The 67,687-nt window shown below is 44.6% G+C and overlaps 1 protein-coding gene across 1 annotated transcript; it reads left to right on the plus strand.

Annotated features, from left to right (window-relative positions):
- Window positions 1-13,366: 13,366 nt before the first annotated feature.
- On the plus strand, window positions 13,367-57,970 carry GRHL2 (grainyhead like transcription factor 2; the record flags this gene model as incomplete). Its single annotated transcript, XM_084306782.1, has 15 exons — window positions 13,367-13,558; window positions 16,515-16,582; window positions 18,111-18,495; window positions 22,003-22,055; window positions 24,899-25,052; window positions 27,444-27,555; window positions 31,392-31,486; window positions 39,620-39,778; window positions 44,739-44,826; window positions 44,909-45,048; window positions 47,237-47,268; window positions 48,472-48,566; window positions 52,410-52,495; window positions 57,230-57,294; window positions 57,856-57,970. Coding segments are annotated over 15 exons (1,839 nt in total), but the record flags the coding sequence as incomplete, so codon positions are not given.
- Between the last annotated feature and the right edge of the window lie 9,717 nt (window positions 57,971-67,687).

A 67,687-nucleotide genomic window follows, 5' to 3' on the forward strand; every position in this document is an offset into this window, starting at 1 on the left:
AGCCGCAGATTGCATGATAATGTTTCTTTCCGGTGACTGATGAACGGAGGAAGAGAAAGGCTAACTAATACCTTGTGCTCAATCAAAGCGTCATTAATCTAGCTGAAGCATTTCTCTAATTCTGCTTAGTCAGAAATACGATGGAAATCTTCACGGAGCTATGCTTAAGCTGACTTAAACTGGTATCTCCTGAACTGGCTTCATTTGGTTATTTACTGTGAATACAGATAAGGCCGGAGATACAGTAACAGTTATTTGTGCCTGGTTGTGATCCTGTAACATCAAAGACTTCAGAGAGTCAAGCTTGACTTCAGCTGCAGGTGAAAGACAAGGATCAGACCCTAGGATGCAATACTACATGGTTAGAGACACATGCAGAAGCATATATTTTGTTATATAGATATTTATTGCTATGAATAGCCCTTCTAGTACATTCCCATCAGGTGAAATTGAAGGTAGAAAACCCTTCTCCTAGGACAGTATAAATTCAGTGGCTTTGAAACATTCAGCAAGTTGACTTTGTTGCATATATTGGTGTATGTTCTTTATACATGGCAGAGACAAAGTTGGATGCTTAGGATAGGAGGGTGTCTCAAAGAACAAACAGGGTTAAGTGTGGTAGCAGGAAAAATGAGTAGGGTCCTGAGCAAGAAACATGAGTAGGGTCCCGACCTTCCCTCAGTGGAGGAATGAGGACTGAGGGCAGGCAAAACAGATGGAAGTCTCTCTGCTACCTTTCTGCTCCCTCTTCTCAAAGTAACCCCTTGGGTTTGAGGTCCTCATCCTCTCCTTTCCCCAGTGGGTCAATGCTGCTGCCCGCACAGCCTGGTCCTAGGGCAGCACCGAACTCTCCAGGCAAGGTGCCCAGGAGGGTGGGTGACTGTCAGTTTGACGGCTGGGTCCTCTCCAAACACTTCTCTGCCGTGCAGAACACCTCCTTCTGGCTTTCCTCGTCTCTTCAGGCTGACGAGGCAGCCCCCTCAAGCCCCTCATCCCTCAAATCCTCACAGCACCCCTCCCCTCCCCACCACACCACGCCCTCCGCACTCCCACACCCCCAACACCCAACCCAGCCGGACCCACCCTTAACTCCACATCCAAAAAAAAAAAAAAAAGAAAACAGAAAACAGAATAAACAAAAACCCAACACCGAGCCGTCCCCCGACAACGACAGCAGCGGCGGCGGGGAGGCGCTGCGAGCCCTAGCACCGCGTGAGGCGGCAGCGGCTGCCTCGTGAGAGAGCCTCGACGGCCGCTTCGCCCCTCTAAGAGCTTCTAAGGGCTTCTAACAGCCTCGAACGGCTTTTAACGGCTTCTAACGGCTCCCAACAGCCGCCCTCCCGCCGCCATCTTCCCTCCCTCCCTCTCCCCTCAGCGGCTGCCCGGCGGCGCGCGCTACCTGGCGCGCGGCGGCGGCGGCACCTTTACCTGGGCGCGCCTCCGCCAATGGCAGCGCACCTGCCCGGCCGCCCCGCCCAATCAGCTCGCGGCTCGGCTCCGCTCCCCCCCCCCCCCCCCCCCCCAGGCCCCGCGCGCCTTTACCCCCCGGAGCCCCGGCGCCGCTCGGCCCAAGTCACCTGCGCGCGCCCGGCCCGGCCGCTCGCCACCTGCGCGGGCGGGGGGGGGGGGGGGGCGGGCGGTGGAGGTGGAAGGGGGGGGGGGGGGGCTGCGCTGTCTCGCTCTCTCCAGCGGTCCTGCCTCGGTTGGCAGCCGGGCCAAGCTAGGTTAAGGAAGGGGAGGGGGGGGGGGGAGCTAAAAGTAAGCTGTTAAAAAAAAAAAAAAAAAAAAAAGAAAGCAGAATTACCTGTAGCTCTGGTTCTGCCGTCCCGCTGCTTCTCACACCGCCGCACACGCCTTTACCTGCACAGACCTGAAAGTCCAGTTCCACCGGGGGAGACCGAGGAAAAAAGGGGGAGCGAGTTCATTGGATCAAACATGTCACAAGAGACGGACAAGTAAGTGATGGCAGCAGGCACGCTGCGCCCCGCCGCCCGCCCCGTGCCCTCCTGCCCCGCCGCAGCCACGGGCCGGCAGCGAGCCGCGGCCGGATCACCCCCCCCCCATCACCAGAAGGGGGTCCTCGGGGCTTTATTCCTTTATTTTTATTTTTAAAATAGTTTTTGGGCTTCCCCACCGGCCGCCTCCAGCTGCCCCGGGCCGCCCCGACGGCGTGGGGAAGGCCCCGCGGCCCTGCTTCGCTGCCACCTTCCTCCTCCTCATCCTCATCCTCCTCATCCTCCTTCTCCTCATCCTCTTCTTCTCCTCCTTCCTCCCGTCGGGGCTCCCAAAAAATTCTCCGGGGCAGCACACGGGCAGCCGCCTCCTTCCCCCGGCCGCCCTCGGGCTCACGCAGCGCTCGGTGGGGCAAATCTCCACATCCACCTTTTTTTCCTTTTTATTTATTTTTTATTTTATTTTTTATTATTTTTTTTCGCTCCCTGGGGGTGTGTGGGGGAGAAGGCAGCGTGCAGGGAGCCCCCCGAGCAGCCTGGCAGCAGGCGCAGGGCCGCGGCCGCCAGGGCCATTTTGGGTGCCCGGGCTGCGGGGCGAGGAAGATGGAGGGCGGGCGGGCGGCGGGGGGGAGCGGGAGCCGCGCCGGGTCCGCAGCCGGCTCCCCTCAGCTTCCCCCGGGGCTTTTGTGGAGAAAAAGGTGGAGAGGAGGACTCTGCCCGCGATGGGGACCCCGGAGAAGGGCTGCGAGGCTTGGTGGCGAGGCGGCTGTCAGCAAGAAAGGGAGAAAACGCCAGGGTTGGGTGCCGCGATAGGGGCGCTCCGTCAGGATCCTCCGCCAAAGGGTGGGGAGTCTTTCTGAGGAGAAAGATTTTTTGTAATAAAACCATTCCTCCTGGCCTTCCCAAACCTCGTCCGACGGTGGTAGCTGAATGTGGAAATGGTAGGGTTGTGGTAGGAGCCGGGCTCCCAGCCCTCGCTTTGTGCCCGTCTTTGTGGCAGTGGGATCAGGAGCCACTGCCGGGGGGGCCCGGTGAGCGCCAGCCCTGAAATGAAGGGGATTGTGGCAGGAGCTGAGCTCCCAGCCCTCGCCTTGTCCCCATCTCTGTGGGAATGGGCACCAGGGCCTCGGGAGGCCCCGATCAGCGCCATCTAAGCGCCATCGGGCCGTGATTTAAGTGTGAGGAAGGGAATGAGGAGAGAGCCCCGAGGGATGCTGGCGAGGCGGGGAGGAGCAGAAAGAGCAGTGACTGAGCTGGGAGGGGAGCCAGGTTAACTCTGACGGACCCGAGGGGCAAGCAGCCCATCCAGAAGCTATGCCAGAAGGAGAAAAGGGGCCCACCGGGTGCTCCCCGGCCAGCCATGGCTCAGAAGGGCACTCCAAGCACAGCTCCAAGGAGCGAGAGGGGAATTGGAGGGGGAAGGGAGCAACTTTGTGCCACGGCCAGCTTCGAAGTAGAAAAATAATGGACTTGGAAACCTATCTTCTACCTAAGACTGTAGGAACTTGGGCAAAAGTGCCTCTCCTCCGGGTTTGGGATGCTGCTAAGCCACGGGACTCATCCTTCCTTTCACCCTATGGCGTAGGGGTGAGCTGCAGGGACCGGGGCATTTGTCCCTTTGTCCCTGCTCTGTGCGGTGCTGCTGCTGTTACCACCGAGGGAGAGCACGCAGTACCCTCGAGCAGTAGTAATTCCCCTGCTGCAGGTACGCCCGGGATCTGCTGCTGGTCGGAGGTGTTGAGAAAATCCAGAGGGGGTAGGTAAGGGTTTGAAAAGGAAGTCAAAAGTAAATCCCCTGGGCTCTGTATACACAAGTGTAACGTGAGAAGACAAATACGTTTGTTTTCAGAAAAGATGGAATGAGAAGTTAGACTAGGGGGTTGCATGGGAAGGCTTTTTTTTTTTTTTTTTAAGGCTCTAATTATATCCAATGAAAACCTAATCCGGGGAGTACAAAGTTATTCTCCCCCCACGTGGTCTTCCCCTTACTTAAAAACAAACCTTCCCTACAGGCAGGACTGGGTAGGGAGGCTCGTTATTTCGAGGTCAGTTAATTTGTCAGTGTCATTGGATGTGTTTTTGAGGGACTTGTGCTGGCAGAGTGCTGATGCAGACAAGTAAGCAGCAGGGGGGGTGCTGGAAGCACGGAGGGGCTGCTTCGGGTGCCACCTGCGCCATCACCTTTTAGCCTGGAGGGTGGTCGGGAGGTGAAAATGCTAAAGATCAGCTCCTTTGCTTCTTATGCTAAGTGAGGAGCTTGGAAGGGGAGATTATCCCTAAGACACCCTGCATATCTCCCCGTCTTTGCCTTTAGTTTTCGTGCTTCAGCCGGGTCTTGCCTGCTTTCTTCCCCGAGCTCCTATCGGCCAGAAGAGATAAGACATGATTTCACGTGCATTTTTCAGAGGTGGTACCGACCTCAGCGGGCCGTGGCCACTTGTTCCTGCCTCCCTGCCACCCCCTCGGTTATGTCAATAGAGCTGTTTGTGCCTCGGGAGAGCTGGGCAAGAGGAGTGTGGGGCCGAGCGTAGCCTGGTTATTTTTGGCACCCACTTTTCCTCAGTCTGGCTTCATCACACCATCCAAAGATGTAGGCTGGAAAGTTGCTCTTACCGTAATTTTTAGAAATAATTTATCACCACACAACTGCAGATTCATGGCTAGTGAAGCTAAGGAGTGACCTTAATACCTGAGAGTCTTAACGAGGCATTAGAGGCCAGCCCCGTGGCCTGTGGGATGTGACACAACTGTCCCCACGCTCCCACTCTTGTGTCAGCCCCGAGTCCCACACGGGCTGGGGCTGAAGTTGTGTGAGGAAGCTCAGCTCGGCCGGGCAGGCTCCAACCACCTCCATACGCATGAGAGCGGCTGAGGACACCGGGCAGACGGGGCCAGGGCATGCTGAGGCTGACCACATGAAGGAGGGCACCCGGCACGTCCGTGTGGGTAAATCAGTGAGGGGAGAGCAAGCCGGGATGTGGGAATGGGTTCAGGCCTGCTCCCGTGTGTCAGCGGAGGCACGTTCCCATCCAGCTTGCCCGTGGCTGAAGTCCATCGTGGGCTCTTCACAGGGTAATTTGGCCCCGATTTTGTATTTCTTCCTGAATTTGTACATGTAGTTGCTGCCTTCATAACATTTAGCTCAAGCATCCTGTGCTCTAACAGCAAAGGGCATTTATGGTTTACAGTGCGAGTCTGTGAATTATCCTTAATTCTTTCTTTGAGAGCCAAACCTGTTCCCACCAACTGATGGGCAACAGCAATTAGGTTGCAGACTGCTCCCCTATTTATTTATTTTTTTCACTTCTGAGGGTCTGGATAGACAATCCATTGAGTTTTCCAGTGTTACACATCCAGGAATGAGTGGAGAAATGGGAATTGGAGGTGTTCAGTGCTTGCGCTTTTCAGGCGTCAAACTTGCTCCAGAAAAAATGTCCATGTTCCCCCGAAAATGCCCATCTCTGTGCAAGGAAGGTGGAAAGTCGGCTTGCAGAACCTCCCAGAACTTGCAACAGTAATTTAGCTGAGCGGAGTAAGGGTATGAAATGGTTACAGCGGGGTGGCTCTAGTGGTGAGACCAGAAGATCAAAGCAGAAGAGGAGGGAGGGTTTTTTCCCAGGTCACTTACCTGCTTGCGGTGATCACATAACCTCCTCCTCCTGAAGGAACAGCAGAGACATCCCGCGTGTTTTGCAGGGACACGTGAAGGGGAAGTGATACTATTACACTGACACTTTTTGTCAAAAAGTTTCACAAATATCAATCCAGCACAGACCATGATAGTTACCACAAGTAATTTCTTCTGTGATTATGTCGCAGCCCATTAAGTTGCCTTTTTTTTTTTTTTTTTTTTGTACACACACACACACAAAATAGCATTTTTAAATGCTGATTAGGAATTCATCATGGGATGAATCTTCATTAGCTTTCTAATCAGTGATTGGGACAGTAGCAGCTAATTGAAAGAAAAGGACTAATTAGTTCAGATGCCCTGGTATGCGGGGACACGGTCCTGTTCTTTAATAGCACTAACTTTGTGAAGAAGAGAGCTGCTGCTTATGAAATATTTAACCAACGAAACCATATTAAGTGCATGTGAAGTGAGAAGAAGTCAAATATTGCAACATAGCTGTAAGTTTAAAACGTCTTCAACCTTGAGGGTTACACATATCCCCAGATTTGTTGATTTTCCTAATAGTTTGAGGTAGTGGCATCTTGAATATTCCTATATTTAAGTTCTGTAAAGTATGCTTTTGCTTTTATGCTCTTTTTTCTTTGGTGTTCTGGGTAATCTTGACTCCCAGGATTGCCCGGTCCTGGAATAGATGCTCCCCTTCTGCCCATGTAAAACATTTCTGTATGCTGAAAACCCAGCCATCTGCTATTAGTGCAGCACTGATTGCATTCCCATTAACCCACGCGGAGTAATGAATGAGCCAGGGCTGCAGGGTCAGCGGGCAGGTTAACCTGCGACAGGCCGAGGAAGCTTTGTCATGACCTGTTTTTAATTTTAAAGCCTCCTGCTGCTGCTTCAAGGCAGCTGAAACAACTTTGGGCGCTGTGCATACTGGAAGTACGCTTCTGAGCAAACCAGAGCATGGCCTGATCTGAAGCTGCTCAGCTACTGCTAGTTTAGATCAACTCCGTTAGCTGTAGGGGCTTGAGCTCCAGAGAGTCCTTGTTTTTTTTGAGGAGATGTCACTGTTTCTTCTACCAATATGCTGAAACCTACTTTTTTTTTTTTTTTTTTTTTGAGGTTGCTCTCTGCTTGGCTTTAAAAAAAAAAAAAAAAGGCAACAGTCTTAGTGCAGTAATAAAAATGATTGTCTGGTAGAAATGATATTGAAGGAAGTCAAACAAAACAGTCTGAAATCACAGATCCAAAGCCTGTCTGGAGATGAGTAATTGCCTGCTTGTGAGAGTCCTCAGTAGGCATTTACTAGCCTTTGTTACAGAGCTCTTTTTTCTTTGTACCTCCACTTTGACATGCTTAATAATATTTTTGTCAATGTTAATGAATCACCGATTTATTTTAATCTTGTTAATCACTATTCCATGGTTAAGTTATTTTGGGTCTGAGTAAAAACAAATAAAACTTGGAGTACACATGTAATTGTTGAACTAGTCTGTTTTGCCATTCTGTTTGTGCTCTCAATGTATTTTACTTCCTCTCGGAGTGTTTTGGAAAGGTAGAATAATTTCTTTTAATCATTTAACATGTTTGATCTTGTTTGGAGTTGTCTTGCACTCAAAAAGAATAATTGCCCCAAAGTTGCGAGAGTCCCAAACCTGCATTCATTAGCAGGCAAAATTACTCGGCCTCTTTAATGGGATTTTTTTGCTTGGTATGGGCAGCTGGCTGGGCCAGAGGACATTGTATCTTCTGCTTTCCTGGTGGTCTAAGTGCTTTGATTTTTTTTTTTCCTTCACTCCCAAGTCATTTGTGTATTTATATGCCCACTGGATTGGGCTAAGTGCATTTTGGAGGAATTCATGCTTCTGGGGAAGATGTGATTGTCAGCTATGAAAGATAAAGACACCAAGATGCACGGGCCATAATTTTCCTGGTCATTAAGCATTCACGTTCCTTTGGAGTCTTAACAGAACACAACTCTCTGATTGAAACAAAAATGTTGCTGACTTCTTAATTATAACTTTGGCAATAAATCCTGAGGAGTCAAAACTTTTTTTTTTTTTTTTTTTTAAACTAAATAAAACTTGCAGTGAGACAATGGTGTATTTTTTTTTTTTTTATAACTTCATGTCTAGGAAGAGCAGTACGCTGAGGGTAGTAAATTGGGGCTAACCTTTGGATCTCACTTTCCAGCACTAGGAGAAGTAGGGCTAGGATTTACACTTCTTTCTGTAACGAGCACAAACAGGAATTTATGGTCTGTGATCTAAAGTTTAACTTGTAAAGCTTCCATGGGCTCTGTCCTTTAGCTGCTTTTTAAATGGTACTTCAATCTGTGCCCGTGGATTGATGGGTATGTACATCAGTTGTAAGACAGATTGTATGAACATCTGTTGTAAATCTGCTTTATAGCGGCCTCGTAGCTGCCCCCAGAGTTGTGCAAGTGTCAACTAAGCTTACAGAGGGCTTTAGAGCTATTGAAACACTTAGCAGTGACTGATCACGCTCTGCCCTCCTTAGCTGTGTCACAACTGAAGTGGGAGCCTTCTCCAGCACTTGGCTGTGGCTGGAGCATGTTCCTGTCCCTTTTGTCATAGCCAACGAAACACAGGCGCTGTTGGGGTTGTCCTTCCATTGCACGGGAGGAAAGCTGAGCAGGCAGGTCTCCTTCCCGTGGCACCCCGGGTCACAGCATCCTGCAGCCAGGTCTCTGAGCCGGACATCTAAGGGATGGGAAAGCCAGGCTGCAAGCAGAGTCCCTTTGGCTAATGTCTCGTAGAACTTGTGTTTCTCCCAGGCTTTCTAGATTGGAGACAGTTGCCCTGTGCACTTTCTTATCAGCCAACAAAAAGTGAGTTTCTGATAAATATCCCGTGGCCTTGACGGGCTGGGCTGGGAGCCAGCACGACGTGAGTCTGTCTTGCCCTTTCCAGTTACTTGCTTGGCGCTAACGTGTGTGCGCCTTGTAACAGTTGTGTGGACCAAAGCCTCGTGTCTCTGCTCCTGAAACAACCGTTTGAAGAGGGTGCTGCACATGTGTGCCTGCTGCTCTCGTCTTGAAGGAGTAAGAACCTTCTCCAGGCTCAGGGCTGGGCCAAAACGGGCCAACTGGGCTTCCTCCCAGTCCCTTACTGCCCTGCATGCTGTGCCTGGTGAGCTCCTGCCCAGCACCTCGCCTGCACAGGGAGGGGATGAAGAAGCCTGTAGAGACATGCAATGGAGCACTTCAATTCTTAATTTATTATTATTTTTCTTTGCATTCATTCTTTTAACAAATTTTAATGTCCTAACAAGCACTCAGACCCCAGGAAATGCCTGGGCTGGGTGCGCAGCTTGGCAAGTCTGCTTTGTGTTTTGGTGGTGAATTTCCTGGGCCAGGCAAAAGTTGGGGGTGCGCAGGAATAGACTTTGTTCCCACAAACACCAGCTGGAACGGCACGCGATGCTGAGTATATGGTAAAGGACAGAAGGGTGACTGCACAGTTCCTCCAGGCATATTGTGTCTGGGACCCTCCATGCACTCAGGTTAAAGGTATTTTTGTCTCCACACCCACAGCACTTCTTGCACCAGCAGTTCGTAGTGGGAAGGGAGAGAGGGATACATCAAACCTGATTTATTCCAGCCAGGATCAATGGGATTCCTATTTTTGGGTCTTTCAGGATATTCCATGGTTTGTGTTGAATCAGTGGGTTGTACCCTCTGCAACACAGCTGCATCTGCATACTTTGAATTCGGTGGCAAATTAAAGAGGCTGCATGAACTTATCAAATCCAGTGGCAATCTCACGAGCACCTCAATGGGCAGAGAGACTCGAAGGCAGGAAATCTTTTCTCGATGAAAAGCAAACTCTGATCCCAAAGCTTCCTTCTTTCACCACTTTTCGTGAATGCCTTAATGGACATTTATGGCTCTGTGCAAGTTGGTTCACAAATTGCATCAAGTTGCGTGAGAATTTGTCCCCAGTAGGATTTTGTAGCCCCAAGTGCTGGCTGGTGAAAGTTCATTATCTCAGATCTGAAGGACTCGAAAGGCCGGCCCTTTCCATTCACTTCATGTATTGACATTAAGATGGTTGAGTCCTGCCCAACCCGTGTTGCTTTACTACAGGAACTAAAATGAAACAGTGAGTACAGTTGTGGACGTCTCTATTTATACACTACATTTGTAGTATCTGGTTTTATAAAGTTGAGAAATAGTTTTTCTTAAAGTAATTTTAACAGCAGCGGTTTGCCAGATGCAGAGATCACCGGTATCAATCTGGAAATTGTAGATACTCCTCTTAGGAGCAAAGCACACAAATTTTTGTTTTATACCAGCAAGGCTGGTATAAACAAGAAAATCTCTACTAAATAGTTCGGGGGAAAAAAGATTTTGTAAAATAAAAGCCATGCAAAATCTGGTCTTGATACAAACACTCAGGTGTCAGGGAAATGTAGCCCCTAAGCTAGACCATACCTCAGAAAATGCCTTCATCCTTACACACCTATAAACTAAAACACGTAACCACCTACTACTGTTTAACGTAAAACAAGAGAAAAATATTTGGCATTCATTAGGGGCTCATCGGATAGCTTGAAAGGAAGCCTGCAGCTTTTCCCTGCCGAGTATCCCCACTCGTTAAGCTGTCTCTACGCCGTGCAGCAGTGGCGTGATCTCGGCGTGTGTAGGCATGCCTCTCCTGGCTTTGAAGGTTAGTGCACGTCCCAAATGCGGCGAGGAGGAGGAGGAAGACGAGGACGAGCAGTGGGTTAGCCCCATCAGCAGCGGGCACAGTCGGGGCTGGGCTTGTTCTCCACCGCCTGGCTTGTGCTGAAGCCTTGGGCTCTTTCAGAAGATGCACCTGAGGTTAGATGCCGGCCTTGCTATCCCCATTGAAGGAGATATAAAAAAATGTAAAATATTCATCTCCTTAGCTTAGGGGGGCTTGATCTTTGAGGAGCCACTGCCCCTCTGTCACATTTCCCTGATGTTGAGGATCAGGAAGAGGAGAGGGGACTGCGTGCGCCCACAGCAGCCTTGGTTCCCAAGGGCCACCCTCTGTCCCACCCAAATGACCTTAATTAATAGAGGAGTTTTCTGAAAGCCAGCACGGTTGTTTTGGCTGACTGCTTTGGGTATAATCTTTGAAATGATTGACTATGTTAAATCATGATAATTAGGCCTGACCATTAACCTCCCACAGAGCTGATTACAGGGCTGGGGAGAGGGGGGGAAGAGGAAGTTTTTTATTTTTCTTAGTGCTATTGTTTCGGGCTGTTTGCAGAGTAAACACAACGAGTGTGGCGGTTGATTATGCTGCAGACTGTCTCTGGCCAGAGGAGATTATTGAAGTTTTAAACATGAAAACCAGGGTTTTAGCGCAAGCACACTCTGAGGAGATGCTGGGGAGGCTCTGGGCCCGTGCCCCTGTGGCTGCCCGGCCATCCCCACTGTTCACTCGAGGCCTGGTTGTGCTGGAACCGGGTCTCCTTTACCTTAACCCTTCCCAACACCATCACACACGACACCTCTGAGGGCCAGCACTACTTTTTTATCACTTTCGGACTGCCTTTGCTGTTAGGGCAGGCCGGGCGGGCTCCTCCCCTCCAGCGTTTCTTCAGACAGCACGGCTGCTGAGGTGTTTTTAAAGGGCACCTCGCAGTCTGCCTGTAGCCCTCATAAATCAGTTAGGACTCTAACTAACTAACTCTAATTAACTCTAACTCTAACTAACACGAGAGCGTGGCCTAACAAAGGGTGGCTCTCGATGGTGAGCTAAGATCACTTCAGGAAGGCGAGGAGTTTCGTGTGCCTCACCAGACAGCTGCCCGCCCCGAAACGCCGGCGGCGTGGCTGAAGGGGAGCTTTGTTGAGGAAAGGAGAATCCCTGCATGGAAAATGAGCTCCAAGCCAGAAAGGATTGGCTCTTCCAGGACGGGAACAGGCCCTCAGCCACCCCTGGCACAAACAATGGGGCCGCCGCAGATCTGATTTGAGTCGCTAACAATAAACTATTGAAAAGGAAAGCAGGCCTAGCAGTGCTGTCTTTCCCCCCGGTTCCTAATTTGTGCTTCAGCTTTTGTTTGTTCTAACAAACCTGCGACGACACAGATGTGAATACAAGGAGGGCAGAAATCTTTGGAAGAGGTAGCAAAAGGCCAGGCAGAAAGGAAGGCCCTCAGGAAAGGAGGGAAACTTCCGAAAACCCAAGTGTTTTAGATGAAAGGAAGACGTAAGCCGAGCTGAAATTGTTGGGTGTATTTTGTGAAGCTACGAAATGCCCTCTTCCCCCCCAGAGTTCACAAAACTGTACTCCTTGTTCCACGTAGATGATTTTGTTTTTCATTAAATAAAGAAACCTGTAAACAGTGCCCTTGTACCGAAGAGATGCTAATCTCAGCCACCCTGTCCTCTTCCTCAAAGGCCAGAGAAAGCAGTTGTCTTCAGCATGAAGTCCGTGTGCTGTGGGCTGGATCCTACAGACGTTCCCATCCCGTGGCCGAGAGGACGTGCCCGGTCCGAGCTGTGGATTCAGCAGGGCCCATATTGAGCAGGCACCTTGGCTGTGTGGTTTTTGGATGACAATTCCTTGCAACAGCCCAATTTTGTCGTGCTGGCCCTGTAGGACGGGAGAACATAAAGAGGAGACTGAGAAACAGACGATTTATATGTGGAAAATAGCACAAAATATCTTCCAAAAGTCACGGGGAATAGCGTGGCTAGTCTCACCAGTGAAGGCAGCGTGTTCAGTCGCTCCGTAGTCGTTGCAGCTTTGGGATTTGTGCAGTGTAATGTGTTAAAAGTTTCATCAGGATCCGTGTAACCTGAGCCATAAACCTTGGCAGTGTTCTTGCAACGTGCAGTGAGCACACCTCTCTCCAACTATTTCCCTGCCTACTCTGTTTTCCTGCTATCTTGTGTAATAGGAATGCTACTTCTTTTTTTTTCCCCTAGCTCTTTTATTCCTGCGATTATTAAACATTTTACCAAAGCAGGTACCACTATCTTGATCAATGTTTCCGTGATACTGGAAATTTCAGCCCCATCTGTGGCAAAGTAACCTCCCATGATATCCACTGGCACTGGGCAGTTTGTACCACTCCTGGGCTGGAGGAAACCGCTCCACTGCAAATCCCACCTCCTAATGGGCTTGTGTATATTTGCCATGGCTCTGTAACTACATGTGGTCAGTGATAAAGTGGGAACCGAGCCCAAATATGTTAACTTCTTGTGCTCCATGCGCTGGACCCATTGCTCATATCTTTTCTATTCACAGGCTGTCTGATGTTGCTGACAAATTGCATTCCAAAAGCAGAGAATAGCTCAATTATAGGATGTACCCAGTTATTAAATACAGAACTGGACTCAGTTTAGGTGAACACTAGAGTACCATTGCATAAATTTCATTTTTTTTTTCCATTCATGTCTTTTTACTGTAAATGATCTTAGATAAATGTATTTTTCCCCAATCAAGTGTACATCTGGCAGAAATATTGGTGCAAAGTTGCTCTTGTATTGTTGCTTCCTTTTTTTTTTTTTACAAATAATTTAAAAATATTTTAATAGATCTAACTGTATTAGTAAAAAACCATTTGAATTATAAGAAGATCTACACACATAATTTTTTGGTTAAGTTCTGAAGATGTCTAATGCTGATAAATATGTCACAAAGTTTATTACAGAGATGCTTGATGTAATCATGTGACTTTCATTTAGCTATGTGATGTTCTTTAACATGCCTTGTGAATTACAAATAAAATAATCCCTGCTGGATCACAATTTTATTCTTCCTGTCTATGCAGTAACAAGCGACTTGTGGCCTTAGTGCCAAATGACACTTCATTCAACACCAGACGAGCGTACACCAGCGAGGATGAAGCCTGGAAGTCGTATTTGGAGAACCCCCTAACAGCAGCTACCAAGGCTATGATGAGCATAAATGGTGATGAGGACAGTGCTGCTGCTCTTGGCCTGTTGTATGACTATTATAAAGTAGGTAACTCCATCTTTATTCCACCCTGCTGCACTGGCAGAGGCCCGACTTTAACAGGCATCCAAAGAGACATTTTTCAAAGACAGGAGTCACTACGTCTTGCTTTCTCTCTGCTACTTGCATCGAGCATCCTTTCTGTTTTAGGAAGCCTATCTGTATCTGTTTTCATGTATTTAGTTCTGGAAGGAAAAAAAAAAAACAAAAAACAAAAACAAAATCAAAATTGTCATATCAGTGCAAGCATTATTTCTTTTTCAGCATTGTATTCTTCCTCTTACCTAGGAAGAACCATGGATGAATAAGCCCCCTTTTTATTTGTGCTTCTTTACTTCCAATATTCCTTAATAAGTGGAAAACGGGAGACCTTGTCCATGTGTAGGTTTGTCTGCATTTTGCTTCATTCCACACGTGTTTCAGTTTGTTCTTTGGCTGTAGTATCTCTCATCTGACAGTTTCCCATGTTATTTTTATTTGTCCAATGATTGCAGCAGGCTGTGTACAAACTCACAGTGAGGTCTAGCCCTTGCACTGGAAGTTTGCAGTATAATCAAAAGGTGGAGGACAGAAATGGAGCTGGACACAGATCTAATTCAATTTACAGGGGAGCTGTTGACAAACAATTTCAGTTTGTATCTGGTTTTATGCCCAGGGCTTTGCCTACCATTTTGATACCGCATTTCTTTTTCATATATTTCATAGCTGAAACAGGGCTTCTGCTGAAATTGGATGAGAGCCCTACAGGGCGCAGAAATTTCACTCTGAAACCTAGGCTCACCTCTTTGTGCTCTGGAAACAGAATCTGTGTTGCCTAGCAAACACTAAAATATGAAATTGTTCATTTTACTTAAACTACCTCAGTGCTCCTGAAGCCACCTCAGCTTGAAGTGGACAGATGATCTTTGAAAGGCAGTAGAACAATGCCAGCTCCCCTCTTAATTCATAAGGAGGTGGAAATGGAAGTTAAAAATGAAAAACCTCTGCTGCTGGCATTTATTACTATAAATGCTTTTAGAGAATGGGCTTCTCTTCCTAGTCTCTGCTACAATCATTAAATGTGTGTTGAGGAAAAAGGGTATTATTGCAAGATGCCATATACCAACCTTATGATTAAATAATGCTTTATTTCTCTACTGATAATATTTCAAGAGATATTCCATTCTTTTGTGTGTTGCTGTCAGTAGAGGACTTTTCCCAATGAGAATGAGGAGAGATCCTATTCTCTGCTTCGCAGACTTACCACAATGCCAGAGTCTGAAGTTAATTTCATAAAATTCGGGATGTGTATGACCATCTGGAGTGTTGGCTTCTGTCTTAGCAATACCCTGGTATCTAGCAGTTCATTAATCTGCTGGATTTTTTTATAAAAACAGAGAACAGCCCATTCCCTTCCCATAACTGTGTTCCAATAAACATATCTGTTCCTCGTTCCAGGCAGTTGCAAGAGACTTGGGGGTTCAGATGGAATAAACTGTGTTAATCTCAAAGCCCTTTCCAGCATTCAATGATTACTTCTGTCAAAGTGGGAGAAAAGGATTATTCTTGATGCTCTCAAAGAGGAAGTTAAAACCTAATTTCAGCTCTGTGCTGTACCGTGGAAGTGCAGAGGAGGACTTCCAGTGCACAAGGCTCCCTTGAATTGTCCTTATTTATCATCTGGCTCATTTGTTCTGATGTGCCTGGTAATGGTGGTTTTTTGAAGGGCTTTTTCCAGTCAATAGGAATTAGCTGAATATAACTCCTTTTTTTCCTTCTCCTTTTTCTTGTACTGATATTTACCTAAACACAGACCTTCCTTCAGGGATAAAAACGTGATATTAACATGGGAATCAACGTGTGTGAGCTGTGGCTTGGATCCCACTTCTAAAATTCATGAAAGAGCTTTGTTAACCAGCAGGACACTTAACAAGGAGAGAGGATGTCCCTAAGAGCAGGAAAGGCTCTGGTTAGCACTCTTGGACTCTGCTGCTATCTTGCAGCTATAGCTGATGTTAACCTTGGCTACTGTAGTGCACTGTATTGTTTTTCTCTCTAAATTTATGTTTTCCTGATGTTTTTGTGAAGTATTTAGAGATAAGAAGCAAGACTTAAGCCTGTTCTTGGGTCTATTCTTGCTCTTTAGTCTGAGTTAGCTGCTGTGATGGAGTGGGTATACTTTCTCTTGTCAAAAACAGTAGAAGTGTTAGTTCCAAATTTACTGCTTCAGCAAGAAAAGAAAAACACAGTCACGGCAGCAGCTTTGCCCTTGGTGATTTCATTTCTATGCTGGTGTCAGGAATCCAGTATGTGGGAAGGCGAATCTGTAAGTCACTTTTGGTGTCGATTTTGAGGCTATTGGGGTCAGATTTGACTTCATTTTTACATCTCGTGGCTGCCAGTGCACTCAGCAAAGCAGAAGTCAGTGTCCTCTGATGACATACCAGGGTGCCCCGACCTCTCCCCATGCTAGTGAAGAAAAGGATCTGCAAACGTCCCCTGGTAGGAGTTCTGCATCCTCCTGACTGCTCTCTAACAGGAGGGCTGTGCAGCTGGCTCTTGGGGTCGAACTGAAAACCCTGCTTCCTCTGGGCTAAAAGGGTCTCCACGCAGTGCTCACCAAAGGTTCATGTCTTCATCCCCACCGTTTGTTATCCAGTGAAAGGTGTGCGTGTCTGAGCGTTTGGGAATATAAGCTTGGATTTTGTCAAGCCTAGACCTAGCTTGACATGCCAAAGATAAAGACACGCCAAAGAGAGCTTTGCTCCAAATTTGTGTGCCCCAAAACTAGAAAAAAGCGCAATCTCTGCGTTTTTCCCTTTGAAAATTCTCTTCCTGTTCACGATCAGTCTCCCAGAGAAACACAGCTCCTGGCATTTGTGAATTAGACAAAACTGATCGATTTACATTTTTCTAGCAGTCTGAAGTTGCAAATACCTGCCAGTTGCATTTACCTGACCCCATGCCTGATGTTGTTCTCAGGTTCCCAGAGATAAAAGGCTGTTGTCTGTTAACAAAGTGAATGATAATCAAGAAGACCAAGATAAAAGGTACGGTATTACTCCAACTCATACACCCAGGTACTAACAGTGGTGATCGGTTGGGAACTGAAGAAGCTATGAGAGCCTGAGGGTTTATGGTTTTCTTCCAAAAGATAAAAGAATGAAGAGCGTTTGGGGAAGCAAAGTTTGCTCCCTTTTCATTTATTAAAAAAGAGAATGGGATTATTAAACATGCAATTTGAAAAGTAGCAGAAAGTTTCATGGTTTCTGTTTTGTTTTGTTCTTTTGCTGCTGCTGAGATCAGTAAAACCGGATTGTATTGATAGTTGGCTATTGACTGCTTTTCTTTCTTTCTTTTTTTGTAGGGCAAAGTCTAAGTAACTTGGACTCAGTAGCCTAATTTATATAGTTTAATTTAACATAACTGTATGTCCACCCATATGCAAATAACTGTTAAAATTACTCCATTGGAAAGCTTTTGTTACTGATCTCAGATTTCAGCCCCTCTCAGTAGTCTACAAGTTACTTGATGAGTCAGAGGAAGCAGATTCCTGCCTTCATTAAGGCTTGTGCACCAGGGAAAGCCTGTAGTTATGGAGAAAGAACAAAGTTCTTGCATTTAGGAAGCTATCTCCATGAAAAATCCTAGCAGAGAGGAGCTGCATGAGGTTTATTTCAATGTAGCTAATTCAGGACTGCCCTCTGGGGTGTTTACTGGCTGTGCTGTGACAAAGTTTAAATAGGTAGTAGGTAGAAAGTCACTGTTTCAGAGCAGGACACCAGAGTGTTTTGAGGGACAGCTTTACATCTGCCAACTCCAAACAAATTCCCAAACCGAGTGTGATCGACAAAGCTGGCTGTCGGTGGGGAGCCGAGCGAGAGGAACCCTGGTGTCAGAACAGATCTCCTGGGCTGAAGACAAAGCAGAAACCTACTGAAAGGTTTATAGGTTAACAATCTAATGTCAGCGCAGCTGCTGTGAACAATCTGATTGTTTTCTACAGCAGCCGCAGGTAGAGACGTGGGAATGCTGCTGGGGGTTGCCTTGCAGCCACGATCTCGTTACTGATCTACCCTGATACCACGGGATTCCTGAGCCTGTTCTTGCAGAGGAGCATTGGTACCAGGCTCACACCAGCAGTAGCGGCCCATCAGCAGCCTGAAAAAGCATGTGTCAGCACACGAATTTTGCTGTTCCTCCTATTTCACATGCAAATTATTTACTGTTAGTGATTCATGCCTTGTGTTGCTCTCCATGCTTACTTTGTGCCCAAAGGTTGTTGCACCGGTGGATTGACTTTGCATCCAAATTATAAGCCAAGACAAATATAACCCCAGATGTGCAGAATTTTATCGTAACAAGTCCTCCCAATTGTCTTTCCCAAGATGTTAAAGAGTTTGGGACCTTTCTGCTTGCCTGGCAACGTCGTGTGCCTGGTGTTTGTTAATGTACTACTTGTTATGGGGTTGAAAGTGCACACATCTCCTTCCCTGCCATCTCAGACCATTCAGCTATCTGAGGAGGAGATTTACTTTATCGGGACAGTCCATAACGTTTTTCGGTTTTGTCTCCCAGAAATTGTCTCAACACCACGGAAGCTCAGAGCAATTTGAGTGGGGGAGAGAACCGCGTGCAAGTCCTGAAGACGGTGCCCGTTAACCTGTCCTTGAACCAAGATCCGCTGGAGTCATCCAAAAGGGAATACAACACAAACGTGTCTGGCAGCTCGACGCCAATCACGGGGACTGGAGTGACTGTGGTAAAAGCAGAGGAGTTCACCCCTGTTTTTATGACCCCACAAGCACACTATGCAAGAGGAGAAAATGAGGAGCACCGAGGGGTTATCTTCGAGCCATACGAAGTGTCCAACATTGCTCCCCACACAAATTATCTCAAAGATGACCAGCGCAGTACTCCTGACAGTACCTACAGTGACACCTTCAAAGACGGAGGAACAGAAGTAAGTTTTTCATCTCCAATTAGCATCTCAGAACTCAATAAAAAGCTGTAAACAAGATAAGGAGATTTGAGCTTGTAAACAAGATAAGGAGACTTGAGCTGTCCACAAGAACCATTAGAAAAACAGTAATGCTATTTTCAACAAACTCATCTCGTCATGATCCTGTCTGTGCTCTCGTTATAGGGGGACACCATGAGGTGTTTCAGAAAACATTTTTAAAGTTGTTTATTCCAAACTCGGACGGTAACAGTGATCTTTTGTCTTCAGGGATATTGAAGCAAGTAGAGGATAGTTGCCATTCTGAAAGATCTGTTGTCCATTAACTAGATCTGCCTTCAGACCTATTCAGAGCAGTAAGAAACAGCAGCCATTTGTAACTGGGAAATTCCTGATGTTCTCCTCAAAGTGCAAATGAGCAGTGCCAGTCTGTGCTGCTGGATAAACCTAATTTATTCAGGAGCTGTCTGTTGCACCAGGCACTGCTCTGCAACACATGCAAGTGAGCTAAACTAGTAGAATGAATTGGCTGGAGGGGAATGGAGAAGTTAACAGGCAGGGAAAGAAGTACCTCTGGCTGCTTTTGCCTGCAGCAAAATAATGCATACAAGTCAGAACTGTAGAAAGGTAAAAATTATTTAAGGCTGACAGTGCCTCTGCAAGTAATTAGACATCTTAGGTGGTAAAGCCCTCCTCGGATTTTCTCCTCCTCCTCTGTGAAATTGTACAAGTAACAAACAAAAGCACAAGACAAGCCACATTAAGGGTAAGTGGCTCTTACTGAATGTATGAGAAATTTGGTGTGTTTTTGTATGCCTACGGTAGAAAAGTAAGTTGTCCCCACACAAGCATTGTAGATCAAGCCGTCTGAAAGTGAAATAATCCATTTTAAGATCTAGAAACATTTCTAGGTCAACTAAATGAATAATTAATGAGGGAATTCCAGCTTGCCATTGCAAAATCAGGAAAATCAAACCTGGGATTAGAAACACAGTTGTGCATCAGCAAATCACGGTATTTCAGCTATTTTTCTTTGTTACTGGTCAATGACTTTTTATGGAAGTCTGCTGATAACGTACACACGGCTTTCCCTGGCGAGCTGCAGCTGAGCAGTTCCACCACCATGCTGGTTCCTGAGGGGACCTGCTGCTGGAAGCTACCCACACAGACAGTCTGTGCTGCTCACAGTGCTGTGTCTAAAGTGCAAAGGTGTTCAGCCTGGTGGGTAAAATGGGAACTTACATCTGTTTTCTGTCCTTGCATCCCAAACTCTGTTTATACGGCATCTGTCATTTTAAATTTATTTAAAAAAAAATATTTTAAAATTATTGATAATCTTTTAAAACAGAGTACGATACTTGCCACCTAGGCTTTCTCTGCAGCCTGTGGAGAAATAGGCAGCTCAAACCTAAGAGCAAAAGTGGGGGGAATGAATTTTCAGGTGGCATTCTCTCCTCTGTGTCTTCACCTCACCTCTGTACAGGCAAATGAGCTTTAACTAGGTCCCCATCTGTAGCTGCTTGAAATATAGGTGAGCTTAGTACTGCTGCTAGCAGCCTCCCAGCCCAAAATGTTCACATATACGTGACCCAGGGGAGCACGGGGAGCTTTCCCACCTCGCTGCAGAAACACTTCGCCTGTCCCTTAATTTGTTCTCAACCACTGCATTTCTAAATACTGCAGTATTTAGAAATAAGAAGTATTTTAGAATACTTTTACTTAGAAAAAAAAGTATTCCTAAATACTGTAGTGTTTGAAATAGTCTTAAGATGTTTACTGAGTGACTCAGTTCTGTTATACTGAAGGAGCGCCGAGTTTTTATAGATCCCTGTGGTAGTGGATGCCTTGGTTGATGTGTGTTGTGTGCTTTCGGTACAGTTTTAGGAATGTAAACATACCTTTCTCATCTCTTTTGTTTTCTTATTTAGCTGTGATTAATTTATGAGTCCTTTATAATGTAGGACAAAATTTTCAAGGATAGGTAAGTAAATTGAATGTTGGAAGGGACCTTAATGATCATCTAATTCCAACCCCCCTGCCATGGACAGGAACACCTCCCACGAGACCCCATCAGAGGTTAGATTTCTTACAGTATTTAGCTTATATATTCTGATGTGCATTAATCCTTGACTTCTAATCTTCAGGAAATCCTCCTAACTGGTACACATTGCTTTTGCACTTCACTAGTATCTTACGGGGTATTTATTGTGGCACAGTTACACACAAGGTGGAGTTAAAAATTGTGTAAAGATGACCTGACTTGAGGCTTCTGGAAATGAAACAGCTTTTTATTGATGAGTGGTGATCAAAAAATAAATCCTGGAGATTAAAGGTAATGATCCATCAGGGAATGAGAATCGCTAAAAATGTGTTTCAGGCAAAAGGCAAGCAAAGAAGAAAATGCAAGGCTTGTGTAATAGAGTACAAATGGGCTTGTATGGAGAGGCATGCAGGGTAAAAATCCTTGCAATAAGACTTCATTTTTGAGAAATTCACCTCTTGATATAATTTTTGATAGCTTCGATAGGTGTGTTTTCACCTTGTGAAGAGCGACTCTTGGTCTCTTTCATCTAGTAAAGTGTGCGTTTCACTCCAACAGAATGGTATATTGAAGGTGAAATACTTTCACAGACTCCCAGAGTGGCTGAGGCCGGCAGGGCCCTCTGGAGCCACCCGGTGCCACCCGTGCCCAAGCAGGGACACCCAGAGCAGGGTGCCCAGCACCACGTCCAGGCGGCTGCTGAAGGGCTCCAAGGAGGAGACCCCACAGCCTCTGGGCAGCCTGTGCCAGGGCTCCGTCACCCGCACAGCACAGAAGGGCTCCTGGTGCTCAGGGGGAGCCTCCTGGGGGCCAGCTTGTGCCCAGGGCCTCCTGTCCTGGCACTGGGCACCACTGCACACAGCCTGGCTCTGTCAGAGATTTACAGACAGTGATGGGATCCCCTGGGCCTCCTCTTCTCCAGGCTGAGCAGTCCCAGCTCTCCTCAGGGTGCTTCAGACCCTTGATCAAAGTCTTAGCCAGCATCACCACACTTACTCAAAACAGGCATATGGTAAGTTTTATCAACATTTCACTATAGGCCTTAAGGACCTCCGTCCACACACATAATTTTAAATAAGGCAAAACAAAACAAAATCACTGGGAAATCAGTAGGAAAACTTGGATTTCTTTAGAAAGTCTGCTTGTCTTTGAGATAGGATGTGCATTTACAGGCTTGCTTTAGAATAGGCTAATATGCAGGCAGGGAGTACAACAATGCACAAGGTGTGTTTCAGCTACATTCCTGGAGCTCTTAGGTTATGAAAAACTAAAAGCTTGGTATAAATGAACTATCTCTATCAATTCCAGCATAAAGACCATGGACACTCCACCTCAATTTTTAGGGCTTTTAATTTTAAATGGCTGATGGTTTCTTCTGAAGCGTCCTTAAACAAGCACAATTTTGCTCTTATTGGTCTTTTAATTCTGTTTGCATCAAACTATACATAATTGCTGTTTTCATTTTTCAGAAGTATCGCAGTGTGTCAGTGGGGGCTGAGGAATATATTTACGAACAAACAAGGTATGGCATAAACTTTGAAATGTTTTGGCTGGCATCACATAAGAATGTATCTAGGAGGGGCTCCCACCCTCCCTCTTGTCACCCCGAGGCACCTGCAGGCCTCACTTGACACTGACCAGCACGGCTCTCCCCTTATCCTCCTCTGTGTGTTAGCTTTCAAATCTGATGGGTTTGTATCTTCATCTATTATGTTTCCCCAGCACTGTTTTGGGTTGTAACTCCTCTTGACCCCCCTGGAGTTATGTGAGATTAAAGCTGTTAAGAGAAGCCCCCCCAGGTAACAGGGCAGAGCTCTGACAGCTGGGGCAGGGAAGATCTTTCCCATCTCTCAGGACAGCAGGATGCACAGCCCAAACATTCAGGATGGCTGAACTGGCTCCACTCACCTTATGAAATTTGGCTTTATCAAATTTGGCTTTATGAAATATGGCTTTATGAAATATGGCTTTATGTTTTTCCTTCCAGCTTTCCTAGGTACTCCTTGTAGGCTTTCTGGGAAACCCTCTGTCTTTTTATACCGCTTTTTGTCATTCTTCATGTTTACCTACAAAATAATACAAGTAAAACATTTCTTACAAATCATGCAAAAAAAAGAAAAAAAAAAGATTTCAAGGATTTTTGAAAAAAAATTAGAAACTGAAAATTGAAAGGATTATTATCCTCTCTGCTAAGCACAGAAAAATGAATGCACAGAATGGGCAAAGAAAGCATAGTCATTTAACTGCTGAAGATTGCTATCAGTAAAATTGATAAGCTAATGCTTAGTTTTAATCTTGTGAATAGTTCTGTTTATATCTGAGAGATGACTCTCATTTTAGAAACACGAACATGCCTGCATTTTTTTTTCCTGGAGTAGGCATATGATTGCTTCTAGAGTGGAGGTTTCTTAGAGCCTGGTCTTTTTTTTCTGAGCAATATTAAAAGAGTCATTAAGGTCTTTAATAAAAAGTGCTCACTTACACTGGATATTTAAAAAATTGGATTTTGAAGCAATGGTTCTCAGACATTAAGTCTTTTGTGCTGTGACCCAGGTCCGCTTTAGAAGGTAACCTCCAAATCTATGCTAAGAAAAGCAAAATATGTCTTTCCTGGGAATTGTGTGGAAGTGGTAAGTGCTCGGAAATGAAAGGTTTGGATTGAAAAAGAGCAAGTGGTGAATGTGAAAGTAATTGAAGACCTGATACAAGATTCCTTAACTACATGGGGCTTTAGTACCCGTGGTGAGATTCAGAATAGCATTATAATCATCTGAGTGACTGAACTAAGTTTTAAGGGTAATAGCAGTCCTCCTGCTACAGTGTGTACTCCGATTGCCAGCTGGGAACAAGAAGAAACTTCCCAAGTGGTACCACACGGAGACAGCAAAACTGGCCAGGTGCAGCATGTCTGGGCTTTACATTCTGTGAAGTCTTTCTGAAACACACACATTTCCATTTATAAGCTAGATTAAGCTTTTAGAAGCTCGTAGAAATTGCCTTCATTTTTGGTTAACAATAAACTGAAACTTCTTCCTTTGGACAGAAATTGTGGACCAGGGTTTTACTTCCACACTCTCTTCTAGCAGATATTTAAAAAACATTATTATTATTCATGCATTTTAGTGCTTCCCCTCCACTGGATAGTTAAAAATGTTTTCTCTTTCCCTTTTTCCATATTGCTATGGCAGTGTTATGATGATCCAAAGTATTTGTTTGAACTGGAAAGTTAAGGTTGCACTTATTTTAGAGCAACGTATTCATTTTTTTGGTTCTTCTCCAGCACCATTTAAATACTGTGCTGAATTGGGACCTCTGTGAAAATGCTTCCCCCGTGTCCTTAGTTTGTGGGGACATCCTGCAAGTGCCTTGTTGCGTTAAAAAAGAATTGGCCACATTCCTGACGTGGCCAAATGCAGTTTGAAGACAAGATTTATTCTGCAGGGTTAACATTATTTTCCATTTAAGAGAATGTGAGGAGCTGCGGGCACGGTTTTTATTGGATTATTATTCAAGCCCATCACTGGAGGAGGCAGCTGGAAGAGGCTCTGTGGGAACTGTGTTCAGCTAGCAGTTCACTTGTTAATCAGGCTTTAAACTTTTCATAGCTCGTGTCCTGCTCCTAAAGATGAAAAGATCTCCTGTGAGGGAGGGTCTTCTTTAAAATCTCACTTCAGGCACAAGGGCAAGCCCTCCCTTTTCTCTAATTCTTATATTTTTTCCAGGGGAGGTTGCTTAATTGCAGAAGCCAACTAAATCTGACTGTTTTCTTCTGGTTAATTTGGAGAAGACATGTAAAAACCTTGGTAGCATGTTGTCTGCAAGGAAATCAGCTTTCTGGCCCTCCTGTTTGTGTTGCTTCTCTGCCCTGTGCTGAGAGCAGCAGCTGCACTTTCTGTTCTCCATGTGCATCTTTTGCAGCAAGTTTTGTTCTGTTCTTCCTGAGCTGTTTTTTTTTCTGTGGCACTACTAAGTTTAAATGTCTGTGGAGGCAGATGATTTCCCTGTAATACTGTAAATTATGCCATGTTCCTTCCTAGCACGTGGCGCTCGCTGTGGGGTACACAGCCTTGTTCTTTGTGATGCTTCTTTCCAAAGTGAGTAAAGCTGTGGCCTATGATCCAAGAGACTCACTGTCCAGATAGTTTTGTGCTCAATCTCCAGATCTAATGAACTTGAAAAAAGGAAAATTGTATTTTTCTGTGCTTGCATGTCCTTTTCCTGGAAATTTATTTATTTTGTTATTTGCTTCCTGTGCCTTAACGCCATGTGTACCTACTGTATGCAACATGCAATGCATGGAAACAAAGAGAAAAAGAGAAAGTGATGTGGATATTCTTGCTGTTTCTTTCCTTGTCTTTTCAACAGCACTTTTCAGTACACGCTAGAAGCTACCAAATCCCTGCGCCAAAAGCAAGGGGAGGGGCCCATGACCTATTTAAACAAAGGACAGTTCTACGCCATTACCCTGAGCGAGACGGGTGACAACAAATGCTTCCGGCATCCCATCAGCAAAGTCAGGGTATAGTCCAACTTCTTTCCTTGATGGGAACGGAGCTCTTCAGATAAATGTAGTTGTGGTTGGTTGGTTTTTTATTTTTATTTTTATTTTTTTTCTTGTGGGAGAGGACGGAAAAAGGTTATGCTTATGCCTGGTGTAAAGGTGGGAGAGCGATGGTGCTGGTGGCCTCAAGTGTGTTGGGGTTAATCAATGAGTTATAAGTTAATCGATTACATATGTATCTGCCTTAGTTTATGGTTTAACAGAATAATGATTGCACAGATATCGCTCTCAACATCGACGAACTTATCATTGCTCTCATAAAAATAAAATAAAATAGGAAAACTGCTACATCTGCTCTGCAAGTCCATCTTGTGCACTTCAGCAGGTGCTCTCCAGAGCATTTCAGATAAAATGTGAAGAACTGCACACCATCCTTTGTGACAGCAATTTTAAAACTCTGTAAGTGTGAGATTTCACTTGATATTCACCTGGTATACCAAAATGGATGATTTGCATCTTGGATTCTGAAAGCAGAGCTGGAGCTGGGTGCTCAGCAACATCTGCCTGGTGAGCAGGCCTCCTGATTTCCCTGGTAATGTTTTGGAGTAAGCAAATCCTAATCCCCGTAACCTTGGAATGAACAATGAGCCTCAGAGTCGCTGCCCTGCCAAGTTCACCCTGAAGCTGAAAGGGCTGCATATGTATGAGGTTGCAAAAGTGTTTCCATCCAAAGAAATGAAGTCCCTTCAAAATGGTGTGACTCTAGTCGCACAATCCAACGAAAAGCAATGTCAGTGAAGCAGATGACAACCTATGTGCTTCTGTCATAAGTTTGGAGATGCTCTTCTTAAAGAGAAGCAATGATTTGTAAACCTGAACAGGGTTTCATTTTTGTCCTGGTTTCTGAAGAACACGAGGTTGATGACGGAGTTTCATTTTGGCTGAAGCTGATGTAAGACCTCCCTACTGGTGAAAAGTCTCTGCACCTGACAGCCACCCTTTGTAGTGCCAGCTCTAGTACAGCTGGAAAAGAATCGGGAGCTCACTGATCTGGATGAAAACCAATCCTCACAAGTGATTCACTGCATAGCCACATGAGTTTTGAAGCCGTGGCAGATGAAGAGATGGAAACTGTAAAGCAGAGATGAGACCGTTTCTTCCAGTGGATGGATGGTTTAAAGAAGATCATGAAATCCCACCCAAACACAACACAAGTGTGTTTGCCAGGCGCCCACCCAAGTGATTAATTTACTGCCAATTCCATTCAGACCTGACAGAGGGGCAAGAGGTTTTGAAGGTATTAACCCTCTACAAGTTCCACATTAGTGGTTCTTAGAGGAAAAAGACCCGAATGAATGCTGCCCTTGATGGAAAAGCTACAGTCTGAGCTGCCAGTCCTGCTGAGTGTATGAGCTGAGCAGCTAGCACACACCTGCTGGCCAGCCAGCGTGCATGTCAATTCTGATCTAGTTCCTTGCTTATCAAATAATTTGTTGGTATTTTTTAAGAACCTGGTGACTCAGGGCTAAAGGAAGAATGTAAGCAAAAGATGTTCACAAGTTAATTTTTTTGTCCTCCATGATTTCTTTTCTTTGCAGATTACCTAGCATTTTTTTTATCGTTTTGTATTTTTTTTTTTTTTAATTTTGCTTGACTACAGCAGGGGGCTCCTGTGAAAAAGGCTCCATTACTCATGTGAAGTTTTGCATAAAATTTCAATCTGTTTCTTTTGAAACACGCAGTTTAAATGAGGGGAATCCAGAACTTAAACTGAAAAGCTCAGTAAATGTTCACACTGAATTTATCATTGAATGCATGCATGCAAGAGCCCTGTTCCTAAGAAGGGTATTTGGACTACACGCTAAAGCTGTATATTCATGGAAGAAGATAAAGAAAAGCATCAACATTGCCACCACTCATTAATTATGCTCAAATACTTCTATTTTATGGAATAAAAATGGTGTGAGTTTTTGGCTTTTGCAGCAAGTTACTTATTACATTTTTTGTCAGGACCTGTTATTATTCATGTAACCCACACAAATTGGGTTCTCCTCTTAACTCCCCAAAGCACGAAGATACCCCATGAGACTTCCCTCTGAAGTTCTTGTTCCTCCCTGGCATTGTCACCAGTAACCCAAGCACGGCTGAACTGCTCTTTGAAAATGTCCTCCCTTTACCCAGGAAGCCGGAGCTTCATAACAACACCACCACTGCTTTAAAACTGCATTTCTCCTAGGAAATATTCCAGTCTGGGGCTGGAATAAAAAACAACAATCTTTTACAATCCAAGTGCTGTGGGAGGGCAGTGAGTGGATCAGCATTAGAAGCATATGGGAGAGTTTAACTTTTGTGGTTTTTGCCTATTAATTACCTACTAACTAATGCACCTTCTGCTGTTGATTTTCTTAGAGCGTGGTCATGGTTGTTTTTAGTGAGGATAAAAACAGAGACGAGCAGCTGAAATACTGGAAATACTGGCACTCTCGGCAACACACAGCAAAGCAGAGGGTCCTTGACATTGGTATGTATGAGAAGACGTTTTGGAGAAGATGGCAGAGTGTGTGGCAAGTTCTGGTACCTTGCAGAAGGATGCAGTGGGATGCATTGGCAATGTGTGCATGGCTTGTATGTGTGTGTTGTATATATGGTCTATGAAGCAGACCATGCAGAAGGAATGGTCCAAAGTAGTCGCAAAGAAAATCTTCCACTTGCACGTGTATTTGTTAGTGTTCCCTCTTCTGCTGCTGGGAAATCAATGTCTGTGCCTCCTCAGCAGTGTCTGTTTCCTTTTGTTTCTCAAAGGTTGATCCATTCTTTGACCACGTATCAGTTCTGTTAGCTAGTCAGGAGGCTTTCCAGCCCAGGAAGATGTGAGTGTTTTGGGGCCGTGTCGCTGCATGAACCCCAGTGTTGTGTAAGCCCATCCTGAGAGCTGAGATGCCATCACGATGGTGACAGCAAATGAGCTCCCTGGACTCCCACACCTCCCGTTTTTTGAGTCTTGTCGGGTTTCAGAGAGAAACAAGGGAGAAACCCCGAGCCCCGGTGTGCTATCCTGAGGGACCTGCTCACTGCCATCCCACCTGAGGTATTTACAAGCCCATTTCAGTCCCAGCTGCCCTATCTGCATGCTTGGGAGATTGGAGCAGAGGGAGAACACGTCCCTGCTGCCAAGGAGCCTGCAGTCGAAGCCTGTGGGAGCGTCTAGACATCAAGCACTTCTCCCCTCCCACGGGCAGTTTACACAGCAGCCATCTGCAGCCGATCCCAGTCAGACCAAAGCAGACAAAGTTTATCTTGTTTTCACCGCCTGAGGGAACCAAACCATTGAATGGTAGGAATGAGAGGGGGTGGTGGTGGTGGTGGGATCAGGCTGACTCCTGATAGCACCCAGGAGAGCACTGCAGGAATTTAGGGGTGACAACACCAGCACTGGGAAGCAGTCCCAAAGTGGCCCCAGCCCGAATGACTCCTCTCATGACACATTAAAAGAGTGAAAGTGTCATGTCAGGGCTGTTTTTGAAGGCTGTTTTGAAGGCTTTCTAGTCCCTGCAAGCTTGCAGTACTCATGCCTCCGAAGGTGTGTGCTGGGGAGCTCCTTGCATGGCAGTGCCAACACCCTCACCGTGTGATTCGATGAAGATTCCCCTTTAGGTTAAGAATTCAGCCCAAGATGCTTGACGAGCTCCTGTGAAGGACTGGATGTCCACACCCCCTATAGTTAGCAGGGAGAATTGGCTGTCCATGAGTGAGACAGCAAATGCCAGGATGCTCCCTGGGGAGTGTTTAAGCAGGCAGTGGGAGAGGCTTGCTAAGTGCGGGGGTGTGTATCAGACCTGCCCCATCTTCAGGGGGCAATATCTGCTGGTAGTTCTGTGGGATCTCACCCCCGCTATCAACATATAGAGGGTTAAGTATGTATTAGGTTCCTTTAAAACTATCTGTGAATAGCCTTTTTGGCTTTTTGCTGCTATAGATTTTTGTGAAGAAGGAGGCACTTTGATTGTTTTTACCAGCAGAAATGAGAAATATTGCTGACACGCTGCTGTGTTGTGATACTGGGCCACTAGCTTTTTATTTTAATAAAATCGAATGAAGAATACAATATTGGATTATGTCAAATATTGATTTTTCAGAATCAGTACCATAAATTGACAAATACTGGAGCAGCTTCAAACGTGAACATAGAGAGTGTGTGCTTTAGATTGGTTAACTGTGCTCCAGAGTTTTACCCCTGCATTTTCTAGGAAAGTTTGTATTATTTATGTGCTCAATAAAAATCCTACTACAATGGTATGTAATGCAAGAAAGTGATTAGCACCTAATGTTGAAATTTGCCATCGTTTAATATGGAGCTTACCCAACAAACTAGGAAATATTTCCCGTAGAGCTGTTTTCTTGCATACCAAAGAACCCCAAGTTTCTATTTCTGGTAACTCACAGCAGCAGAAGAGGAACAATAACAGTCCTGCTAACAACTTCCAAATATCCTTGGATGTAAACGCCTGTTTAATCTACAAAGGATCTCTCTTTAATTATGCGTAAATCGAGGGGAATGGAATGGAATTCTGCTTTCCAGCAGCACGTCACATACAGAATCCAGGAGATTTGTGTATGGCAATTAAGGAAGCGGGGGCATGTCTTGGGGGAAGGGAATGGGAAGGTCGGTGGGATGCTGGGATCTGACAGCCTTTTATGAGAAGAAAACACGTGTCTTTACAAGACATCTTGTTCATGTCTTTCCAAAGAGCACCTACACAGCACGCCCATATGCAGCAGTCAGTTACACGAGGCACTTTCTGGTGAATCATAAATTTAAGGGGTGGGTGGATGTGTGCACATGCATATTAAACCACTTCTGTGTCTTCTAATTCCTCTCATTTGCATTCCCACACTGAATTTAGAGAGTGAAGCCAATGACTTCAGTTAGAGAGGGGATCTGAGTTCATGGTGGGAATGGAAAGCCCGCCAGCAAACACCATGGTCAGCTGCTGCATCACCTTAAAGTGCCTCTGGATTCCTACCATAGCCCAAATCACTCAGGTAGACCAGGAACACAGCTTCACTTGCTCAGTGAAATGCCAGCATCCCTGTGCTTCAGATGAGAGAAAATGTACTAGCTGCACATCTCTCGTGCTAAAGCATTCTTCTTGCAGGAGTGTTTTTGTTGAAAGTGCTTTTAATGCACTTATTGCCAACAAATTACTTTTAGAGACCAAGAGGTTATTTTCAGAAAGGCAAAGGAAATGCATATCAAAACCATTCGGTTCTCTCATTTGTAGAATACAAAAACATCCTCTTTCTATAGCTGAATACAACCCTAAGAATCAGCATGTTTCTGAAGTGCAGATTTGGGCAAAAGTTGAAATGACAGAGATTGCTGCATCATCTAACCTCAGTCCTTTGGCACCGAGTCCAGTTGCAGCCCTCAAGGGATGCTAAGGAGATACATAGGGCCTAGAGAAAGCTGCTGCATTTTCTTGAAGAATCTGGAAGTTCCTTTAATCAAGCAGCTATTACTTCCTTATAAGCAGGGTGTTTCTCTTAATCTGCCATCAAAGAGAACAAAGTGTGTTAAACTGGCTGGTAAAGGGAGTGCAAAAGTTGGCCTGCCTTGCTTTTTGATTAGAAAGAGCCACAAATCATCTTCCTTACATGTTTTTCTCCCCTTTTCTCCTCTTAATGTTTGTTGTTGTTGTTTTTAATGCTTTCATCGTCTTTGAAATTCAAACTTCCACCCTCTTGCTTTTGATTCCTTCTGTAATTTTAATTATTTGGTAACACCACATCAACTGTACATGAGAAGTACGTGAGAAGAGAGTGCTGATTTTGTATTCAATTTAACAATTGTTTACATTTTTGTTATCTCTTTTACTCTCGGATACACTTTGGAGAAAGGATCTCTGTGTTTTAATTATTTTATTAAAATAAAAAATTAGAGATCCAGCCCCCAGTGCAGTAATTCTGAAGAAAGTTTGAAACTGTTGGGCAAGAAATGTAGCCTACTGATTATCTTCTCCACTGATAACTGTTAGCCTGTTAGAAAGCTTCTTTAGCTTTATCATAATGTCATTTATTCATGTCAAGCCTTCAAGATTCTTTTTAAATGTTTAAAAAGGCTTTTAGTTAATTTTCCAATTTTGGCCATTCCTTGGCCAAGCTAATGAACCCACTCTTTTCCAGTGCAGTCACAGTGATTCCTTTTTTGAAAGCAAGCAGTATTTTGCAAGAACATTAGCTAGGAATGTATTAGACATGAACTCAAGTTGCAGTATAGGTACCTCTTTGCAGTTAAGCTTACTAATAACTTCAGTAGTTCAAAACTTCATGAGATTTGTTGTTTGTTGTTTCTTACAGCTGATTACAAGGAGAGTTTTAACACCATTGGGAACATCGAAGAAATCGCGTTCAATGCTGTGTCCTTTACTTGGGATGTCAATGAGGAGGCAAAGGTGAGGAAAAGCCATGCAGATGGTATCACTTTATAAGTACCATCCTCAGTCACTGTTCCACTTCTCTCCTATTAAACAAATAATATGAAGGGTAGTTGGAGGTGAGGGAGCTCTGTCTCCTCAAATCCATGGTGCTTCTCTGACACCAGGGATTCTGGCCATCCAGAAAAGCTCTGGTATGTCAGAGCTGTCAGGATGATGTCGTGGCCATGTCTGTGTCACTGTCAAATAATGGTAGATGTGGTTCTGAGGAAAACCTGTGGGGCTTTCAGAGCAGAGTTTCTTATTAGTGAGAAAAATTAAAAGTTATTTTTCCTACTTGGTAACTCAGTGTCAACCGCAAGGCACATTTTCCCATACTCTAAATTAGCATCTTCCTTTCTGCACTTTTAACATCTCCATATTTTGTAATATTCATCTCAATATTCTGTAAGCTGGGCTGTCTTTCCTTGTGTTTGTGCCATTTTTTTCTATAGTGTTACACAGACTGTCCTTGCAAGGGGAAATGAGCTTATTTTTGAGAACTGATGCATTTTTAAAAATTTTATTTTTAAATGGTCAGATAACCTCAGACATGGGGTTTTACATTCAGGGCTGTGACTGCTGTAGTGAAGTTATAAACCAGGACATCAGAGCACCTTAAGAAGTGCCTTATAGATAAAGGCATCAAAAGAGTAGCAGAGTGTTTTAGCTGCATGGACCCAGTGCAGGAGAAATGAAAAGCTGCAGGTAATTATGAGAACAAGTTTGCCTCCAGAAAGCAAACAGAAATTAGGCGGTGTAAAATGAGTGGGGGTAATGCAGGACTTTCAGGGGCTTAGAAATAACAAACAGCCAACACTGTCCAGCAGAACAAACTCCTTGTACTGTTGTCATGTTGAATACAAAATGCCCAACATTCAAGGATATCTCAAATATGGATATCCCCTACTCTGCGATTCCGTTTCAAAATACAGCAGTGTGTTGTCCCCTGCAGTCACAACAGATGACCTTTGCGTGCATGTGGTCATTGTGCACATTAAGCAGATGTGGCAGTTCATTTGGCATCTCCAACATGATGGACTTTCACAAGGGCCTTCACAGAAGCACTAAGGAAACAGTTTGCACTATGACCACCAGAAATACAGCACAGGAAGATTTTAAAACAATGACTTATTGTTGCTGGAATTTAAAAAAAAAAAAAGTCAGGGGTGAAATTTAAGAGAGTCACTTGTATTTCTGCAGGAAGCAGTGATTAAAATGTATGTTGGCTTATGCTTATTTATTTTGGGGTGTTGTTATCAGGTATCTGATCTTTTAGGACTGTGAACTGAGAATGTATTGATAAAAATAAGAGGATTCATAACATTATTTGGTATTGGGCTATCAAGCATAGATTAGGTTGTACTGGTAAGCTTGTCACCCTGCTGAAGACTCCCCCACCACACACACACACGTGTACACGTACACACATGCTTGTTCTTGTTGGAGGCTTTAATAAAATAACCAGTTGCACACAGTGTGGGGATTCCCATAGGATCCCCCTGCGGTGTTTGAAAGCTGTGGACTCGGAGTCACGTCACCGAAGGCAGCTTTTTCTCCAGCAATTACCTCATCCGGGAGAGATGAAGATTTTCCAGCCCTAATTACAGACTCTCCTTTCTTAAGCATTTTGAGCGACGATCTTTAAACTGGCCCCATTGTTTCTGCTCAGTGTTGTTTTCCCTTTTCACCACAATTTCAAGATTAAAACTAACCTCACAGGCACAAAGACCTTTCTCATCCGAGTCAGACAAAAGCGGCACAGAGCAGTTCTTGCCAGGGCCTCTGAGACTTTATGTGATGAAGCGCTCTACTGGCCCGGGAAGAAATTAAAAAAAAAAAAAAACAACAACAAAAAACCAACAGACCAGACCTTGGAACCGCACAGGGGAGCGATCTTTAAAATCAAACAGAACCAGAGCTTACCTAACCAAATATCCCCGTCTCTCTCGGGAGACTAAATCCTGCATCCAGGAAGACTTATCTCCAGCATCGGATTTCTCACTTGCATGCTCCACCTGGAGGGCACTTGATTCGAATCCAGATTTTTTTCTCCTCCCACACTCGAGCCGAGCTATTCCTTCCTCCTGGGAGCCCTGCAGGATGGGGGTACGACAGCCCGAGCACGACACCCAGAAGCCACCCATTAGCAGTTGTTCTGCTGAAGTTTCCTAAGGCAGCATCCCAGTTGGATCTCGTGTGAAGGAAATGAGCGTTCAAAGGATACAGACAGAGGTGTCTCTGTCGCCTCGGGACCATGGGGGGAACCGAGGTGTTGCCTCCAGCTCCTTGTGCCCTCGTCTTCTGAAAGGAGCTGGAAGGAAAGAGGAGATCTTGTACAGCGCTGGTTGAACTGTGGAATAATACCTCCTTTGCTGTTTGGGGACTAGGGGAAACAGCACACAAGTCACTTTATTTCCTCAGGTGTACCAGAAGTCAGTGACAACAGTTCCCTTTGTCTTCCAGGAGAGCAGAGTTGGGCCCTTTTGGGGGAGCAGAGACCTTTCTGTAGGATGACACGTTCATCTGGTGGGGCTCTGACCTATAGGTTACCCTGGGGCTTATGGTTCAGATCTGGGGAACTGGGAAGGGAAGGGTCTACAGCCACGTCAAACTCGTGAGACAAAAACACCGAGCAGTAAGGAAGCAGTGGTAGGAAGTGCAGAACACTTCTTGCATAGTCCATCTTCAATTCACTCCCCTATTTACTTCTATATATAAATACGCAGCATTTATGGGCACGGTGATTTGTTGGTTCCCTTTGGTTGAACCCGAATACCACGTTTGGTATTTTTAAAAGAATTCTTTAAAGGAAGGTGAGGAAACAAATAACAATTAACAAGAACTGGCTGACTTTTCAACCATCTTTTTAAAGTCTTTTTATGATAGCTAAATGGAAGCTGGTTGCCTTGCTGCTGCCCTACTGAAGATTTTGCTGCAGTATCTGGCTGCCTGACAAAGTTTTAGTGGAGGCTTTTGAATAGAGAGCTTCTTTTTTTTGATAGACATACCTCTGCCTGCTTATTGCTGGCAGAATTGAGTTTGCAAGGAAGGTAATTAAGAGGCAGAATAACTCCTGGTGAAATGAGGATATTTTTGTAATAAATCATAGCACCTCTTTGAGATATGCCTTCTCTATGATTAATACTTTGCTAATTTGAAATGGGTAGGATGATGTAACCTTTGAAACAAGGTTACAAGGAAACAAGGTTTATTTGTCTGTTTTTTATGGGCAGTGCTTTTCAGCCTTAATTCTGAGTTGTGACTTCAGTGAACCATTCGGTGAAGAAAACTGTCACCTTGAAGCAGACCAAAATACCTATCAGTGATAGCAAGAAATGACTGATTTCTGCAAAGCCATGCAACTTGGACATGCAGCAAAGAGGCACGTTGGCAGATAAGCTATTCATGTGGGTGCTGGCACATGGTTTTTGGTGTGTACAGTAGTTGTGTGCCGTGCAGTTGTTGTGTATACTTGCGTGCAATCATTGTCCTACTATATTTAACTGAAATGTAGATCTTTAATCCAAAGCACGCTGAAGCCCCTGGGAACCTTTCCAGTTATTTAATGAGTTTTGGCATTGAGCATGCAGTAATAAGCTGTGTTTTCAATGAGTGAGTGATTTGCAGGATTAGGTTCTTAGACATCGTGGGCCAAAGCGAGCTGTGATTCCAGTGGGCACAGTTGTAAAATGAAGCTGATAAAACAGCACAGTCTCTAGCAGTGATTTGAATTGTGACAATCCGTATTTCTTTAACGTTGGTTAGGGATATGCAGGATGAGTTTTGAACAGTACAAGCGTTATTTTGTTCTTAATTATTCATTTCCTTCTTTAGTTGCATCAAATTTCATTTCATTAGGGAGGAAATTAATATTTTCTCTACTCTCAAAATTTAAAGGTTGGAGGAAAAGCACTTTATTTTGGGGAATTAGTGCCAGCAATTATGTAGTATTATACTTGGCAGCTGCCTTAATAAGCCGTATCTGTGTGTATACGTGCATATATGTCTTTTATATATATAGATATGCACACGTGCAAACATCTCTATATATTAGAGAAGAGTTAAGCAGTGATAGCAAATAATGGTGAAATTTCAGGGTATACAAATGGTTCAGTAAGTATGCATCTGGGATTCAAGGCAAATGGCATTTTTATGTAGTTGCCGGGGTGTGGTGTGGGTTGAGGAAGCTTCAAAAGAGTAATGTAAACATTTGCTAGAGACATTTGTATTGAAATAAAACAAAGGTCTTACCTTTGTATGGGATTTATAAGGTAACGGCTGGCAGGAGAAACTATAAAGCCACACTTTTTGTGCATGGGAGGAATGATGGGATTGATGTGAGTTATTAAAGAGACGAGTCATTTAACTCTTTGTTGCTACAGGCTGGAGAGACGAACCCTTTTAAAACAGGGCTATTAGGATTTTGGAAAGCCCGGTCACCCAAGCACAGTTTCTGTGTATTGCCAGCATTCAGTAGAAAAATTGCCTTAAATTTCTGATTCTAACACACTCTTCCCTCCCTTTTGCCCATGGCTCTCTCCGAGTCGATGGGAGCCAGAAATGTAAATAGTAATAAAAGGCTTACATTAGAGGTTTCATAACTGGAGACCTTTAAAGTGCATAAGCTGAGAGACCGCAGCAGGAGTCGTGCTGGCTGGATTCAGTGATAAAAGGGGAAATGCATTTCGGAGCCTTGCTCTCTCTTTAGGCAGGTTACTGTGTTTCTGTCTTGTACCTCGCTAATTATGCTGCTGTGTTTAACAAACAGGCAGCAATTCACATAATAACAGATACACCGTGGAGGAGCGCCTTCCCTGAAAGAGAGGGTGCTTCCTCCAGACGTGCTCCGTAACAACCAGAAGTGTTGTCCTTATCTTAGGCCACTGCTGAAACTTTCTCAGGCACCGATTGTTTCTCCAAATTAGTTTTTCATTGCCAGTGGCATGCCCGAGCTAGAGACTGGATGGGTGGAGCTCTATCATTAATTGCTCTAATCTGAGATATGCTGACATTGTAAAAAAAAGACGTTGTTGTAATGACAACCCCGACTTGTTCCTGATAGCAAAACGGTGCTAAAATCCAGTTTGTGCAGGAAAAAAAAAAAAAAAGAAATGTTTGTAAATGAATTCAGGTACAGCCGTAGTCACAACCATTAAAATAGTTCTAAGTCAAGTGTAGACGGGGCCCTGGGGAAAAAAAAACAACACAGTGATTTCTACTCCTGCTACTGTCAGTTTTACTTAACTCTTACATTTTCTAGCCACGTAGCCCCGCTGTACAAGAGGCCAGAGGAAGAAGGCTCTTAATCCTGTGTGTCTTCCCAGCAAGGCCAGGTGGGATTTATGTTTCCCCACGTCCCGTGAGGTTCTTTGCTGCCTGTGGCACCGAGGGCCTGCGCACAGGGAGGGAGGGCGGTGTAGGCCGTGCAGGGCAGGCAGCGGGCATGGGGGCAGCTTCTGGGCAGGGTAGGGCCATAGACAAGGGTCCCCTGGGTCCCCGGTGCAAATCTTGAGTAAAAAACCTTAAAGGCAACTCAAGTAACACAAGTCATGCCCTCATCTCCTTCCCTCTGCGCCCTGCCCTCCCCCTCCTTCTCCAAATCCAGTCAGCGCTGTGCTTCGAAGGAGGGCTAGTAGAAGATAGCGGAGGGGGAAAATTCTTCCCCACAAAAATGATTTGTATTAATTTGAATCCATCCATCTCTCCGTGAGGCACAAATATGACAGGAAAGATCGTACACTTCAGACGCATGAATCTACAGTCATTGCTCCTCAGAGAGATCCTGATGTATCGCAGTGTCAGGACGAGGATATTGAGTCTCACAGCATCAATCTATTATTCATGCTGAGTAATCTGTTATTACTGTACGGGGACTCCTGAAACCAGAAAGTCTGCCTTCCCCAGTCGCTCCTACTGTGCTCCGTGTGTCTGGAGGCAGTGGAAGAGCTGAAACACGGAGGATGTGGTCGGAGAAGGTGGGACAAAGTCTTTTTATTAAACTTTTTAAGTTAAAAACAGACTGCTGGGGCGATGCAGAGCCTAGCCATCCCCTCTCACATTTTAACATACAGTTGGAAAATCCCTGTGCAGAAGGATGGGCTAAGGCACAGCGAGCCCGGGTTGCTTTGTGCCAGGCCTCATTCCACCGCTCTGTGTTCACACACACTTGAAAGCACTGCGCTGACACCGTGAAGGAGTCTTGAGGCGAACAAAAACCCAGGCCATCATATTTCAAAGGCATGTGCACCCCGATCCACGCTTACCTTTGGATCCAGAGGAGACCGAGTTGTAATTTGAAACAGAAATAGCACTATCGGTTTCAAAATCAGAGTTTCACCTAGGGCCCTTCCCCGCCTTCCTCCTCTCCCCGCAGTTAAAGTTCAACCATTTCATTTGTAAATGCAGCTCTGCGATACAATCAGGAGCAGAAACGCGGAGGTGCCATTAGCTCGGTCAGGCAAACAAGCTGCTCTGGCTCCATCGTAAAAAAAAAAAAACACCCTGACTGCAAAGTAACTTCTGCCATTAGGGTAAAGTATCCCCCTACCAGCCGCACCGCAGACCTTTATTCCCAGCTCGCCTTTCTCTGAGGGGTGTTTGCACTCTATTCACTTGTGTTGGGTTTTAGCCCTGTTTGTGGATTGAGGGGGAGGGCTTCTTTCATTCCTGAATCTTCCCAGATCCCAGGGGCCCGAGGGCCTCAGATCTGCCCCGTGAGATGTGCATCAGCGAGGTGTGCATCGGCCGTGTTTGGGAGTCCCTGCAGAGCTCAGCCTTACTGTGCTCATCCTGCCGCAGCAGGGCTCAGGCAATACACACGGGTGTTTTTTTCTGTCCTTTTTCTTAGTTCACAGTGCTTGTTTTATTTCTGTGTGAGTTTTGTTTTCTAAACCAAGGAAAAGTGAAAAGTAGACCCAGCTTAATACACAACTGGCAAAAAGTCCTATGTAAAACACGTATCCTCGCTGTGAAAAGCAACTGCATTTTTAGTACAGCATCATCTCATCTTTCACAAACACTGTCCTGACTGAAAAGATCCTAGTGATAATTCAGATCAAGATAACAGCTTTCTTTGCACCCAAATGAACTTGGTGGCGAGAGACCCTTCTGCCAGGTGCTGGAGGAACACGTCCTTGTCCCATAGTATGGATGGTGGGTAGAAAACAGGAGGTGACTACTGATTTTCTACAGGCATTAGTGTGTGTAGAAGGAAAGCATGAGACAGGTTTCTGAAGAAAAGATGAGCAGGGGTTGCCAGGAACTGAGGGCGTGGCAACGGTGGGCAGAAGCTTTAGAAATATTTGAGAAATTTCTTCCCTGTTTGACAGGCAGGGTGAGATGCACTTTGGAAAATGAAGAGAGACAGGGAAGGACCCTTAGAGTGATGGTCAGGGATGTCTGTTGATAGGTTGGAGGATGAAGTGCTGCTGATGACAGTGCAAAGAGAATTTGTGAAAAAAGGGGTAAGACTTTTGCTTGGCCGCACTGAATTTGAGTAATGAGATGTCAGAAGAACAAGCCAGACCAAAAGATGGCTGGAAAGGACAATGCAAGGTTATCTGGCTATGTCTGTGTTAACAAACAGCACAAACGTACGGAGCAGGTTTGTAGGGTGGAACAAGTCAGGGCTAAAGACCTTACATCCACGTGAGACACGTTTTGGAGGTTTTATCTGAGATTATCTTCAGTCAGTTCCCACGGCCTGAGCAACTGTTAGCAGCTGGAGCATGTGAGGTGTGCTCCTGGGACACATCTGCTCTGACTCCTCCAGAAAGAATCCAGCTTATGTGTTCTGGCTCTGTGGTGTGAGCCAAAGCCTGGTAAGTTGGGATAATCAGGTGATTCACCTCAAATGCGATCTCCTGATCTGAACTAAAGCATTGATACACACCTTAAAAGGCTGGCCTTCTTCCCAGCATGGAAGCATCTTTGCTGGACTTAGGAGAGAAGTGGAGAATAAATGTGTGAGTTGTCAGAATGGAGATAACTGGCTGAATTAAAATATTTTGGGGAGATACCTGCTGCTGTTTCCCCATTTGTTGTCACGTGTTTCCAGAAGTTTAATAGTTGTTTGCACCACATTTTTAAAGTCATCTCTCTGTCACATAGATTTTCATCACCGTGAATTGCTTGAGCACGGACTTCTCCTCGCAAAAAGGAGTGAAGGGGCTTCCTTTGATGATCCAGATAGATACGTACAGCTACAACAACCGCAGCAATAAACCCATCCACCGAGCCTACTGCCAGATCAAGGTTTTTTGTGATAAGGTAAGTGGAAAGCACGATTATCCTGGATAGAGGTGACACCTTGTTTGACAGTTTATTATTATTGCTGTATTTAGACCTAATGACTTTTTCCTGAAAGAATTTATAAGTTGCACAGTAGAATTTGATCCAGCTGTATTATAAACCTGGCAGGTTATCACGCAATTCTTTTACTGCTTTGCAGCCTCTTTGGCCCTTATTCCTTGGCTTGTGAGCAACGTAGTTGGACTGTGTAAGGACAGCATGGTGTAGCTCATGGTACAGGAACATCAAAATAGTCACAGAATGCACGAAGGTAAAGATCTCTGCTTGGAAAGTTAACCATAGGTTCATGCAAGTGCCAGTCTGATGGTTTTATCCCTTCTGTCTCTAACAGCCAGGATAGGTAACACACAAACTTTGTGGAGAGGTCTCTGATGGCAAAAGGCACCTTTCCTTAAAAGTCTGCTAATCTGTCTTTTACTATACACTAGAAACAAAACAAAACAAAACAAAACACGTCCCAATGATACAGCTAATTGTTTCTTTTCTGTTTGATTACAGTTATTTTGGGAGCGTCAGTAAAACTTAGGTGTTGCTGGGGCTTTCTTATTGAAAGGCAACTGCAAAAATATGTTAAGCATTCCCATTTTGTGATTCAGTAACTTGTGATTTTTGCTCACTTCTTCTTTTGCATAATTTTCTTACTTGCAATGGTTTTCCTCACTCCTTTGTGGGAATCAGTAAGATTGGGCTGTAATTTTCATCATCAAAGCATAGAGCCTGCTTTAATGAGTCCGACAATGTCATGGGCAGCTGTATAGATCACCAGGTAGAAACAGTTGCTCAGAAATGTTATCTCTGTGATGATTCTTAGATGTGTAGCATCACCATGCTTCATTTATGTTTAACACCTGGCAGCCAATGGACTTTATCCCTGCTGGGAAAGATCTTCCAGGGGAAGGTTGGTGCCTGGATTCTAGTCAAGGTTCAGGGATTCAGGAGCCTGCATCTATTTAAGTGACTTGAAAATTTATCTAAATTAGTCTTCCCATCTTACCGATGGGAACAGAAAGGCAAAAGGCCATGCCCCAGGCAAGACGCAGCATTAACTTTTTAATGGAAAGGGCAAGAGTTCAACTGTTCCTGGTCTCTGTGCTGTTGCTCCTTCCCCTTTTTCAGTCAGTTCCCTTGTTGCTGTCTTGACAACAAGATCTTGAGGGCTAATCAGTCAGTTGTATTACTGGAGCAAAAACTTTGAAAGTAATGAATGGAAATGTATGCACCAAGGTCTTCTTGCAGTCAAAGTGCTACGCTTTTAATTGTAACTTTGAATGTCAAATATTTAGAGATTTGAGGCTACAGGTGGATGTTAAAAGCTCCATAAATATCAAAGTAACAAGTCATTTTCATCTACCTGTTTTTGAAAAGCAATTAGAAAAATTTGAATTATTAAAAGAGAAAAAAAAAAAGGAAGGAAATTCAGAACACAAACTCATCAAGGGTGACCTGTAGCCACAACTGGTGGAGATTTTGAATAATACATGTTCATTGCATCTGTTGGCTTAATTGGTACTTCAAACATCCAGACGAGGAAGCAGGAAATGAATGCTAAGACTTTTAATCAAAACTGTCTCAAAGTAGAAGAGATCACAGGGGTAGTTAAAGCGTTCTGCATATCAAAACTATATTGAGAGTGGGAACTGGAGGGCTCCAGGGTATTGATAATGGGATATGTGTCTGTGTAATAGAAACGTATACATGCGTGCACACACACACAGCTTTTTAACTTAATGCAGGGCTGAAGATGAATTAAAGGAATGAAAACGAATGAAAAGTATCTAGGTCAATTCACCGACAATTGGTGCTCATTGGCACTTGGAGAGGCTGAGGCCTGATTCAGCCCTCACTTGGTGCTGGTGTATGTGTACTGACGTCACTTACTCCCTGTGCTTTTATAAGTAAATAAAAGATTGGAGAATCAAAGCTCAATTACCAGCGCAGCATGGCAGTTGTGCTTCTGTCTGCACAGGAGCCGTGCAGAAACCGTCCCCACATTGCACTCGGCAGGAGGTAGGTGGTGGGGCTGGATGTGGTCATCTTCTCCAAGACACCAAAATAAATCCTGGCCCTGGTTGATGTGGTGCTGCTAATGGAGGGTCCCGGGCTCTGTTTCTTCTCCAAGACTGTTCCTCGCCCTCTAGTGACAATGACAGGATTTACTGCCTGTTTGCTAAAGGCGATGAAGCCAAGACAGTTTTTGCCCAACTCTTTGTAATGATTAATTAAAAAAAAAGAAAAGTATTACGGGGCCATTTTAAAAAGCAGCGAACATATAATCATTTTATACATTTTAGAAGGATGAATTGCATCGTTATGCCCCCATCTGACAACCATAAAGAGAAGCTGATGAGAAAACTGCCTAATTTATTACAATTATCTGAGTTAGGGGAACTACACAGTAAATTCCTCCCACCTAAGTGCTGAAATGTATCTGAGTTTGAAACGTGGAAGAGAAAATGTTTCTGTTCCTGTTAGTGTTCTTACAAATGGTCTGTCTGCAGCCATGGTGCCTCTTTAGGACCAGTAGATGTGTTTATACATTAACCTAGTTAATTCACAGGTAAACGTGGCTAGTTTTTAAGAAAAACATTTGCTGATAAATTACGTCCTTTAGCTGAAACACAGCACACACGTTGTGGAAGGAGAATCTCTGAAGAAATAAAGCAGCATTTAGCTAAGAGGCACATACTACGTATATCTTAGTAATTACTTGAGCACTTACTGAATTTTAGTATTCTATTACATATAAACTAGGGAGCAACACAGACTCGGATCCAACGTGTGCTTTATGTAACATAAATGTATGGAGATAAGGGCTGCGAAGGTTGTAATCGTTTGTTTGCTCCCCATTCATTCTCCAGTCTTTTGTCCATGTTTATTTTCCTGTAGACAGTCTTCCAAGCAGCTGTTAGAGTGCACATCTTGTTTTCTCAGTGCCAATTCTCTCTGCCCTTGCTATCTTTTTGTCATGTGCAGATCTCTGATGCTACATTATGATAAGGGAATATAATTTTTATTCTTTAAGGAGGTTGTCAGGGAAACTTGCCACCAGGCCTATTTATATTTATGTACTGCGAGATGCTTTAGCCACCGTGTGTGAAGGAACTGGGAATTCAGAGACGTTCTGATTTTCTCTGTGCGATTAGCCTTGCTAAAAAGAAACAGAAGCATTTGTCTGGCCAAATACCATAATATTGTTCCAAAATAAAATAAATCAATCCTGTTTTCCTTGCTCCGAAGTACACGTTGTTCTGAGTACATGCAGTGCCTGCCATCTTGTCTCCAGTTTGGACAGCGGTAGGGTAACCGGATTGTTAGAAGGCACGGTGCAATTCTAATTACCTGTAAGTCTGCAGCTACAGAGGGAAGGAGTATGAAGTCTGTGGGCCTGTCCTACCCCACGGGGAACACTTTGGCCTTCATCTAGAAGGAGGTGCACACGTGAGCTTCGTAGTGGTGATGGGGGTGTTATGATGGCTTCATCTCCAGCCTGCTTTAAATCATTGGTGTTCTCAGGGCTTGGGTGCCGTGGCTCAAGTGGGTGCAGACAGAGCTGTCACACTTTCTTGGGGGCGTAGTTACAGAGACCATCATAGAAAATCTTTGCAGTCAGAGCTGTGAAACCAAAAGGCAGGGCTGTGGTCAGCCCTCCTCAGGACATGGGCAGGAGGACGTGTTCTTCCCTTTGTCAAAGAACAGGAACCCTCAAAAACAATATTGATAAGGGCACAGCTCTGAATCTCTTGGAGCTGATGAAACGCCTGTGGCTGAGTTCTGTGAGCACTGGCTGGAGCCTGGATCTGAAGGTAATGTTTCTGTTAGATACCCTCATATTTTTTAAAAGGTGTCTCTTACTCCACCTCTTCCAGCCTCTGGAAAGCCATTGATAGATCACAGCCGGGAGCAAATCTTTTCTTGCCTTCTTTTCAAGCTTTGTTCATTGGCTGTGGTGTGAATTTTTCCTTCCTGAGTGAATATTTTTGGCTCCCCCCTTCCCCCCTCCCTCCACTTTCTTTTACAGAAACTTCTAATTTTAATTTGCAAAAGATCTCTAATTTTGCATGCTGACTGTCTGGGAGCATATGGATCTTTAATACACTTCACAAGATGACTGTATTCATATTTATAAAGTAAATTAGGAGTACTTCAAAGGAGGTGTTGCTGCTTTTTATGTCAATAACAACTTTTATTTTCTAAACTTATTGAGATTGTATTTACATAACAGAAGCCTGCAACTTCCCAGGAGTTCCTAGGGCCTAATAGGGTAGTGATGCCCTGCCTTCCAGTTTCTGCAGGGCTTTTTTTTCCTGTTTGAAATGCCTGTATGTTTCTGTACGAGCCTTTGCACTGCAAACAAGCTGTTGGAGTAGAGTTCTTCCACTGGCACACCTCAAAGGCCTTTACAAAGCTATCCTGCCCCTACACAAGGTGGGTGGTTGAGAGTTTAGGGAAGAGCTTCACATAGACGTGATCTAAGAGGACAGCAATCCTGCAGGTGCTTTACGTCAGTACGCACACGAAGTATTTGGGCTGAGCCCTCCGTTGTGCTGGGTTCAGGGTGCCCTGTGTGCCTGCTGTGACAGCAACAGGCCAGCCCTAGACCACACAGTACTCAAACCATAGGTCCCATCGCCTCCAAGCCAGCTGCAGTGATGCACACGAGTTTATTCCTCTTGCTGGCACAAGCCCTGGGGGCTGCTGGGTGTGCCAGCACAAGTTTGGGAGACAGATGCTTGATACGGAGCTGGCTGGCCTTGCACATTCCCCAACAACCTGGTGGAATTCAGCTGTGATGGGATAACCGGCCTCTGTTTTGGCATTTCTGATGTGCCTGTAGCTGGAGTTTCAGCTACATTGCAGGGGATGGCGCTCGCGGTGATTCCTCTTAGGCTAATGTCCGTGGTTGTCTTTTTTCCATCAGGGAGCAGAAAGGAAAATCCGAGATGAAGAGAGGAAGCAGAACAGGAAGAAAGGCAAAGGCCAGGCCTCCCAAAGCTCATGTAATAACTGTGAGTAAGACGGGCCTGGTTTGGACTAAGTCACACCTAACGTGTCCCCTCTCATAACCACACTGCTTTGTGATCCTCCTAGCAGCTGAGGGGAAGCTGAGTGCAGTCCCTCTGCAAAAGAAGAGTGATATCACCTTCTTCAAAACAATGACTGACCTGGATTCCCAGCCAGTTCTCTTCATACCAGATGTTCATTTCGGAAACCTACAAAGAACTGGACAGGTAGGAAATGATAATGAGGTGAGCAGGTGCCCACCTGCTGTCCAGCTGCACGTGCTCTGAGGCAGGTTTTACAAAAACAAAGCACTGTTACTGGTGGCTGCTTGTTTCACCTCTCATTTTTGGTAAATGCTGTTCTTGGTGAGTCACTTAGCAAAGGGCTTGCAAGAAACAAATGCCTTTCTTATATCTGGGTGCAAAAAGAGGGAGTTTATACTTCATTAGTAACTATTTTGTGTTTGTTGTGGTTTTGTCATTCTTTTGCTAGTAAGAAAGAGTGGAACAAGCAGTCAGGAATTTTGAAATAGGTTGATTTGTGACTTGAGTCTTAGTTGTGTGGGGTTTTATTTTGAATGTGCTACATGGCTTGATGAGATGAAGTGCCACCTTGTGGTAAAAGAGATCTCCCTCGTTGTGATGGCTGAAAACAAAGACCAAGCTCCTCCTATAAAGGAGTCAAGAGTAGGCTCCCAAATTCCACTGCCCATTTTCTGTAGGCACAACTTAGAGACCTGCTAATTCTTTAGAAGAAAACATTTGCACTCTACAGCACAGTATAGGAAGGAAAAATCTATCATACTAATGCTAACGTCCAGTGTTGGCTTAGTGTTGAAGTCATGGAATCATTATCCCCAGTAAGTATGAGGAAGTCTCTGCTGACCTGACTTTTTAAAGACCTGCTTTATTGCATGGTGGTAAATTGCAAAGCTGAACTATAGGGTCAGCTCCGACAATTTCTTGAATATGAGCCTGTTATTTATTAGCCTCTCAGGGACTGCAATGAGACCTTTCTCCGTGAGTTTATAAAGACGAATTGTTGATGATGAAATTTTACATGCATCTTGCTGCAAAATATTAAAGTAACGAAGATTAAATTACACCGAGTTGGAATCGTCATTTATTTTCAAGCCGGGAGGATTGTGGTGGAGCAAAACACAAAGAGTGCAGACATTGCAATCACAGCTGTCACTGCCTTACTCTCCCAAATTGGAAAGACGCCCCCTCACATATCAGTGCTGGGTACCTTCTGTCCTCATGGCTTTCAAATCAGAACGAGGATTTGTCTCAAAACAGGAGAAGGTGGAAGCATTCCTCAGTACATGTAACCCTGTAAATAATTTTCTAAACTAACTGGGAGATACCCCAGTTTTGCTAGCTCTTAGGCAACGTTCAGCCCTCTCTTTTACTGCTGCCCAGGTTGCAGTATCAGCATTCTTGCTATCCTGAACTTTTAAAAATTGTGGTGTGTATCAATTGATGTAAGAATGGTTTATTATGACAGTGTTTTGTAGCCACTTTCAGCTCCCGGACTTGAAATCAATTTCAGATAATGCAGAATTCAACTTCACACACACCTCTGAGCTAGATTCATTGTAATGTTCAGAACTCAGGGCTCCCAGTGCCAGCCAGATGTGTGTTGCATCTTGCCAGAGCGAGCACTGGGAACCTGTCTGGGGTTTCTCTCTCTGCCCCAGCAGGCTCCAGTGCCGTGCCTTCACCCCAAGCACACTCAGCAGCTGAAGCCCTGGTGTGCTTGTTGGTTTGGAACCGCAGCGCAGGCATCTCGTAAAGGAATTTGGCTGCCTGTTGTGTAAAGCCTTTGGCAGTGGACTGTGATTTTATACCTCTGCTGCTGCTGTTAGCCACATTTCCTGCTGTTGTAAGCCTGCTCCCAGCAAATGGGAGCTAAACTGATTTACACGAAGCAATGATCTGGGCTTCTGCTCCTGCCTGCAGCCTGTGCAAGAAATATCATCTGTACCATTAGCAATTGCTTTTCCATTAGGCCCGTGGTTTAATATCGGTCCTGATTGTGTAATTAGATTTTCAGACAGTATTAAATACCTACAAAAGTCTTGCGAGTGTTGTGGCTTAAATTGCATTAAGGATAATTTAGGTAGGAGTGATCTGATTTAGAGAATTGTAAAATAATTGGAAAATGATACAAAACAGAGGAGAGGACAATGCCTGTCAAAATGTTTTGATGTATTTCCACCAGATGATATCCAACAGCGGTTTTGCCAAGCTGCACTTTCTCCAGATCCAAATTAGAAGTAGAGATGTTTGTGTTTTATAGAAGGATTTTTAACAGATTAAAAACTGCAAACCACTTCCCTTTTCTCCCATTTGAAATTATTCTGTTAAGCAGGTGTCTGAGTTTGGGGAATAATTTCTTTTTCTTTCATTTTAGGTTTACTATAACACAGATGATGAGAGAGAAGGGTAAGGCATTTGTTATTTCACAATTTTTTGTGGTTAGCAGTTCAAACTCATAGAATTTATCTGATTTCAGGCATAAAGACCTGAAATCAGATAAAACTGGTCCCCTCTCTCTCCTTTCCCATATGTTCTCCCATCCCTAATGGTAGGTGAATAATATGTGGAACTGGTAGTGGGAAGGTTTATTTTATGGTATCTTTCTTTTCCTTTCTGTGAACTGACTTCTTTTTATACTATTTTTTTCTTCCATTTCCAAGTAAAATGGTTTGAAGAGCCATAAGGTTCAACATAGGGTCAGGACAATATATTTGATAATAAAGTGTATTTTATATAAGAATTCTCAAATCATCTTAAAAAAATGAATAATGAAGCACGGAAATTTGCCCTGTTCCTGGAGGCTGTTTCACAGCACACATGTGTATGTGACAAATATAGGAAATGCAGAGAAAATGCCCCAGTACCTTAGGAGATAAAGAGAGAATGGGAGTTCTTGGGAAGAGGGGAAGGCTGGAAATGGGAGCACCCACTGTCTGGCTTTGGAGGCACTGGAGAATTGCAGAAAGTCCCTAAAATAGTTAAGAGATGTCACAAAATATGGGCTTTAGAGTCAGCCAATATTAATTGTGATGTGTGCAACCTCTATACTTTTGTAAGGTACTCGAATCCCAAGTGAACACCCACAAACTGAGCTCATGAATGCCAGCAGAAGGTGGCCTGCGGTAGGCGGTGGCTGAGCACCAACAGCTAACAGCGACTTCAAAATATGAGACTTTTTGAAACTCGCTGGGTTGTGTGGCCTTGGATTTTGGAAATGTGGTCAGTGTTTCCTGAGGCTGTCTCTGACCCAAAAGGGGAGGTGAACCAATGTGTAAATACGGCTCCACCTCCTTTCTTAGTTGCTTCTTTCCCCTGACTTCCCATGCCTAAATATTTAAGCAGTTAAGAGCCTTTGGTGTTTTTTCAAATAGCATGCAACATCGGAGTATATTTTCCTGTCACCTGTCCCAGCCAGTCAGTCCAGGCAACTTGAGAGGCTCGGAGAATTCAGATAAGCATCAAAAGCTAAATCTGTGCAGTTTCTGCAGTTACTTGAGTAGCTAGTGGAGTTTTTGCCAGAGAACAAAGTGAGGCATAACTGCTGCTCTTGTCCCTTCTCTGTTGGGAACAGTTTTATCCGTGACGTGGTCCCTGTTGTGTGTTTTCTAGTAGCAGTGTCCTGGTCAAGAGGATGTTCCGGCCCGTGGAGGAGGAGTTTGGTCCATCCCCTCTGAAACAAATGAAAGAAGAAGGCCTGAAAAGAGGTAACAGTTGTTCTAGTTGGTTACTACCAATGCTCTGCGACTTCTGCCCTCAAGCAGAGAACTTGTTTGGCTCAGACCAAGGCAGTTGTTTGATGCTAGTGCAAATATGGGGCAGATGGGAGAAGATACCATCACACCTGCCAGTGTACAAGGAGGCATTTTAGCGAATGCTAGTAATGCTAAAAATGCTAGAATGCTAAAAAACAGAAAATAAACACGAGAAAGAACTGGGGACTGTCTCAAGAAGGGATTAGGACACAAGTGTGTATAAAATGCAAAAAAGCTCGAAAGTTTCTTGGTGCTTGGCCAAGCTACATAGTTCATAAATGTTCTAGTAGCGAGTCTGTGGTTGTTTATTTTTAACTTTTGCTCCTCTTTTCTGTTCTGGCTGGGATCACAAACAAATATGCAAGATGCACTGGGTCAAATACAGAGACATTACACAGGCAAGCTCATGCTTGTACTCACTGCAGAGTTGAGATTAGCCTGAATAAAACCTCAGAACTTTCCTACCCAATTAGAAAATTAACGCATGGAGAGATATCCTGCAGCTGACCCAGCTGAATTGTTTGTTTCCTTTAACTGCTTTTTGTTGTCTTTAGAGAGTACTGCCACAGTCACATTTCGTATGTGCTGCAAGAGAAGTCCAGCTCCTGTTTTCCAGTTCAGTGCAGGTTAACTTGAGTAACATTCAAGCAGTGGTTTAGGCAGAGCTGTCAAATTTGTGTGGAGGTAAGAATGAGCATGTGGTGGCTTTGTCCACAAAATATGCTTTGTGTACTTTCACAGTGCAGAGCTATATATGTGATAAAACACCACACTGCCACAGTTGGGCACTCTGGAGAATATTTGCCGTTCCTTCAGTCTCCCAAGTTCTGTCACATAAGCTTATTGGAGAACCCAGGGGTTGGACCAAGCCATGCAACTCAAACTCATGCGTGTTTTGAGGGTCACCCATTAGTTTATGAGACAACAAGGCAGCAATGTGTAGAAGTGAGCTCAGCTGTTCTTATCTATAGCACTTGTAAGACTCATTTGAGCTTGTTAGGAACACTTTCCATAATCCTAAATTTTCTCTGTTGGTGCGGATGGTGTGCTTGAAGCAGGGGAAGCATACATGACTACAGGATGGAGATTGGTATCTCTGTAGAATGAATGTAAACATATTCTTCCTTTAATTAAGTCTCCAATTAGTAATGTGAGGTCAGCACTGACCACAGGATCGTATCTGTTTGACTCAAGGCCTTGACCAAATTCACATTATCAATGTGAGCTCCATCAAGCAGAAGGGGACAGCCACAAGGGCTGCATAAAGATCTGTCTTTTGCAGCAGTTTCACCTGGGTTTCCCAGCTGGAACCCTGGAGAGTTTCCTGCAGGGAGATATTGATTTGCTTTGATTATTCCTGTCCTTTACTGTGGTTAGTTGTTTTAATATCATCCAGGAATTTCAACCATTTCGAGGGGAAGATTTGAAAGAAAAAAAATGTTTTTCAACTGGTGACAAAACTATGCTAAATAATTAAATCCAGGAGAGGCACGGAGCCGGAGAAGCTGGAGGATGCTCTCTTCCTGCTCAGTGTTTCTCGCAACTTGGGCTGTGCTGGCTGGAGGCCAAGCCTCTTCCAGCGTAGCCTTTGCTCTGGTGAACTTCCTGCCATCAGGAGCCCTACATCTGGGGTTGTGCTGCTGGAGCGCAGCTCCATTTGAACCTACCCACTTGACAATCCTGTCTTTGCCACAGGAGTCACCGGGTATTAAAATCTTCTGCTGTTTTTCCCAGGCTTAGCTGTAACAGATTTTTTTCTCCCAGATTTATTTGGTACATCAGCATCAATAACTTGAGAGCAGGTATAGGTGGGGCTGTAATATTTGAGAAAGAGCAGGTCTGATATGAGGAAATATGCATAGCAGGCAACGTAATCCCAAGGTGGCTCATTATCAGGGCAACACAGGTAAGTAGCACCCAGTGAGGGGTCCAAGCCCAGCCAAAGAGCTGAAGTTTCACCTCTGGCTGCTGGAGCTAATTGTAATAAAGTATTAGGGGAAGAATAATCTCCCTTCACGAGAACAGGGATCCAAAAGGCTTTGCAAACCACCAGTCAAACAGGGTTCATATCCTCACACAGGTAGCCGCATCTTTTTGAATTTGTCTTTCATCTCCTTGGCCTCTAAGGGAGGGACAAGTGCCCAGCCATGTGAAGTATGTTAATCTGCACCAGCTGTGCTGCGTGGCTAGTCACTCGGCTGGGCTCGTGGCCTTTTTTCTGTGTTCTCACTAACAGTTTTCAAGTCATTTTACCTCTCAGACTTCAGTGGGAGTTTCCTATTAATTATAAATCCAACAGCCCTGTTACAAGTCAGGGTGATTTCCAGTCCTGCAGTTTTCAGCCTGAACAAAACAGTATTTTGCTGTAGTTTTTGTCTCTTCAGAGAGTTAGGTTAAACTATTCTCAAGAATTTTGGATTCATAAGAACTCGAGTTTTGTGAACCATCCCCGTGGAGCACAGAATTCACCTGGTGGCTCTGGTAGCTGAAGAATTTGTGCCTGGGCAATCTGTGAAAAGTCCAAATGTAGTCAAGGAAAGCTTGGTCACAGCTACCAGCCCTGCTTTCCTTGGGCTTGAGGTTCTCCCTGCTGTTGTGCCAGCACAAAGGTCTGTGGGCTGCCTTAGCACCTGCAGCATGGACCTGGTTAGTCTGAAGGACTCAGAAAACAGAGTTATTTTTTCACTTGCATCTGCTCTTTGAGATAGTTCACCTGCAGGAGGGTTCTCAGGGACAGGCCAGAATTACAGGGCACAAGGTGGTCAGTCCTTTAATTCAGTCCTTCTGAATTAAAGGTACAAAAATCCCACCATTGACCCCGATGCCTGGTTTTGTAGACCAAGACAGGAGACTGATCTGGGCAGCCAAGTTTTAAACCTTTTTTCAGCCATTTGAAAACATGGGCAAAGAAGCTACAGTTCAGTGCAAATGGGCCTGCTGCAGTCTTAAACTGAGAACTAGCTTCCAAACAATTGCTTCTTTATGAAAAATGCCATCTACAAGTCACCTCCTGTGAAATTAAATCCCCCAATGAAGATCTCCTTTGGACTCCAAGGGTGATGAGTTTCAAAATTACCTTTTCCCATCATGGCACCAGTGCAGTCTGTCATGCAGATGTATCTAAGAGTAGACGTGTACCTAACATACAATACTGCTAGTTGAAAAGGCAGCTTATTCAGGAAAAATCACTTTCACATCAGCTTATTTAACCTGCTATTTTACCTGAGTAATGTGAAATTCCACCTAAACCACTTCTCCAGTATTCACGTTTATTCACTTTGCATGTGTTTGCTTTGCTTTTGCCATGTAATCTCTGTCAGATTACCATTTCCTATCCTTTTTGTTGCCTTTTGTCTCAGAAGTTTAGCTACAACTAACTCTTTTTGTACCTGCCTGCTTTGCTCTTGCCATGTAATTTTGCCTTTTCTGAATGTCTTTCCCAGTCTCTGGGATGCAGCCTGGAGAGGTGCAAGCCAAGACCCAGGTATAGAGCCCCAGCTATATATTTTTTTTTCCTGGAGCTTCTCCTGTTTAAGTACATGAAGGTTTAAATTCCTGAAGATATAGATTTCTCATATTACATTAAATCAACTGCATTTTCTTTGTGTACTTTCAAAGCAACCACAGTGTGTCTTCCATCACTGCTGATATGAGATATTTTTTTAAAGTGAAAACCAGCTTCAGCACTTCGTTTTATCTGTCATGGATTAATATTTGTTTTTCTACTCTTTGTGGGGTGTTTCATCTGTTCGATTGACTGGACCTGCTCCAAGCTTGACTTTTTTTCTCTTTCAGTGCTTTTGTATGTGAGGAAGGAGACGGATGAGGTGTTTGATGCTTTGATGCTGAAATCACCCACAGTAAAGGGGCTAATGGAAGCGGTAAGTATCCAATGTCCTCACGTTGTTTATCCTCTTTGGTAAGAAAATCTTGAGACTTGAAACGTGTTGCTGAGATATAATATAGAGACGAAGTTACTCTCAAATATATTTAAAGCATTTCATAAGGGCTTTCTGGAACACACCTCCGAAATGTTGGCATGTTCTGAATTGAGTGCTGTCAGCGGGTTGCTGAGATAAAATAGACTTGCAGAGCTGACTTACTGGAGGCCTGACCCTTGAGGAATGGCAGTAATTAACCAGTGCTGAGGAAGCAGTGAGATGAAGGACCCGCTTTCTGAAACACTTCTTTCTGAACCGATGGTTCAGAGCCTGTCGAATCTTTTCCTGCAATGCTCACTGGTGTGTTCACAGCCAGCTTTTAAAGAAGAGGCCCAAGGATGCAGCGTTTCCATGTGAATTTCACATGGCTTTTGTGCAGTTGCTTTTTCAGCGTACAGTTCGTGAGGCAGTGCAGACGGCTCATTCATACCTCCCGTCTCAAATGCTTTCTCCAGCCCTCACTCCAGAGTGACCTACTCAGGCCTGCCTCTTTTCTGCTTCTTTGACTTGAGTGTTTGTTATCTGTAACTGTATTTTCACATTTATTCCTACTCATATGAGCTGATGGCTCGTAGATGTGTGAAATTTGGTGAGTGAAGAGTGAAGAAGCCAACGTGTGTCTCATTGCTTAGGTGGGGGGGACTGGCATGAAACTGACCTGTAGGACACTGAGCTGATTTCCAGCCTTGGCCACATGTAGGAAAGAAGATGGGAATGGATGAAAGTGTCCCTAGAGAGCTCAGCTGGGTGCTAGAAGTATATGTAGCCATGCTCTCATAAAATTATCAGTGTCTTGTTGTATGTATCAAACACTTAGCATGCAGCAAAGAGCTATTTGGCCAGAAGCAGAAAGTAAAGCTAGCTGTGACTGCAGGCCAGTTGTTAGGCAGAACACTTCTGTACAATAAAAGCTAGGCTTCACTTGAAGAGGCTGCAATCTGATTCATGATAAACATAATTTTATTTTGGCTTTGTGTGAAAAGTCAATTTCACACAAAAGTTATTATCCTTCCATAACCCTTCAAGCTAACATTCATATTTTATTTTCAGTGTTCAGTGCCTCTCCATGCCTGTTCTCCAGCTACTGCGTAACATAAAAACAAAGCTGGTCCAGAACTTTTCTGCATAGCTCCTTCAGCACAGGTTTCTGCATACCTCTCTCAGCACAGCTGCTGACTCAGTGGCATGTTTTCAGCATCAGAGAAATCTGATCTGTTGTAAAATGTCCCAGATCACTGAAAGGAACACAGTCAGGAAATTTTAATTCTCTTTGGTAGGATATAATGGGTAAGTGAATGCCAAAAAGCTGTCAAACTGCATACTTTTAAATACTCTCTCTGCAGTCTTTACAGCAAATAATATAATTTGGAAATTGCACGCATCCTAAATGCTCACTTCTAAGTTCAGTATAAAGATCCTAGAAACCAAGGCTCTGAATTTTATAGATCCCCAATTCTGAAAGGCAACACCAACGATCCTGATTCATGCTCTCCTTCTCTATTTGCATATTAAACATATTTTTTGTTGGTTTGTTTATCACTATTCCTGGTCTGTATCTTTCTCCTAGCTTTCCATGGTTAATGACACTGTTTTCTCAGGTCCTATGTTTATTTTATTGTCTCATATACTCACTTTCCAAATGAACAATCAGATTCCTTCTTTTATTAGATTTATACATGTCTGCGTGTCCTTCCAACCAAGGTAGGGCAATGTACCAGACCACTCCACAGAAATAAGTCAGCAGAGATGTTTTTATACATGCTTCGACCAGCCTTCACTGTCTTCCTGACTCCAGCAGAGAAAGCATTTCTGGTGGCTTGTGCAATCAGATGTGTGCTACAGACAGGCTTGCCATGGCAAGGGGGTGCAGTGCCACTCTGAGCTCAGGCATCCTAAGGGAAGCAGAGAATTCTCTACTCAGGGAACTGGAAAATGGAGATGATGAAGGAAAATACTCTAAATAAAGATATCTTTCATTACTGTATTATATCATGCTTGGGATCAGGTGAGAAATCCTGTTTTGCATGGAGGCTGGCCAGCAGCGTTTTTCCCCCTGAGCTGGCATCAAAGCTGTTTCAGAAGAGGGTGTTAAGTGAGATGCCCTAGCAGATGCCAGCTGTCTGCTTTCTCAGATTCTGCAGCAGGACTTAGCACATTTGCACTGGAGACTCGTTTTCTGAGCCTTGTGAGTAGGAGGCTCTCCCATACCCCCACTCGGAGCCTCGCTTCAGCAGCTCGCCATTTAGTATAATTGGTTGAATCCTTAGGGGTTCCTGAGAAATGTGCTTATTCAGTCAGCTGGAAGTCTTTCCCAAAGCTCACTAATCCCTCCATGTTATATAAACCCCACACCTGTCACAGGCAGTGTGACAGGCAGGGCTTTCTCAGCTCTACCTCCCAGAGCTTGTGTAGGAAGTGGTGTCCCAGAGTCCCAAACCACTCTGAGCAACATTTGGTGTGGGTGAGTGTTAGGTATCCCAAATATCTTAGGGAAGTTTTATGCTGGAATGTGCGGAATGCTGTGTATTAGCTGCTGTTAAACCTCCTTGGCACAGGGCTCTTTCTCCGTGCTTGTTTATTTGCGTGGAGTCAGTGAAAAGTGTCTTCAGCCCTCATCTTTACAGGATCGCTAGGCTTCAGAGTTAACGCCCCAGAGAAGGAGCTGCAGCATTTCCTCACGTTCACACAGCAGTTGTGATGTTTTCAGCAGTTTCAGGCTGCAGTTTTCCTGGTACTATTACAAAGGATTTTCTTCCACAGCCTGATGAAATGGAGCCATTTTTATTACTGCTGTACACGAAAGCTTAAAATTAGGTGTACAACAAAGCCACTGATACAAAAATCCAATACCAGTTTGCACACCTGATATCATTCTACTCAGACTTTGGTAAGCAAAGCTAGAAGGTAAGAAAGGAAAGGAAAACATGGAAGTTTCTGTGGAAACTTCTCAAAGACAGACAAGATTTGCTGAATACTCTAACACCCGCCTGCCCCAGAGGAGTCACTGGCCTCAGGTCAGGCAGCTGCCCTCCATGGGCAGCACAGGACGAGGCACTGAAGGAAAGGAGATTTTGTGTCCTACACAGGGACAAGGCAAGTCTGGTCACCATTATTCTGCCTTGTTTGGAGGAAAACCTTGAATTTTGGAGTACTTCATTGGAACCTCCTTGTCGGATGCATTTCCACACCATGCACAGAGCTCCTTAGCTCTCTGGATGGAAGCCATGCCTGAGGTTCAACCTGTGGCTGTTTGAATCTGTCCTTGGTGCTGAGTTTTATCCATCATTTGCTTTTCATTTTCTGTTTCATCGTGACTGCTTTAATTTACTTTTCTAAAATACGACTTCTTCTCAACAGAAGTCTGAGCACTTTGAGCACAAACAGAAAGAAAGGATTTAACAGTGACTGAAGTTTGGCAGTCTTTAAGGATTTTAAATTGTGTATTCCACTTCTCTAATGCAGAAGATAAGAGTCAGCTACTTAGCTGCAACCTCATTTCACTTGGGAAGAGCAGGAAGTTTACTTTGTTTAGCAGTAGATTACCACAGCACATTAATCACTGACAAAAAGAAATAATCTTTTTTTCTATAATTATTTTGCCTCTTGGGAAAATCTTCTTCAAAAGTATGAGTGGTGAGACCTGCTCCCTCAAAAAAGAGTCATAATTTGGAAAGGAAACTTGTCTCAGACTGAGGGCTCAGGGACATGAGCTCCATGAACACACCATGGGGTTGTTGCAGAATGGACATCCAAAGAAGTCACTCAACACCCTGCTGCAAAGCAGTACCAAAGCAATCCAGCAAAGTGTTTGTTGGTGCTGGTAGTTTGTCAGCTAAGTTCTCCCTTCAAAATTTTTTCTCTATTTTCTGCTTTATCACTTGAGTGGAAGTCAAGGGATTGATTTTAGAAGTCCTTTACCTTGTTAACAGACTTGTCTGAGGCATCTCGTCTTGTTATCTGTATATTCAGACATGAGCCAAGTATTGTCATCATTTTACTACCCCAGTGACTAAGCTGATCTCTCCATGAATACAGAAGCTTCCTAATCCTGTGTGTAGCATGCTTGTAGCCCTCTTGTAGGAAAAGGTACCTTGAAGATACTTTTCAGACAAAAGAAGTACCATGAAGGATCCTGTTAGTTTAACAGATGAAGGATCCTGTTAGCTTAACAGATTTTGAAATGCCATTGGGAAATAGAAATGTTTTTGTTGAACCATCAATCCATCGGGTCCTGTTGTGTTGGTACTCATCTTTCTTCTACCCGGGGTAAGGATCCTTTGCTTTCGTGAGTCTAAAAAATCAGAACAAGAAGAGGCAGAAAGGATGCTGATCAGATTGAAATTCCTGGGTAGAATCCAAAGCTGGGGAGAGTGTTGACTCCTCAAGTGGAGCAGTAGGAGATGCTGAAGCAGTTTTGATGACTCACACCTAGGAAAATTACAGTCTCCGAGTTTCTGGAGGGAAAGGTAGTATTTTTTTAATCAAGACTTTTAGGATTATTCCTCCCCAAATCGTCCTTAAATGAAGCTATAGTGTGATAGTGAGAGACCTTTCTGTATAGCTATCTTGTTGAAGTTTGCAGAGATAGTGTTTTAATGCCTTATGTACAGAGAGAGGTGATGACATCCTATTCCTCATTAGTCTTTAATGATATTTCTTTTGTTCTGATTTCAGATCTCTGAGAAATACGGGCTCCCAGTCGAAAAGATTGCAAAACTTTATAAGAAGAGCAAAAAGGGGTAAGTAAACCAACACTAGCTAGGAACTATGGCAGGAGCCTTTAGAAGTATTCAGGGATCAAAGCCATACGTGGGGCATCATTATGCTGGACAGTATAAACACTTCTAGGATACACGCCCACAACCCTAAAATCTTACTGTTTATGGAGACTGCAAGGGGTGTCAGAGGTAGGAAAATCCAGGCTGTGTCTGACCAGAATTCAGGCTGCGCTTGCTGCAGGGGTTTCAGACGAGTAAATTTAGTCATGAGCACCACAGCTGTGGTTTTAGAATAGCTAGGCTGCTGCTCCTTATCGTAAATCTGAATCTCTCCATTTTAACTTCCTTATGTCTTTACCTTGTGACTACTTCCACAAGTGGCAGCCTGTAATCCAAAGGCTGTAAGGGGCTGTGGGACAGGTCTCAGAGCTGATTCTCGCTCTTGTCCCTGTACTGGCGTGTGCTGGAGTCTCTTCCTGCATCACTGTCAGGTTAGCTAAGTGCGTGCGTGTGGTGGAGGGCATGGCTTTCCCTTTTGCTCTTCTGGTACGTGAAAATACTGATTTTTGCCTTTGTCACCAGTATCCTGGTAAACATGGATGACAACATTATTGAGCACTACTCCAATGAGGACACGTTCATCCTGCACATGGAGAGCATGCTTGAAGGCTTCAAGATCACGCTGACTGAGATCTAGCCTCAGGCAGAGCCCTTTTGTAAGGAACCACAGCATTTCATTCTCCTTGGAAAGCAGAAGATTCCCCAGGAACTTGACAGACATTGATCAGAGAAACTGTTACAAGACTGGTTTGCAAACATTGTCCATTCTGCACGCCCACTGCATATAGGCTTGGGTTGTCAAGCGCAAGGCCACTCGTTAACCTGGTCCCTTATTTATTGTTCCCCATTCTCCAGTGTACGAGCAGTTACCAGCCCCCAGATCTGTTACCAGGTGATCCACTGCAAATGTGAAATGCAGCGTCTTCATCCACGCTTTAATGTGGATAAACTCATTCTAAAACACGTTAAGGAACCGTGCTGGTCCAGTTTCAGAAAACTGGGATAAATCACTTTAACAGAGCTCACTCCACCATTGCTAAAATAAAAAAGGGTTAAGTGCTAAAGATGGGGAAAGTGGCTGACAAGAGTTCACTTGCTCAGACTGATCCGTATCTCTCTCTAGTGTATAGTCTTGCCAAATACCTCTGGTAGTTCTCAGCACGTAGCAATGAGGACTTGTAAGTAAGGCATTCAGCTACAAATGTCACTTGTAAGTAAATGGTAAAGAAACCATTTTAACCTTGTATATAATGTTTATAATATGCAATAATATATTTTAACTACCATATGTGGGCACGTTTACTGCCACTATGTTTTTGTATGTATTGGGCTTAGGGTTTAACAGAATCTTTCCTAGAAGATTAGATGTCTGCGATCTGTTAAGGAGTGTGTGCTGAGAAGTTGATGGCTGTGTCTGCGTTCAAGCACTCCACCCTTGCCCACCCAGTTTGATACTGAAATGTTGGAGCAAACGGCGCTGCAGTGTTTGGAGTGCTCTGGCACAGCGGGGCCCACGTCAGGTGCCCAGGTCCTGGTTGTAGGTAACTGAGGGCCCCATCCAGCTGTCACGAAATCCTAGAGGTACCCGTCTGTCTGCTGCCTGGCGTGCCTGGAGGTGCAGGAGGGACTTCTGCTTGTTCTGCTGGTGGAGTGGGGGCTCTCAAAATGGGCCCATCTCAAACCTGTGGAGGGAAAGGTGCTTTCCCCAGCAGCCTGCTCCTTAAAGCATTCCTCTAGACTGTAAGAAACAGGACTCCAAACTCTTCTTCTTAAGGGAATTTGCTCTTGTATCTCCATTGAATAATGCCATTTTGATTCCTAGGACAGCTGGATGAGGTAGAAACCTGGGCTTTTTATGGAAACTGGAACAATTTTGCCGGTGGAGACCAAAAGTGGCCACAGCTGAGGTGTGGAGATAGATCTCTCTCACAAAAGCTGGATCTGAGCCCAGGCTGAGCAACAAGGTCATGCCATCGAATTCCACCTCTGTCTCAGGAATTGTGTGAGAGAGAAAGGCTGCAGGCTGATCACATCAGAAAAGGGATCCAAGGCCTGAATGTCCCCAGCGCATCCAAACCTGGCACCTGTCTCCCTCCTTTCCAGCTCCTTTGACTGTCTCAGAGAGCTCCTCACACAGCACACGGTCCTGGGGGTTTCAGTGGCGAGCAGTTCATTCCCCATGCACTGTACGAGGACCCCATGAGACAGACAGAAACGTGGGGCCTTTCCTATATGTAGTCTTTGTTTCCTTACTTTTTTCCTTCTAAAATCTGTTTTTCATTTAGGCACAGTATTTTTGTTTCTCATTAGCTGGTTAATGATGTAAAGAAACACCACCTGGTTTAACAGAGCTCATTCTCTAGTGTTTGAGTGGTGTGGAGCTATTTACATCCAAGCAAAGGACTTGGAATAGCTGACCAGCCTCATTTGGTCACATTTTTGCATGAATTGTCCTGCAAGCTCTTGCACGGTTTCTTAACTTCATTAGCAATAACATCTCATTGAAATCTGTTCTTCAAATAGAAATGTCAGGCACCTCTGAAAGGTTCTGTGGGACCAGAACCTGTGGAGGCTCCAGGCTGTTCGTGTCAGAGCTAGCATAACCACACTCCAGGTATATCTGCAAAACAAAGTCTCTGTTCTCTGTGTCTGTCTTCCTCTCACCTTCTCTGTTCATTTGCTTTGTGCTTTTCTTCCTTATCGTGCTGAGCTGTGCACTAATTCCATTGTATTTTTCCAAATACATGCTCAGCAAAGATGCTCTCGCTACCTCGCCTAAGAGCAGACATCCTGGGAATACAAGGGATTTAGGGAGATTTGATTTGTTTCTGCTTGCCTCGGGCTCAGATAAAAAGTCTTCGCTGACAGCCCAGATAGCTTTCTTCCCAAAGAAAAATAGGGCAGTTTTAGCAGGCGTGTAGGTATGTAGGTATTTGAGCCCTGGCTCTGCCCCTAACAAAGCTGCCATCCAAAAAGTCTCATTTACAGGCAATTTGGGCTGGGTTGTGGTGTGCTACGTTACGAGAGCTTGGGGTTCACAGAGCAGGGCAGGGCTGTCCTGGCAGCACCAGCACGCAGGTTAATATTTCGCTCTTGTCTTACACAGGGGTGGATCTTTCTTTTGTAAGCTGAGCTAGGACCTGCTGGGTGCTGCAGCATCTTGCACTGAGGAACAGTGAAGGATCAGCAAGAGCAGCAATGCTCCAGGAAATACTGGGGCTTAAGGAGCTGAGCTGCCTTTCCAATGCCATTTTAGGAGCTTTAGGTCAGGCACTGTCCAGGGAAGGAAAGTTGCTTCCAAGATTAACTGAAAGCTTTTCTAAATATATCTGTAAGTGTACAAATTGCTGGTCAGTAGCAAGAGAGCTGATCCTCCTGCCTTTATTTTCATCTCACAGTCTCAGTGAAGGTAGCAGGGCTGAGGAAGAAGAGTAAGACTTACCCTGATAGTAAGAGTATTTTAAATCAACTACTAGATGCATCATGAGCACCAAAGACATTACAAAGAGCACACCACCCAGCACCCAGTTGGCTGTAGCTACAGCATCAGCAGCTGGAGGAGCACTGAACCCCAGGTGCTGGTCACAGCAAGCTACAAGCTCTCGGGGTTCACCACCTCTGAGGGCTTGTTGGTCAAAGTCAGGATGCCGAGGCGATGGGGAAGGGCCAGTATTAGTAATGCAAACTTCTGAAGCAGGGGCCCTGCTTTGTGCCCTGCTTGATTCAAAGGTCACGAGGAGTACAAAGTTCTTACATATGTGTTGTTAAAATGTACATGTTGCTTTTGTTTCATGACAAAGATTGGTTAGCACTGTATCTTCTAATTATGAGTTAAATGGAAGCAAGATTTGGCTATGGTTCAGCAGGAGACAGAAGTATCTGTGTCCTCCTTTTGTCTCTTTGTGGCACTGCAATGTTTGTTTGTTTTTTTTTTTTTTTTTCAAAGGAACAAAACTCTCACTTCCTTTCCTTCTTCAAGACAGCAGTCTTGAACCTTAGCTAGTGTAACCTCAAGGGTGGCTTGCTGCTCAGCTCATTTTCCATATGAAGAGTGAGAGCCGTGTTGTGTCTGCACATGTGTTAGTTTTGAAAGACGCTGACGGAGAGATGCAAAAGGCAGAGCAGGCTTCTAAGCTTTAACTTCTGTTCCTACCACAGATTCGGCACTATGACTGTCCATTTGATGGTTTATTATGCAAACCCAAACCTCAGCCTTAAGTTGCCTTCTACACAGTCAGGTGCTTATATCCCCAAAATAAAGTGCATCTTTTCAGCGAAGCGTTGTTGGTGTATGATGATATGCTCATCAAGATATTCTGGAGGGTTTTTATCACTGAACATTAAGAAAGAAAGAAAAGAAAATAGCTTCTCTCTTTATCTCTCTCTCTCTCTTTTTTATTTGTTCTCTCTGAGTGTCTTCTCTCATGAAGTCTTTGGTCAATGGAATTCAGAGATCAAGTGTCTTTCTTGTCTATTTTCCTCTTTCAGTCTACGGATGGTTTAAATGTAAATGAATTCAACAATTAGTAAACGCTGAACTCTCCAGCTGTCAGAGTTGCTGCATATTGATCGATGCGGGACTGGAAAGGAGTGTTTTATGGCTTTCAAATGTAAAGCTTACAAAATGTTTTATATGCTCTTCCATTTCCTATGAATTGAGACAAGATACAAACAAGAGTGTTTGTGCCAAAGGTTGTGACAAGCCCTCTCTGGCAAAAAAAAAAATGAAGCTTTATGTATAAATAGTGTGCTTTTATATTAAGAAAATAGCTCATGTAACTTAATAGTGTTGCAACTGGGAGAGGGGTTTGATAAACTGTAAATACAGTTATTTTATTTTTTGTACATTTTTAAGAAGGACAAAAATAAATATTCCTATGTATGAGATAATATTTCTGTTGCTCTGGTGTGTGTTACTGCAAAATGGGGATTGAGTTCCTATTTCTGAGCCCAGAAAACTTTCCAAAAAGAAGAAAAAGGGAATTCATGCTACCAAGAAAAGAAAGACAGTAACTGAAAAAAATAATCACCAAAACGTTTTTTTTTTGTGATTTTTTTTTTCTGTAAATGTGAATATATTTACAGCTTTTACATTTTAGGTGGTGCCTACTGGTGACAAAAGTGGCCTCTGTGTGTGGTGTAGGAGCAGTGATGTGGCAGTGGTCCAGGGGTCCTTAGGACCCAGAAGCGAGCAGCGTCTGGCAAAGGCAGAAATTTGGGCTGATTTTAGTCCCAGCAGAATATGGAACAGATAGGTGAATGTTGGTTTTCCATCAGCAAAAACAATGTGAGTTTATTAATCATCCTGTCTCTCTGTCCCTCCCTTTCTTTACCCCAGATTGTCAATCCATAGCAAAGAAGGCTTGGCTGAGGTAACCTAACATAGAAAACATAATTTAGTGGCTGTTTGATGAATAGGAAGGGGGAAGAAAACTAATCTGTTTACACTTACTAACGTTTCAGTCTTCCCTAAGCTCACACATTTCTTTCTCCCTCACCACTTTTCCGCCAAATGTTTAATTAGCATTGTGAAGCAGTCCAGCCTCAGAGGGAAGAACTGGAAAAACGTTTGGGCAGGAGGATTGTCATGTTCATCTGAGTTATTCAACTGCAAAACCTCTCAAGTGGAGGAGGAAACTCAGGCTGAGCTCACATGTTGCTGCGCAAGTGGGTGAGAGAGAGGATCTCTCTCTTGTCTTGATCCACCAGATCTGTCTCTTTAGACACAATAACTAGGAAAAGAGCTGAACTGAGAGGATTTAAGGTGGATCCTTCCTCCCTGGAAGGCTACAACAAGTGTAGAAAAAGCACTTGAGTGTGCCTGGTGTCCTCAGAGCACCCATGGTTGGCATCAAGGTGCAACCAGACGAGATACAGGCACCTGCTTCCTCTGATGGCTGGTCTTTGTGGCCTGTATTCATGCCACCAAGCTGAAGCACCGTCATCACAAGCCCGGTTCTGCTTAGGAAGCTAAACTACAGCCAGGGGAGGGAGACACAGAGGACATCTAACTGGAGGCAAAGGAGAAGGGCTGCCTTTCTCCTGGTGGAGCACGATGCCAGCCTGCGCGTCTCTGAGGCTGGCATCACCTCAGTGAACAGTGTGGGCCCAGGCTTTGATGGGCATGGCCTGGTGGGGCTTTTTTCCATCGTCAGGCAGCCGGGGAGCACTTCCCCAAGTGTCCTGATCTCCTGACACGTTGGGAACCCAATGGAAACACAAGGGCACCGTGGATGAGATCCTCGCCCCCCACCTGCACCCACCAGGCCCTATAAACCCTAAGCTCTGAATATACCAGGCCATGCCTCTTGCAGTCAAACACTTTTGTTGACCATTTTGCTCCTCACCATTTGACTTTGTCTTTTGAAACAAGAGCCCAGGAGGTGAGAACACGCAAGCTGGGGACGCGGTGGTGGGGCTGCCCTTTGTGCTGTGGGGTGGGGAAGTTCAGGGTCGATACCCTCCTGCCGAGGGCAAGTCTCACGTGGGATGAGCTGCCGTGTGAAAGCCAACCCCTGACTTCTCCTTTCTTCCTTGAGGCAAGGAAATGTCCAGGCAATGACAGAAGAAGTAAATTCACCTGAAATGCTCGGCCAGTGGAGAGTTGGCACCAAGAGCCAAGGTCTCCCACCCATCCCCATCCCAAGCAGAGCAAAACTCATCCACCTGTGTCCAGCTCAAAGAGCCTTCCCACAGCCACCACAGGTTTAAAACCAGAGCTTTCTCTGCCTGCTTGGTGTTTTCTGAGTGTTTTGAAAAGCATTTGTCATCTGTTTGTTTCTCATACAGCAGGGCAGCGAGGAACTCATCACTCCGCAGCTTGGAGAGCCTGCGTGCCTAAACAAGAGCAAAAGAGGGATTTTTTTTCCAGACACACCACGAAGTGCAGAAACCCATCCCCTCCCATGGCTCCTCTGGTCCCCAGCACAGCTCCTGCTCCCCTCCAGCCCCCTGCAGTTCCACTTGAGCTCCAGCAGAAACGAAAATGTGCACAGGACTGTATTTTTTAGATATGACACACTGCGTGGGGCTCTTCAGAGTAATCGCATTTCCTGGGTGCTGTCTGCGATAGGCATTCAATGATGTTTTATCGGAAGTTGTTTTACTGAGTGGCTCTTGGAAAGCGAACACTGCAGAAGCCGAGTGCTTAGAAGTGCTCTGCCTGCGGAGGCTGTGGAGAAGCGAGAAGTGCTTTTAAGTGGATGGGAGCTGCTGCACCTTCAGCCTTTCCAAAGGTCGGCGTGATTCTGGTGCAGCTGAACGAGGGTCAGCACTTCGGCTCGCCAGGTCTTTAGGAAAAGCTGACCCTCACCTAGGAGAGGGCAACCAAACACCCCTCCTGGAGGCTTCGACTGAAGCTTTGGGGGACTCAGCAGGCAGAGCTGGGTTTTTCAGCATGTTCCCAAGTTATCAGCTCTGTGAGTTCTCAGCCTCCTAGACAGGGCCAGGTTCAGGGCTCATAAGCAGTGTCTCGGGGCCCTGAGGTGGTGAGACGGGCAGTCCTGGGGTGTGACATGTGCCACAAATAGGCTGGGTTTTATCACTCTCAGCAGGAATCAGGCACTGGGCTCAGTTACCTTCCAACAGGCTTTAAACTACTTTTAGTATCCTGGTGCTAATCCCGTCTCCAAATTTAACCCAGGTAAAAAATTTGAAGAGCTTAACGGAGATGCATGGGGCTGCAATAGGAGCAGGAGACAGCCCCCTATGGAGCCTGCGGTCCTGCCCACTGCAACGTGCCAATGCAGCGCCGATGCACGGCTTAAATCCTTGCTAAGCCCTCGAAATTGGCTTAGCTGGGCACAGCCCGGTGGCTGTCCCCTTACCCCCTGCCATCAGCGGGCTGGGGGCTGTGGCTGCGGGCTGGAGAAAGCTCGGGGTGCGAGGAGTAACAGCACGTGCTACGAAACTGGCTGCAGCAGGATATTTATTAGTAGGAAAGAACATTTAGGGGGGTTCAGTAGGGGGATTCGTGTGAACCTTCGGTATCCACCATACATTGTTTTTCATCAAGATTGTTCAAGGTTACATATTTATATAAGAAAACAAAATAATTCATATTTAGGTGCAATCAGTAATTCCAGTATGAAAAAGCACCATGTCACAAAACAGTTTACAATACAAAATTCTTCAAAATCTAACATTTAAAAACAATATTTGTTCAACAGTAATAACAATACAGTAAAAAAATTCTTATTTCCCTTCAAACAATACTGCTTATATATTTTGGCACTGAAAAAGAAACTATCACAAATGCGCCTTTTTAACCACACGATGCTGTTTTGTGAGTGTCTATAGAACAAGGAAAAACATGCTTTTGAAGTCAGTCATTTTGTCAGGTGCAGGCTGAACTGCTTTCTCCTTTAAAAAGGAAAAAAATATATATATTTATATGAAAAAAATTAAATTGGTAAGCTGCAGCATGTCTTGCCTTTTGGCCCAGGATGGGAGAAGCATCTCTCTCAGAGTCTGTTGAGGCGGCCCTGCCTGAAGGGCTGGGTGCAAGCCCCTCTGCCCCCACCACGCCTGACCAGAAATGCAGATCTGAGCCCCCCAGATGCCCCAAATTTGGATGGACCCCAAATTCTTACTACATTAAACACCCCAATAGGATTCTAACCCCATACTTGCAGCTCAGGCTAATACTTCCTTCTTGGATAATGTGTCATTATGTTTCAATTTTAGTTAAATTTTTTTCAAGTCACTTGTGCAAAGTGTCTTAAAACGTGAACCCAGTACATTTGTCCCACTAGAGCCAGAAATGGCAAATAAAGCAGAGGGTCTCACATCAGCCCGGCTGCAGCCTGCGGTGGTGGGGCTGGCCAAAGTGTGTGATCTGGATGCTTGAGTCTGAGAGAGAGAGCACGACAGAAGAACAGACTTTTTGGGGAAGAATGAGCTCAGAACTGACCCCTGTGGAAATGAGAAGGCGGGCACTACACTCCATGTCGAACAACGGCGCCTGTGTGCAGCTACGACGGCCCTTGGAAAGGCTGATCCTAGTGAACATGCAGTCCTTGGTGCTAGCTCTAAAAGCCGAACAAGAACAAAACAAAAAAAAAATAAATCGTTTTAAATAGTTTTTACATCTTACATCAAAGATGCCACTACGAGAACACAATAGTATCACACGTTAATTAGTACAGTCTTCAAAATGCAAACCGACGCTGGTAAGACTTCCATACATTCTGCATATCATATGTACAGAAGAGAAGAGCTTCTCGAGAGGAGAGGACAGTCAGAGAGAGAGAATTTCCTTTTTTTTTTCTTTTTTTCTTTTTTTTTTTCTGAGTTGCGTAATACAAACACATTATCAGCATAAGAAAACTTGACTCCAACACCAAGAATTCGAGGAAGGTCCTAGCTGGGAGCTCATAGCGTGCTGCTGAGGGGCACAAAACACAGACACAGCCCTCCGCCAGGCTCTGTCCCCTCTCGTGAGCCGATCGTCTGCTCTCCTTGCGCAGGGTGGGTTTCGCACGTCGCTGCGGGTACGTGTTCCTACAGCACACAGCGGCACAGAGACAGATCTCGAGAGCTGCCCGCGGCCTTTCTGAAGGCAAAACCCCTCTGCAAGTCCTCTCGGGTGGGTGCTGCCTGGTGGCAACTGGCCGGAGACTCAGAATATCACCACAGGAGATCACAACAGAAGTGGGGAGAAAAATTAACACATCACAATAGCTACAGGCAAGCACACGCGGGACACTAACAATTCGAGACAGCCGTAAGAAAACTATGCAGACCAAATTCATGTAATTCGTAGTTGTCCCTCTCCTTTCCGAGTTGCAAAAAGTCTTTCTTAGGATATGTAGGTTTGCTTACCAAGCATTCGTCTAGAGAGGTATCTCCTTTTGCCAAGACACAGAATATGCTGAACGCCGTGCTGCTGCATTTAGTCTGCCCGTGGTAGCTTATTGAAAATTAGGTTTGGTTCCTCTACTTTACGCTGCGACGCAGAGACAGCCTGGGAGCAGTGGTGAGAAAGCTCTCTGTGGTCATGGACTTCAGAGGGAATGGGGCACATGGATCCCTTCAGCTTTCGGCCGTGGGTTATTTCAATTTGTTAGCCTCCACAGCACCAGAAACATTTGCCCAAATTCACACAAACACACCTATAACTAGTTAATTCTGCACGTATTCTGTCACCGACTGGGGCATATTTGTAAATCAAAGGTATGAAGTGCTTCTGTCAGAAGATGCTCGTAAAGGTCACCTCGGGTTCAAGAGCAAATTAGCACTGAATACACAGATATAAACTACAGGACTGCGTGGATGGAAATGAAGAGAGCAAGTGGAAGAAGTAAGGGTATTGAAATGCAACTCTGTCTCCTTGCAGGAAATATGCAGACAGAAA

Source organism: Netta rufina (genome assembly GCF_964035555.1).
Source record: "Netta rufina genome assembly, chromosome: 2".
Classification (NCBI taxonomy): Eukaryota; Metazoa; Chordata; class Aves; order Anseriformes; family Anatidae; genus Netta; species Netta rufina.